The 72,089-nt window shown below is 32.5% G+C and overlaps 4 protein-coding genes across 4 annotated transcripts in view; 2 read left to right on the top strand and 2 right to left on the bottom strand.

Moving 5' to 3' along the window:
• The window catches only part of LOC143082994 (uncharacterized), a 2,908-nt gene extending 1,828 nt beyond the window's left edge, over nt 1-1,080 (top strand). Inside the window, exon 1 of the mRNA XM_076259071.1 lies at nt 1-1,080. This exon is cut by the window's left edge and continues 1,828 nt beyond it. The gene's annotated coding sequence lies outside the window, so the exon portion shown is untranslated.
• Nucleotides 1,081-37,756: 36,676 nt separating this feature from the next.
• Nucleotides 37,757-41,780, bottom strand: LOC143082992 (uncharacterized). Its single transcript, XM_076259070.1, has 2 exons — nt 41,722-41,780; nt 37,757-39,578 (listed from the first exon to the last, which is right to left on the bottom strand). The coding sequence occupies exon 2, from the start codon at nt 39,567-39,569 to the stop codon at nt 37,854-37,856; it is 1,716 nt and encodes a 571-aa protein (XP_076115185.1). The 5' UTR covers nt 39,570-39,578; nt 41,722-41,780; the 3' UTR covers nt 37,757-37,853.
• A 9,960-nt stretch (nt 41,781-51,740) lies between these two features.
• On the top strand, nt 51,741-55,356 carry LOC143081699 (complement C1q subcomponent subunit B-like). Its single transcript, XM_076257441.1, has 4 exons — nt 51,741-52,010; nt 52,299-52,351; nt 53,151-53,234; nt 54,714-55,356. The coding sequence occupies exons 1-4, from the start codon at nt 51,781-51,783 to the stop codon at nt 55,124-55,126; spliced, it is 780 nt and encodes a 259-aa protein (XP_076113556.1). The 5' UTR covers nt 51,741-51,780; the 3' UTR covers nt 55,127-55,356.
• A 4,247-nt stretch (nt 55,357-59,603) lies between these two features.
• LOC143081698 (sigma intracellular receptor 2-like) lies at nt 59,604-61,520 on the bottom strand. Its single transcript, XM_076257439.1, has 3 exons — nt 61,372-61,520; nt 60,458-60,602; nt 59,604-59,950 (listed from the first exon to the last, which is right to left on the bottom strand). The coding sequence occupies exons 1-3, from the start codon at nt 61,486-61,488 to the stop codon at nt 59,700-59,702; spliced, it is 513 nt and encodes a 170-aa protein (XP_076113554.1). The 5' UTR covers nt 61,489-61,520; the 3' UTR covers nt 59,604-59,699.
• Between the last annotated feature and the right edge of the window lie 10,569 nt (nt 61,521-72,089).

Genomic DNA, 72,089 nt, shown 5'->3' with positions numbered 1-72,089 from the left:
GACAAGTACTCCGAAGTGATGGAGTCTATGTTGAAGGACATATCCAAGGGTCTGAGGTTAATTTTACTGTAGATACAGGGGCAGTCCGGACAGTATTATCTGTGTATGCCTTTAATAAAATTCCTCATGTTAATAGACCAATCTTGGAAAAGTCTAATACTTTAGCTTGTGCTGATGGCAAACCCCTAAAGGAGCTAGGGAAAGCTATTTTTGAAATTAAATTAGGAAATTTATGTTTTAATACAGAAATGATAGTTGCAAATATAGAAGACGAAGCTTTGCTAGGACTAGATGTGTTGATGAAATCTCAGTGGGGTCCTGCTGACATAAAGTTAACAAAAGGAATTATACTGCTCGGTGGTCATGCTGTCCATTGTACACAAATTGGCCAGACAAATAAATTTATACGAAAAATTTATGGGGAAGCTTACTATGAAATTCCCCCAAGGTCTGAAAATTTTGATGATGTTTTCATTGACCAACTTGATGATGATTCTCCTGAAACAGTTCAAGATTGCATTTTACAACCCACTGAGAAATTTTCAGAAAGATTTCCATTAGTAATGGCACCATGTTTAGTTAATAGTAATAGTAGCCAAGCTAACATAAGCCAAGATGTTACTTGTAATACTAGTCATGCTAGTACATGTAGTATAATGAACCCATACATGTATGATCAAGATACATGTACAGTAATTGGTTCAGCAGAAGCTGTTGAACATGAACCAAAGATGCTATTAAAATGTGAAGACACACTTGATGTAAATAACCAAATTGCAATGAGAAGACTGCAATTTCATGACTCAAATTTAGAGTCTGGAAAGAGGGTATCCGAAGAAGAAATAGGTAGACATTTGACTACTAAAGAAAAAGATCTGACACCAGAACCACCCCCTACAATACATTTTGTACATGTAGCAACAATGCTCCAGTTGCACAAAAGAAGAACACAACAGAAGAAGTCCCTGGTAGCTACATGAAGAGACATTTAATTTAAGATTGAATAAAGATGTACATGTAATTTTAATTTTTAATAGAAATGTTATGGCAATGTTATGGTATTGTTTATTTGAATTGATAATATCAAAAGTTATTAAAGGTTAAAATAATTTAGAATGAAAATTATTTTGGAAAGTTGAAAAGTTAAGAAGTTATTTATATTAGATACAGTCAAAGCTTTTAAGTGTTAAAAGTTAAATTTTGGGTGTATTTTTGAACTTGTATTTAAATGTTTTGGTACTATTTGCATGGTAACTAAAATTTTCCTTCAGAAACCTCTGGTTCTTAGCCATGTTCCAGTTTGTTCATAACGTTCAGTAATTTTCCACATTTGGTATATATATTAGATGTCTATCTGGTATCTATCGCCATCATGCTGATGGTCATAATGTTGAATCTTCTAGTGTATCTGTAAAATATATAAAAAGACATATATATTTATGTACAATTTTTACATATCTGGTATTATATTATGATGTATTTGTGTTATAATCATAGATTGTATTAATAAGAAAGCTAATTTCATCCAGTTTTAGAAATAATTTCTTTTTAAGAAGAATATGTATTCAAGACATAGAAAAATTTGAAATGGAATCTTTTGCAAAAGTTTAAAGTATTTGCGGGGACGCAAATAATGGAAAGGGGGTAAAATGTAGAGTACAACGACTAGGGTACATGTATTTTCATGTATTTTATTATGACGTGTGATAGACATGTAAGATATTTTTGATGTATGTTTTAAATTGGTATTAATAAAGCATACTGTCTAATATTCTGTAATTTTTATGTAAGTTATGATGTAGGAAACAGTAACTGTGTGAAATAACTTGTATTATACTACTTGTAATGCTTGTAGTCTGGAACATATGATAACTGAAGCAAATAAGTTTTAATTAACATTTAATAAGTATAGTAAGAACAATTACAATGTTATGAGTTTTCTAAAAATATTGAATTACTGTCATTTGCATATATTTGATAAACCAGTTGAAGTTCATGTAATAATTTACCAGTTCATAGTAATAATCCACTGAATAATTATCCAACTGTATGTCTTGTATTTTTGTGAAGATCCAATTGTAGCAACTGTAGTAGATCGTAGTAAATCGTAGTAAATTCCACGCACCTGTGCTTGAATTTTATGAATGAAATGTATTGACATGCGCAGTAGAATTCATGTGTCACTTGGAACGATTGTTCAATAAAAACACTATTTTTACGTGTTGGCAACTGTTTTCACATACTTCTTGTAATTCCTTTTAGTATTTGTAGTCAACGTCTTCAATGTTTTGCAGATGTTAATGCTCACTTTCCTTGATATTTAACATTTTGATCCGCCGGCGACACACATGACTTTTCGCAATGTTGTTTACGTATTGTGACTTCCGGTGGCGCTGTATATATTGTTGTATTTTTAGTTACCATAGAAATTTATCTAGTACCATGCAAACTTTGTTTATTATATAAAGGTTACTTAAATTGTATATTATTGTGATTTTTGTAATTTATTAAGAATTCAAATATTTGGTTGGACGGCAAGCGCGCGATCCAACAATCCAACCATCCAACTATCCAACAATCCAACATTGACGTAATTTCGACGCTTGGTCGTCAGTTCTGCTTAAACTTTTGGTTCTTACAGTTGGTATTTTTATTTGCTCGTTATTTATTTTAGTCAAAATGGTTAATTTTTCTTAGAAACTTCATTTATTTAAAGGTTAAATTGTAAAGGAAAATAGTAAAGTTAGCGTTTTCAAAGTTTAAAAGAAATATTTCATTTTAACGGACTTTTTAAAGCTTTATTTCTAGTTTATCTTTTAAAGTGAGGATTATTGAAATTGTTCATTGAAGTTTATATTTACTGTTAACGTTTGTCTTTTTGTAATAAATAAGATTTAATAGGAAAACATTTGACAAGTAAGGGATAATTTCCTAAAGGTCTGGAAATTATGATAAACAAAACAGTTTATTTAAGGTTATAAACTGTAGTTAATTGTTAGTTCTTATTCAGGAAACGTTCTGAATATAACTAATAATAAACATTTTTTATGTAACTGATGAGGTATCACTTACAAAAATGTCAGAAAGAGGTATTCTGATTAAATTCACTTGAAGTTAGGATTTTCTCTTAGGTAATTTATTTTCTTAGTAAGATAGCAGAACTCAGCCTTTTTATGTATTTTTCTGACACACCAACATATTATCTCTTGAGTTTAGAGATAAGTTAATAAATATCTCTTGAGTTTAGAGATAAGTTAATGAATATCTCTTGAGTGTAGAGATAACTTTCTACATGTATCATACTGAATAGATTCTTGTCATATCATTTAAGTCTATAGTTTAAGTATATTACTAGTTAAAATTGTTGTTTATCTTGAATATAAATGAAAATATATGATTCTAGAAATGAATAAAAGATAGAAACTTATTTACGTGACTTTTAGCAAATGCCTATATTATACTGACCAGCTCATATCTTGTCATACTGACTTTGTTATTTACAAACTACTCATATAATTTGAGTAAAAACTCTTGGGTCGAAGCATTTCAAGCCCCTGCCCGCTACAGTAAGATAGACAATGCATGAAACACAAAAAATGCAAACTGAAAACTATAACAATTCATCAAAACGTTAAACGTTGAACCAAAACATTTCACTTGTTTGACAAGGTCAGACATGCATTTCAGAAAATCGTATGCTTTTTTTGTTTAAATTATTGATCAACTGTCATTCTTATTGTTAGGTTAAACATGGCGATGTTTATAGTTACCTGTTTTAAAGAAGGGAATGCTTAACCTGTTTCGATTGAGTAAGTACACCCTGATATCCGAATTATATGAAGTAATATGCATGTTTACTATTTTTTATCAAACTTATGAATGTTGATACAACTTGTAGTATTTATATATAAACAATATTATAGTGAAAAAATTAATATTATACATAACATTATAAGTCATTTCTCTATTGAACTTCCTTGTAAACAATTAGGAGCGTAATTTCTTCATTTCGGTAAATACATATATAACTTTAAATGAGACAGCTATCCAACACACACACAAATTAAAAACATATATAATACAATCAACATATATTAATTAGGGTCTCTACAAAATGCGAATCTCCATATATCCCACTAGTAAAAAAAGTGCACACATAAATTACAAACATATATATGGTACAATCAACAGATACTAATAAGGGTCTATACTAAATGTCAAGCTCCAGAGATACAGACAAGTATCAGTCGCCTGTCGATTTCAGATTCATTTAGGAACAGCAGTTAATGGTGTCACATGCATAACATAACATTTACCAATTTTACTGCACAGATCATGCAGCTAGCTGTTACGGGGCACCGAATGAGACTCTTGTGGTTTTGTACAAAACTCAATTCTGTCAAATAAACAAAATAATTTTTGTCTTACAAAACTATGTGATACAGACTTGTTTAATGAGAACTTAAATTTTGTGATGACAAAATTAATTTTTTCATGACAAATTCATTTTTGTAGACAAAATTCGATTTTGTCATGACAAAAGTCAATTTTGTCAAAAAGGTATGCAAATATAATTTATACAAAATTGACTTTTGTTACCTGATATGGAAATTAAAACACAAAAGTCAATTGTGTGAGACAAAATTGACTGTTGTGAGACAAAATTGACTTTGGTGAGACAAAATTTAATTTTGTGAGACAAAATTTAATTTTGTGAGACAAAAGTCAATTTTAAAAGTCAATTTTGTGAGACAAAAGTCAATTTTGTGAGACAAAAGTCAATTTTGTATGCAAATTTGTTTAGTTTGGATTCTGTGAACTAATTTGTATACAAAATCGACTTTTGTGAGTAAAAATTAACTGTTGTGAGACAAAATTGACTTTTGTGTTACAAAATTGACTTTTGTGAGACAAAATTGACTGTTGTGAGACAAAATTGACATTTGTGAGACAAAATTGACTTTTGTGAGACAAAATTGACTTTTGTGAGACAAAATTGACAAAATTGAGTTTTGTCTCACAAAAGTCAATTTTGTGACGACAAAATTCAATTTCGTGACAACAAAATTTACATTTGTGAGACAAAATTGACTTTTGTGAGACAAAATTACCTTTTGTGAGACAAAACTCAATTTTGTGAGAAAAAAATCAGTTTTGTGAGACAAAATTCAGTTTTGTAAGACAAAATTCAGTTTTGTGAGACAAAATTCAGTTTTGTGAGACAAAATTCAATTTTGTCAATTTTGTCTCACAAAAGTCAATTTTGTCTCACAAAAGTCAATTTTGTCTCACAAATGTCAATTTTGTCTCACAAAAGTCAATTTTGTGAAACAAAGCTCAATTTTGTGAAACAAAGCTCAATTTTGTGAGACAAAAGTCAATTTTGTCTCACAAAAGTCAATGTTGTCTCACAAAAGTCAATTTTGTCTCATAAATGTCAATTTTGTCTCACAAAAGTCAATTTTGTCTCACAAAAGTCAATTTTGTGAAACAAAGCTCAATTTGTGATATAAAACTTTTTGCTGATGACACCTCAATTTATATAGTGGTTGATAACGAATATGAAGCGGCAGAAAAGTTAAATAAAGATATTGAGAAAATACATAATTGGTCTAAGCAATGGCTTGTCAATTTCAATCCAAACAAAACAGAAATAATGACCATTTCAAAAAGGCATTAAAAACCCCACCACCCGCCAGTGTATATGGATACTAATATCATAAAAGAAGTTGAGTCGCATAAGCATTTAGGGGTTATTATAAATGAAGATGGAAGCTGGAATAATCATGTAAAAATGATTATTGATAAGGCTATTCCTAGATTAGCATTATTCCGGAAGTTAAAGTTTAAACTTAAAAGGAAACATTTAGAAACTATTTATTTATCTTTCATTCGTCCAGTCTTAGAATATGGGGACATTGTCTGGGATAATATACCTAATTATTTGAAAACATCTCTGGAAAACTTACAACTAGAAGCAGCAAGAATCGTTACAGGTGGTACTAAGATAACATCGAGACAGTTGCTGTACGATGAAACCGGTTGGGAAACTCTCCAGTCTCGGCGTGACAAACATAAGTTATTAAAATTTCATCAAATGTTTCACGGAGATTGTCCTGATTATCTTTCTGTGTTAGTCCCAAATCAGAGACTAGATCTACACGACCACAGGACCAGGGGGTCTTCAAATTTACAAACTGTATTATGCAGAACAAGCTATTATCAAAAGTCATTTCTACCAGCCGTAGTAAACCTTTGGAACAATATTCCTGACGACATCCGTCTAAATCAATCAAAATCGGGTTTTAAGACTTATCTCTCTCAAAATATTAATAAAATACCATTGTATTTTCACTTCGGCTGTAGAAGAGAACAGATATGCTTAGCAAGAATAAGGCTCCAGAGTAGTGTTCTAAGGGACCATCTATTTAAAAAAAATCTAATCGAGAACGCACTGTGTTCCTGTGGTCGAGTAGAAACTACTTCTCATTATTTCTTCAAATGTCCAAAATATAATGAAATTCGAAGGGATACTATCGGGACGATCTCTTGTTTTAATATTAAGATTATCTTATATGGGGATGGTCTAAAAGCTGACGAGGACAATATGCAAATATTTCATAAAGTTTCTGAATACATAAATAAAACAAAACGTTTTGAAAGTTAATCTAGTATATGTATATATATATATATTTATACTTTTTTTTTTAAATATGATGTAAAATCGAGTGGATTGTCCGTTGTAATTGATTGTGGTCGAACGTGTGTGTTGGTTCCAGTGACTGTCTAGAAATGTAAATAAGAGTTGACTGTTTTTGTCGTTTGTTTTTTTTTTTGTTTTTTTTTTTTGTTTTTTTTTCCCTCACTTTTTATTGTTTTCCTTTATTTTATTTGTTTTGTATTTTTTGTATTTTTTTTTTTTATTATTATTTTTTTTTGCGTGTGTGTGTGTGTTTATTTATTCAATGTATCATATGCTACCATAAAATGAATATACTGTTGGCACGTAATATTGTATGTTAAATAGATTTTTTTTGTTTTTTTTTTTAGGGAGACGGATTTATAAAAGTTTTTCCAAACTTGTTTCCGAATCCCATATTTGAACTTTATGTAACATTGTAATAATTGTCTTGACATTTTTCATTAATAAATTCTGTTTAAACTAAAGCTCAATTTTGTGAAACAAAGCTCAATTTTGTGAGACAAAATTCAATTTTGTCAATTTTGTCTCATAAAAGTCAATTCTGTCTCACAAATGTCAATTTTGTCTCACAAAAGTCAATTTTGTCTCACAAAAGTCAATTTTGTCTCACAAAAGTCAATTTTGTCACACAAAAATCAATTTTGTCACACAAAAATCAATTTTGTCTCACAAAAGTCGATTTTGTATGCAAATTAGTTCACAGAATCCAAACTAAACAAATTTGCATACAAAATTGACTTTTGTCGCCCAATTTTCAAATAAGGTAACAAAAGTAAAGTCTGTGTTACAAAAATGAATTTTGTCATGACAAAAGTAACTTTTGTCCACTGAAAGATAATTTTGTATGGCAAAATTTTAAATTTGTAGTATGCTACAAATTTTGTTAAACTGAACTCATTTTTGTTGAACAAAACTCACTTTTGTCCATACAAAATTGAATTTCGATTACAAAATCACAAGAGTCCCATTCGGCGCCCCGTAGCTGTTCCATTAATTTAAAAAAACCATATTAGTATACACATCACTTGTTACAGTTTTGATCATTTGTCTTGCAGGCGATCAACAATAAGATGGATATCAACAATATCCCACTGGAGCTGCTTATCAAAATTTTGTCATACATCCCTCAGAATGACCTGTATCATGCAATAAGCCAGGTATGTCGACACTGGAACACATTGTCTATTTTACCGGATTTCTGGAGGACATTTAACTATGCTGAATTATCAATACTCTCTCGGTCGTCAGCGGAGCAATTTAGGGAGCAATATTTTAAATTAAAAATGGAAGATCGTGTGGCACATGTCAGAAATATACAAACATTTATACAGGATTTGAGTATTAATAGATTCGAATTTCAAGAAATTCAAAATAGCAGAAGCCAAATTGCATTTTCAGACTTAAAGCATTTACATATTACAAATGAAATATCTGGTCAATTGTTCAAGGACATCCTTAGAAAATGTCCAAAGTTACTAGCTATCGATCTACAAATGTATAATACAATGATCTTTTCTTTTGATTTATTTTGCGGGCTTAATTTGAAAGAAATTAAACTTTGCCTTCTACTTCCAGCATCAAAAACAATAAATAATGATCTAATATTCTTAACTGAAACCAATCCAAATCTTGAGAAGTTAGATTTGGATGTTACAAACTTATTAGATTCTGGTGTACATCTTGAATTGGAAGATGATACAATAAGACAAATTCTAAATCAATCTAGAAACTTGAAAACACTGGCCCTTCGAAACTGCTCTGTGTCAAGTAAAGGATTCATGTCATGCGGTATCATCTTAGGATTAACAGAATTTACTATCTCCAACTCTTATTTGTTCGATGACAACGGAATAGAATATGTTACAAGAAACGCGAAAAATCTGTTAGTTATAGAAATATTAGAATGCAACAATATTACAGACAAAAGCATTGCATCTATTGCTGGGAATTGTCCACGTCTGCTGTGTCTATCAATTTATCATCCACTCGTAGGAGTCCAGATTAGAAATGAAAGCTTGATGGCTATTGCTAATGCATGTAAAAATTTGAAAAAAATATATTGGCGTTTTCGATCGAAAAATCGCAATACAATGGATAGCGGAGTAATCGCAATTGCTAGTTCTTGTAGATACCTTATAAAGATTTCTTTCGACAATAATGTAGACATTGGTGATTTGTCATTATCTAGCATTGCTACTTACTGCTTATTTATACGGGAAGCCAGTTTTTCTGGTTGTAACGGGATCACATTGAAAGGAATACAATCTTTTATTTCATCTTGTAAATGGCTTGAGAAACTCGATTGCTCTTTTTGTGAAGGTATAATTGACGACGATACCCTAACTATCAGTAATATAAAATTCAATGAACCGAAAAAAACCATTGACGAAAATGAAAGTAAAAAAGATAAGCATGAAAATTTTGATAATCGTGAGGATGGTTGTGTACAAGATAATGTAGCAATATCATACACTGATCCACTGACAGAACGTGTTTTTATTAGGCATTACGAAAATGAACAAGGTGCCGGGTTTAAAGTTCATTCACATCTTAAATATTTGAGCCTGAAAGCTTGCAGACTTTTATCAAATGTGACTATTCTGACAGTATGCGAACTGTGTCCAGACCTGAGAGAAGTTGACTTGATCGGCACAAATGCACACATTGACCAAGTTTTAGGCAAAACAATTAAACAATTGTGTCCTTTTTTATTTCAAGTACATCATACAGAAAGTACTATATATTTTACAAAAAACAGTCCATACGGGGGTACATTACAAGATATGTAGAATATTTGGTAACTTTGGTATCAAATAAAAGATGAATGATTGGTTTTTATTGTAGACCACTTTTAACTTATACTTTTGAATAATAAAAATTGTACGCCATTAAAAAAGAAGTGTTTGTTTTGTCTGTTTGTTAGAACTGAAATACCTGTTTTGTTACATTCGAATTTCCGGGAACTAGTTCTCTCATATATGCGCATAAAGGTGTGTTGGTTTTATCATCACAAGACCCTATAAGGTTTAAGAAAATGCCTGTACCAAGTTAAAAGAATATGACTGTTGATTTTTTTGTAGTCTTGTTTTTGGGCAGTAAATACACCAAACAAATAAAGGGTTACGGATTCTTTATTTCGTTTATATATTTTGTAATCCAAAATAAACACCCTGTAATAACAATACATTATATTATCGGATGTAATATAATAAAGTAACTATATAATAGCTTTAAAACAGTATGTTAACAATTATGAACAAGGAAACTGTTTACTTTTCCAAGCATTTCAATAATAAAAGAATACTATATAATTGCATTATGTCGGAAGTAGTGATCCCCAATTCTATTGTCTCATGAATACATCTAAATATCAAATATCATCATAATGCATATGTCGGTGCATTAGTAATACATTATATAACAGTAATGCAATGAACTGTTAAATACCAAATTTAAATAAGCATAATTAGAAATAACATATACATGCAAAGCAAGAACAAACGTGAAAACAAAGCACAAAGCACTTTCTAAAGCAGACAACACAATAAGCAAAACGCGTATATATTCAACATAGCATAACCTACCTCACAGGTATTTGTGAAGGCTTGAAATACAATTATAGTCAGATCCCATCAGGTTGATGTCAATATGGCAGACCTGCAGTACAAATATTAAATGCATAACTAACCTAATCTGCATATTAATCTGCCATTTCCACAGATCCTACTATACCAAATTATGCGGTTTCAGTACTAGAAGTTACTGATCTAACACGAATTAAAATATTTGAATTCGTTAACCTAAATCTTGAATGCCAACAATATTACAATAGTCTGTAACATTCAGAGTTAATAATTTCAAATAATCCTTATAAAACATACTTATCCTTGGATTCGAGCGTCACTGATGAGTCTTTTGTAGACGAAACGCGCGTCTTGCGTATATATAAAATTTAGTCCTTGTATCTATGATGAGTTTATTTACAACCACTGGGTCGATGCCACTGCTGGTGGAGATTTATTTCCCCGAGGGTATCAAAAGCCCAGTAGTCAGCACATTTTGTGCTGACATGAATTATCATTGATATTGTTATATTTATAAATTAACTGTTTACAAAATTTGATTTTTTTGAAATACTAAGGCTTTTCTACCTCAGGCATAGATTACCTTAGCTGTATTTGGCAACACTTTTAGGAATTTTGGATCTCAATGCTCTTCAACTTCGTACTTTAATTGGCTTTTTTTAAAAACTTTTTTGGATTCGAGCGTCACTGATGAGTCTTTTGCAGACGAAACGCGCGTCTGGCGTATATATAAAATTTAGTCCTGGTATATATGATGAGTTTATTTATAGATTTGGTAACCTTTCAAAAAATGTACAACCCGAGTCTTCGAGTGCATTTAATGAAGTTCAGGTTAACAAAAAAAAAATAATTAAATCATGGAATGACCCCAACACTAACAATAAAAACATATAGAGTCAACTAGAGCGATCGATAGCTTAAAATAAAAGAACAACTATGTGATCCTCAACAAAAATAATACGATAAAGCTAGCAAGCTTCTTAGATTGACCAGGAAACACAGAAAATACAAACTGAAAACTAGAGCTAAACATCAAATCGTTGAACCAAAAACTAAACAATCATGGGAATTATAATAGGCATAACTACATGTATCATGACAATACAGACAACCAGAAATATCCATCATGTGATGAGCTGAAAAATGAATCAGAGGAAGGGTTACACAAATTGTTCCGGCCAAGTAATAATTATACTATACTTTTCAGACACCAACCCGTCAATGGCCTGAAACAAAGTCAGGAATACGACAGTTATTTATCAAATAGTCCATTTCTATGTGCGTTGACGTTTGTTTTTGTATCAGTTCAATGGGTCTCTTGTTGAGATGTATTTTCTCTTATAGTTGATGTGTTTCCCTCATTTCTGGTTTGTCACCCGAAATTGTTTCAATTCATGCCATTTATGACTATTGAACAGCGGTATACTACTATTTCCTTTATGTACACTCTTACAAATTATTGACAAAACCAGATCTTTTACTATATAAACCGTTTCATGGAGAGTACGAGGTTGAGAGCATTGAGGACGAAAATTCCTAAAAGATTTGCCAAATACAGCTAGGGTAATCAATTCCTGAGATACAGATGCACAGCTGAGATATGTACAATCCTTCATGGAGTTTGGAGGATACAATCTGGGTTTTTTTTTCAGGCGCAGCAAAGTATTCTTGTATTTAAAGATATCGACCGCGAAAGCAGTATTTAATGAGTCAAAAAGCAGAACCGTATCGGTCATTCAATTCGTGACGATGACCGTAAATGTTAGCAGTGTCGATTTTTTTCGTTCTTCCTCAGAACCCTGTAGGAGAATGGTTGTGTCAAGAGCACACCCATGTCAATGAGGTCTGTACACTTATAGTGTAACCTGCAAGATTTTAACTCAGGCCACACCAATTTAATTTCTTGTTCTACGGATTTTTGGACTCCAAAATTAGGGGCGAGCGAGCGATTTGAAAATTTTAATAAAAAAATATTTAATTTGCAAATTTTTGAGGCGAAGCTTGAAAAGTAAAGGCGAACGATTTTAATTTTTTTTTGTAAACATAAAATAGTAGGTTTTGACAATATTAAAACCATGAAAACTTGATTTATAACTTGTAAATTGACATTTCTTTAATTTCTGAAGTATTTTTTCCCTGTTAACCAAGAAATAATTAAATATGGTCTATGTATGTGTGACTGACAATGAGAAAATTCTCCGTCAAAGTCATAATCAGTTTGGGGGCAACCCCTTAAAGTTAAAAATATCCCTTTTACATGTTTTATGAGGGATCAATATAAGTTATAATATATTTGTTTGTACAAAAGGGCTCATATTTTCTCAAAGAACTATATATCTATCTGGTATTAAATGGTCAAAACATCTCCAAGAATTTTGTAATATTCCTAGACTTTAACCATGTTAACACATTTACTTTAACAGTTTAATATTATTCAAAATAAGTGGACCCCTCTTTTAGAAATAGTTGTTTAAAATATGATGTAACTCTCCTCTTTTTGAGTACAAAATTCTAAGTTGTCAAAGGTTTTGTATAGAAGAACTATACGGAAACTTTACAAATCCTTGGTATTTCTATTTTCTTTTCTACATCAGTAAAATGACCCCTTGACTGAGGGAGGGTTGTTCTCAACCTGATAATAACAAACACAGGCCAAAGTACACGGACTTTTACACAGGGCTTTGATATAGACCAAACAGCAAGCTATAAAGGACCCCAAAATTATTAGCGTACACAATTCGAACAGGAAAACCAACGATCTAATTTATATATCCAAATGGGAAAATACCAATGAACAAAATCAACAAACGATAACTGCTGAACGACAGGCCCCTGAATCAATCAGGACAGGTGCATAAACATGCAGCGGCTATGGATAGTATTGTTTCGCAAGCATACAATATAATTGCAGTTGAAGGCAAATCCTTCAGAAGTTCTTTGTTCTTTATTCTAACAACGAACATTTTTTGATAGGGAATATAAGTAAGGGGGAAAGAAACCAATTTTTTGTTCTTTACAGGTATTTCCGCTGTCATATCGGAACACTCCCACTTTGGATAAATAGGTTTCATGCTGAACCAAATATTCTCACAGATATTTATACAGTGTGGTGGGGTGCTTTTATGTTTAAAATCGTTATATACAGGTTACACTGTGATTTTAAAAACAAATGTTGATATCTTTTTATAATATTTACAAAATAAAAACGGTGCGGGAAATGGACATGATTACATTTCCGGATGCGAGAAGCGGGAATATAAAAAAAATGAAAAAATTCTGTTTCGAAAAAAATAGGTGCAGGCGGGTCCGTCGAACAAGGAATCAAATTGGTGTGGCCTTATCAATTGAAAAATATACATCCAATATGATCAGGAAGAGGGAAAGTTACTGATGAAAACTCTAAAGGTGACAATGGAAAATCATCATCATATTATTATGAGTTCTCCATGAATTCTATTTTGAAGTCGTCCACTTGTGTCTACTGAGGATGACTATGATACACAAATACGGTCGTTCTCTTACAAGCAACACGATCGCTAAATTGGGCGTTTTGGCTTTGTGGAATGTAGAAATTTGCTTCCAGTTGCATGCAAAATAGGGACGTCAAATATGATGAAGGGTAAAGAGACATAGAGCCGGCTCATTGCTTGTTAAATAACTATAGCAACAACTCTGTAAGGTGTCTGTAGGTAGGTGGTTGCAAGGCAAATGTCTGCCTATCTAACAAACCAATGTTTTCCTGTTCAAATCATCTGGCTTTACATCCGTGTCAAATGAATATACATAACATAAATAGCAAAATATATGACATCAATCTACAAATCTCTATTTGTAACATCTTTCTATTTGTCATTCTGTCCGTCTGTCATTTAAAATATAAAGATTTGAAGAAGATCTTAATATACCATTTTGGTAGTATCCTTAATCTCAAATTGTTTGTTAGGAACATTCTTTAAGATTGTGGGTCATTGAGTGGCTGAACATCGTCAATAGATATTAGAAAGTAAAATATTTTCCTTATTCTTGCTTCGAAAAGCATAAGGTAGGTGCTGTGTTCCCATTGATTACAAAAAACAAGGGATGCGCAACTGGTTACATAGGAATACTGATTTTCTGTTAAAATATCAATTCACCAACTCCAAAGAACACAAAATGACAGACTCATGTGGTATGGAAATATGAAGGATGTCATTTATAAAGTGAATGATATTTTTTTCATATTCGAATCTAAGGGACCAAAAAGGTGACCAAATAAAATGTATTTTGAATAATCTGAGAACCACATCCTTACAATAACGCATGAATTCATAGTTAAACACATAAACAATGCATATAAAAAGTATATAAACATTAATATTCTATTTCGCTTGTTTGACTAGATAAGTCATGCTTTTCAGAAAATCATATACCTTTTAAAAACTATTGTTCAACTGTCATACTTATTTTAAGGTTAAACATGACGATGTTTATAGTTACATGTTTTTAGAGCTCGTTTCAAAAGACACACGTTTTCACCTTTTTTCTCGTAAGTAATGATATATGTAAATAGTTATCAAAGGTAAAGCATGTTTACAAGGTTTTTTAATCAATCTTTAGAACGCTAATATAATTTTCTGTATTGTATTGGCAATACTGAATTATATAAATGATAGCATAGTCTTTGTATGTCTGTTCACTATTGAACTTCCTTGTATACATTTAAGCGCAGTTTCTTCATTTCGGTATACAAAATCAAAGGCACTTGCCTAAGAATTTTTGTTTCTATATATCTTAATATAATACATTAAAAAAGGTCGGAGACAAGTGCATGGGTACACAAAAGAGATATCTACACAACAAAGACAGACATTGAAAAAATATCAAAACATTATGAGATAAGGTCTATACGAAATGCCAAGCTTTATATATCTCACCAATTCTCTAAATATTGTCAACAAACTATACAAAGCTTAAAACTCTATGTTTTTTGTTAGATGTATGTTATTTGTATCCATCTGATGAGTTGAGCTCTTTACCACTGATTTTTATAGTTTGTTCTCATGTTGTACTGTTACACCACTGTCCCAATTAGGGGAGGGTTTGGATTCCGCTAACATTAACCCCGCCACATTCTGTATGTATGTGCCGGAACCAATTCATGGGTTTTTAATGCAGTTATTGTCGTTTGTTGATGAGTTGCATAATTGTTTTTAGTTCATTTGTTGTACATAAATTAGGCCGTTAGTGTTCTCGTATGAATTGTTTTACATTTGTCATTTTGGGGCTTTGTGTAGCTGACTATGTGGTATGGACTTTGTTGAAGACCGTACGGTGACCTATAGTTGTAAATTTCTATGTTATATGGTCTCTTGTGGAGAGGTGTCTCATTGGCAATCACACCACATCTTCTTTTTTATATTAAAAAAAACATATTTCCAAACAAGAAGACTTTATACCTTCCGCGTCTGGCTTACGCAATGTTATCTTACTCTTAGTATAAATGATAAGTTTATTTACAGCTAATGAATCGATGCCACTACATAGTTTTCTACCAAAGGAATAAATAACTAAGCTGTATTTGACAAAACCTTTCGGAACTTTGCGTCCTCAATGGTCTTCAACTTTGTACTTTTATTTACCTTCATAAAATTGTTTTGAGTGTCACTCACGAGTTTTTTTGAAGACGAAACGCGCATCTGGTGTACACAATACTAGTATTTACAGCAAGTTTATTGAATACAGATGCCTTATGTTATATGGCCATTGTTAAAAAAATCTGCATACTTTATAAGGTCTTAACACTAGAAAATGACGAAACTTAAGTGGTTTGAAAATTATAAAATACCATAGATACAGGCCAGTTACAGTCGCCTATCAATCAAAAATTCATTACTAAAATATAGGTCGATTTGCCATACGCATAACATTTACAGTACCAATTTTACTGCACATATTATGCAGCTAACTGTACCATTTCTGGAAAAATCCTATCAGCACAGCTGCGTTAATACCGTTAGGGTATTAAATAACTCTGACTGTTTAACTATGATTATTTATGACGATGTCTACATGTGTTAATTGTTCTGCGATATGACTCTCTGGTTCTGGGGTTATAATGTGCATTTATTAGTAAACATATCACTTGTAAGAGTTCTTGCAGGCGATCAACACTAAGATGGATATCAATGACATCCCACTGGAGCTTCTCCTTATAATTTTGTCATACATCCCACAGAATGAACTGTATTATACAATAAGTCAGGTATGTCGACACTGGAACAAATTGTCTATTTTACCGGATTTTTGGAGGACATTTTTCTATGATGATTTATCAAAACTCCCTCGGTCGTCGTCGGAGAAATATTCTAAAATGGAAAATCGTGTAGCACATATTAGAAATATACAAACATTTATACAGGATTTGAGTATTAATAGAATCGGAATTGAAGATATTAAAAATAGCAAAAGCGAAATTGTATTTTCAAACTTAAAGCATTTACATATCCCAGATGAAATAAATGGTCACTTGTTCAAGGACGTCCTTAAAAGATGTCCAAAGTTACAAGCTTTGGATCTACACATGTATAATTCATTGATCTGTTCTTTTGAATTATTTTGCGGGCTGGATTTAAAAGAAATACAAATATCTTGTCTAATTCCAACGTCAGAAACACTAGCAAATGATCTTATATTCTTAACTGAAACCAATCCAAATCTTGAGAAGTTATACTTGGATTTAACAGCAAGAAACGGTAACTCAATACATTCTATTATGCATCTTAAATTAGGGGATAATATAATAAGACAAATTCTTATGCAATCTAGAAACTTGAAAACTCTGGCCTTTGGAACCTGCTCTATGTCAAGTAAAGGATTTACGTCGTGTGGTATCATTTTTGGATTAACAGAACTAACTATTTCCAACTGTTACTGGTTCGATGACGACGGAATAGAATGTATAACAAAACATGCGAAAAATCTGTTAGTTATTGAAATACTAGAATGCAACAATATTACTGACAACAGCATTGCGTCTGTTGCTGAGAACTGTCCACGCTTCTGTGTCTTTCAGTTTATCAACCATACGTAGGAGTCCAAATTAGAAATGAAAGCTTGATGGCTATTGCAAATGCATGTACAAATTTGAAAAGATTGGCGTTTTCGGTCGAAAAATCGCAATACAATGTACAGCGGTGTAATCGCAATTGCTAATTCCTGCAGATACCTTGTGAAGATTTCTTTCGACAATAATGTAGAAATTGGTGATCTGTCGCTACCAAGCATTGCCGCTTATTGCTTATTTTTACGGGAAGCCAGTTTTTCAGGTTGTTTCGGTATCACATTGAAAGGAGTAAAATCTTTTATTTCGTCTTGTATATGGCTTGAGAAACTCGATTGCTCGTTTTGTGAAGGCATAATGGACGACGAATCCTCAACTGTCAGAACTCATTCAAGAGAATCAAATGAACCAAAATAAGCAATTGACGAAAATAATAAGCATGAACATTTTGATAATCGTGCAGATGGTTGTGTACAAGATGATAAAGTTATATTATACACGGACCCGCTGACAGAATGTGTTTTTATTGGGCATCAAGGTTCTGGATTTGATGTTCATTCACATCTTAAACATTTGGGCCTTAAAGACTGCAGACTTTTATCGAATGTGACTTTTCTGAAATTATGCGAACTATGTCCAGACCTGAGAGAAGTTGACTTGATCGGCATAAATATATACTGTGATCATCCTTTACACGAAACAACCAAACAACTGTGTCCTTTTTTTAAATCTACCTCATACGGAAAGTACTGTATATTTATATCTTTAACACAAAATAGTTCCTACGGATATAACTTTCAAGATATGTACAATATTTTGGTAACTTTGGTGTAAAAAAAAGATGAATGACTGGTTTTCATTGTAGACCAATTTTTAACTTATGATTTTAAATAAAAAAAAAACCGCATATACAGTATGGTTAATTTTGCTTGTATGTCAGATCTGATGAAGCATCCAAAGTTCTCTCTTATATGCAATGAAAGGTGTAAATTTTTTCAGTACAATATACCATTAAAGAAACGCCCGTAGCACGTCAAGATAATGAAAGTTGTTTCTATTCGTTTGATGTGTTTTAGCTTTTGTTTTAACCATTTGATAATGGACTTTCCGATTTAAACTTTCAATGGAATTCGGTATTTTTGTGATTTAATTTTTTGACATGCAATGATTGTTACTTTATTTGAGCGTAAGACAAAAGAGCTATGCCTGCTAGAAATTTAGGAATTTCACATTAGAGCAAAGGACCATTTAAATTAGTAGTGTACTCCCTAGGAAATTTACAAGCACCATTTGAACTACCCTGTCAATTGGTTAATAAGTTGAATTAATCAATTTCCATCCAGGCCGCAATTTCATGATATAATTTTTGAATAAAAACAATAAAATTCTTAATGGTGTACTTTTGTAATTTTGTATGTTTAAACTCATCAAATATTCTAGGCTAATAAAAGATACCAGAGGGAAAGTCAAACACTTAGATAGAAAATAAATTGACAACGCCATGGCTAGAAATAAAAAGACAAACAGACAGATAATAGTACAGAAGACACAACATAAAAAATTAAAGACTAAGCAACACGAACATCACCAAAAACTTGGGGTGATTACAAGTGCTCCAGAAGGGTAAGCAGATCCTGCACCACATGTGTCTTCCTTCGTGTTGCTCATGTTATTACAAACGTGGTAAATAGTCTAATTTGGTAGGTCAAAGACTATGTTGAACGCATCTATCCAAGCGAAATAACGGATACAACAGATACAGTTAAGTCGGTACCATATCTTGACTTGCATCTAGACATGGTCAAAGAGGGTCGGTTGAAAACAAAACTTTACGACAAAAGAGACGATTTCAGCTTTCCAATTGTGAACTTAAGCATACAGTAACACTTAAGTCATTCAAGTCTTTATGTGAATAAAAATCTAGAATTTTTGTTGTTTTAGCACGTCAAAAAATTGACCTTGCATGATGCAGCTTTGAAATTGAGGAAAGTGTAGTTTGAACATGGACATGCATGACATAGCTAACTTTAGAACATCTGGCAGTGTCTTGCCTACACACTGTCTGCAAAGTTATAAACTCTGTGATAATAAAGGTGCTCAATACAGTTCATATTGATAATATTGAGGTGGGGTCTTTGTTGAAAATTTAGTCTAGTGTCTTCTTCTTCTACAGATTCATTTTTAGACAAGCAACTTGTTATTATAATTGCCAACCTGATGTTCTGATATCACTCGCTCTGAAAAGAAATTATATCCATGATTCATGAATTCAAACAGATTGACTGTCAACTGGCCAACCATGGAATAGGCTAGAGCACCTTTAGTTTTTTTTATATCAACAAGTGAAACTATAGCATAACAAATTTCCTGGACAGCTCATGGGTAGTCCAAAACTTCACCTAAATTGAACATTAAGACTGTGGACCATCAATGGACTTGCATTTAAGAAAGTTCAAGCAGAGTATACCATGGCATAATGCAAATCCTTGGTTCAGGGATAATTACGAAAACAGATAGAAAAAAGGGGGAGAAGATGCAACTTCAAGGGTAGATTTTTGTCAAAATGAAGATAGTCGGCTACAGAAACAGCAAAAAGACGACAGAATACTTACTCATAGTCAAGTTATGTCGTACAATTCTGCTTGTATGCTGAAATCCTTTGGTACATGGGCCATTCTTCGCCTAGGCTCTTGCAACAAAAACATTCCGTCCGTTCAAAACATGTGGGTATCAAGCTTCCTGTTGAATCGGTTTTCCAAATAAGGAAAACAAGCCACGCATCCGTTGCGAGATCGACCAGTAGGATTTTCATACAATACAAGTTATGGCTTGTAAAATAATGTGACATATTATTTTTATTTTTAACAAATTATCATTATTTATCCAATTCTGTATAGTTTATCAATAAAAAGATCAAAATACAAGAGCGATTGGCGACCAGAGAAATGAAGCGGACAGCGTCGTCACTAAAGAGACGCAACGTTGCTCATTAATATTCATGAGCATCACAAGAGTTATTTGCCCCTGAAAAAAATGCCTTAACATACCCGCGTTTCATTTCTAAGTAGCAACATTCCAGAAGCACTTGATACGGGGTATATATCTCCCAATTGATACGATATTCCCGTGATTTTATTTCCTATCATGATTTTCTTGATAGAGGGTTGCTGCTCACAATGAAGCTTTTAAACCAAGAGTTCCAAATGGTGAAGTTGAAACATCCCTTCGTATTTTTTACGGACGCCATCACGAGTTGAATAACCGTTATATAATAACCGTTTCACAGATGATATCGGATATGTTCCTTACGTCGTAACTACAATCCTCTTCCCTTTCATGAATGTGACCTACCGAATTAGACACGACGGATGTCACATGTGGTGCAGGATCTGCTTACCCTTCCGGAGCACCTGAGATCACCCCCAGTTTTTGGTGGGGTTCGTGTTGCTAATTCTTTAGTGTTATATGTTGTGTCATGTCTACTATTGTTAGTCTGTTTGTCTTTTTCATTTTTAGCCATGGCGTTGTCAATATAAAAAAGAAGATGTGGTATGATTGCTAATGAGACAACTGTACACAAGAGACCAAAATGACAGACACTAACAACTATAGGTCACCGTATGGCCTTCAACAATGAGCAAAGCCCATACCGCATAGTCAGCTATAAAAGGCCCCGATATGACAATGTGAAACAATTGAAACGAGAAAACTAATATATATATCAATAAAAAAATGAACGAAAAACATATATGTAACACACAAACAAACGACAACCACTGAATTACAGGCTCCTGATTTGGGACAGGCACATACATTAATAATGTTGCGGGGTTAAACATGTTAGCAGAATCCCAACCCTCCCCATAACCTGGGACAGTGGTATAACAGTACAATATAAGAACGAACTATAAAAATCAGTTGAAAAAGGCTTAACTCATCAGATGGACAAAAATACAAGTGGACGTGGTCGGGTACTTGTACATCCCGACAACTAAAAGACACTAGGGACAGATATGAGAGTACTCGCAGTTATCGGACAGCTAGTTCAAAGCCACTAACAACTAATAAAAAAAAATCATTCATCTAAGACTAAACTATCAGTCCGTCACATCCAACATCCAATGGATTAAGTGTAAAGACGTCATAAATAATCAGAGAAAAACATGACCTGGTGCAATGTCAAGTTACAGGTATCGACAGATTATTTTCGATTTATGAGTTTGACTGTCCCTCTGGTATCTTTCGTCCCTCTTCAGTAAGTTTCGATCGGTAAAAGTACTATTTCAAATATGTCCTGTAACTTTCGTAGTTGAAAGTATATGAACTTTTCCGAGTTGACATATATCAATTTCTAGAAAACTTTAGTACGATTTACGGCATCACAATATAAGGTAGGATAAGCAATGCCGTTTATTATTAATTTTCATGAAAAGCATTTTATTTAAAGAAAAAAATCATATAGCAGTTGTTGGGATTTTTTTACTTTTAAGTTTGTTTCTCTGTTAAATTAACTGGTATATCAATAAAAAATAATGTCTGGTAAAACTATTTTCATTAGAAAAAACTAAAAAATCTAACAAAAATTAAACAACTCCTTGTAAGTTGTAAAAAGTTCAAATGAGGCAAAATGAACATTCTCGATTTAAAAAAAAAAAGTTTTAATAAAAGATTTTGTCATTTACTTCAGATGAAATTTTTCAATTTTATGTCAATTTTATGTCTAGAAATGCACAATACTGACTGTACTGACATGAATTGTCACTGATATGGTTATATTTATACATTTACTGTTTACAAAATTTTAGAATTATTTGAAATACTAAGGCTTTTCTACCTCAGGCATAGATTACCTTAGCTGTATTTGGCAAAACTTTTAGGAATTTTGGTCCTCAATACTCTACAACTTTGTACTTTATTAGGCCTTTTTAACTTTTTTGGATTCGAGCGTCACTGATGAGTCTTTTATAGACGAAACGGGCGTCTGGCGTATATACTAAATTTAGTCCTGGTACCTATGATGAGTGTATTTACAACCACTGGGTCGATGCCACTGCTGGTGGAGATTTATTTCCCCGAGGGTATCACAAGCCCAGTAGTCAGCACTATTTGTGCTGACATGAATTGTCATTGATATGGTTATATTTATAAATTTACTGTTTACAAAATTTTAGAATTATTTGAAATACTAAGGCTTTTCTACCTCAGGCATAGATTACCTTAGTTGCATTTGGCAAAACTTTTAGGAATTTTGGTCCGCAATGCTCTACAACTTCGTACTTTATTTGGCCTTTTTAACTTTTTTGGATTCGAGCGTCACTGATGAGTCTTTTGTTGACAAAACGCGCGTCTGACGTATATACTTAATTTAGTCCTGGTATCTATGATGAATTTATTTATCACTTGAATAACAAAGCTGATATTAGCATTATAGGGTTTTTATTATGTTGGACACATGTATTCAATATGTTTTATTATCAACCCGACATCGTTTACTTTTGTTTTTAGATTTAGGATGTTCCTCAGTTCCAAACAACAGGAAGGTCGAACAAAACACAACATACAACTTTAAAGGATGGACAACCAAAACTCATGAGGTTATATTCCAATAGGTGCTCCGGACATGTGAGCAGATTCTGATCCACATATGACACCAATAGTTTTGTTCATGTAATTCAAATCTGGTGATAAATCAAACTGAAGACCTGTGCCTTTTGAAATATTAAAAAGAAAAGACTCCAGGGCGGCAATTAAAAAATTACAAAAATAAATAAACACATCATCATGGCCAAAAAAAAAAGAACGACCATAGAAGACAAAAAAAAAATCATAAAAAACTGCTCAACATGTGTCACTAGTCATGCTACTCATGCAAGTAAAATTCATCCTGCTATAAGTCTCAATTTCGAATACCACAGTAGAGTCAAAGTGGAGGGGAATATAATTACGACACCTTGAACACACCATTGCTCATCTGGAACAAAGGTATTTCATAACAACTACAGACTGATCGGGACGTTTGCGTTTTTTCATAGGACATTTGCGCTTTTTTTTGTGGACACTTGCGCTTCAAAACATAGGACATGTGCGCTTTTTAAAAATGGACATTTGCGCTTTTTACATAGGACATTTACTTTTTTTTTATGTCATTCATTATGGTTAAAATAATAAATACAAGGGGAATGTAGTTCCCATTTTTAAACACATGAATGGTATAGAGCTGCTTAAAAAATTTAGGGCAAAATTTAAATGTTCCGTCCATAAAAATTTCTTCAACATAACACAAGCATTCTAAATTGGTTGTACATGTAAAAATGATTATTCCATTTTCTCTGTCGTTGACTTGAAGAAAATTTTCGAATTTTGAGGTCTGTACAGGATAACAAAGAGAGTGTGAACCTCTTCTCTTGACTTAGAAAATTTGGTTGGGATTTCCTTCTCACCCTATACATTGCCTTTGAAACAGACTTTAAATCCTTAGGATGTAAAGAATCCTCACCAACATCTTTCAATCCAGCACGAATGATTTTTGATGGTCTCTGTGTGAGGTCGTCAGGCGTCTTTCGTTTTGCATACACTCTTAGCTGGTGGCGCTCAATATTTCTGTCGTCGCATTATTGATGATTATGATCATTTTTCTGACTCAAAATATTAGAAGTCCCATTGTCCGTTTTAATTCTTGCATTGCAATTTTTTAACGGTACAAATTTTAGGGTTTGGTCAAAACGATATAAAAATTCATCAAGACATATACATGTTTTTCCTTTACTAGTCTCTATAACTTTAAACTCCATGTTCAAGACTGTGTAAATGTAAACTAACTAATAACAAATATAGGTTAAATTTATTTACGTAATGATTACTTCTCATTAAGATTACAGGTAGTCGACTATAGGTAAAAAGCGCAAATGTCCGATCAATTTAATACAAGTGAATCAAAATTAAAAGCGCAAATGTCCATAGTATTTGAAGCGCAAATTTCCTATCGTTTTACAGGTAAAAAAAGCGCAATCGTCCTGTGCCCAGACTGATGGAGCTCATTTCGTTTACGAGGGAATGACTTGGTCATGTTTACATGATCTTATCACTGAAAATTCCATCAATGATTTGGAAAAAATCTATTAGATATGGTACAACAATATAATGGGACTCTCTTTTCAAAAGATTTAGAATAACATCAAATAGTAATCAATTTAGAAATCTGATTGTAAATTGGAACTGGAAAACCTGAAAATATGCGGGTTGTAGATACACACAATTATTCAAATTTGTCTTATATTTTTTTTTAATGCATGTACTAACACATTTTGAATAAGTTCATATTTTTAAAGAAACATGTATTATTTTTGCAAAACACGCCTACCATCTTCAAGCTAGTTTAATTTTGCATACATTGTTCACTGACTGGAATATATGTTCTTAAACGTGAGGGGTTCTTGAGACTTTGTGTGTTATATGTTTACAAGCCTGACTTTAAATATAAATAATCTTATCTTATCTGATATTAAATGGACCTAATAATAAGCCTCCATGCGCTGCTGGAATGTTGCTACACTGTGTACATAAAAATGAAAACTTCACAACAGGAAAAACTAAAATCATATATCTTTTATCGTAAAGCTAAATTCTAAACAGAACATCACTGCCAATTCATGGTTGTAAATCAAAATACGAGACAGACAGACTTTTATCTGGGATATTATATATAGCCAGTTCATTAGTACAGATGCAGTCAACATACGTTAAAGTCATCGTCGAACTTTTTATTATTCATTGACAGGACATAATCTTTACGACGGAAAGAGAAGTAAATGGATAATTCAAAAGTCTTCTTACTTTCTTGAGAAGTTTCGTTATAAAAGTCCGTCGCACAATGATAATGGAAACAGGTTTGCAAGCCGAGGCACATGGTTGGCTACAGTCGGAATTGTTAAATAAAACCACGTCCTACATCGGTTACAAATATGTCAAAATCAGTATCTTGATAAAACTAATTGTAGTTAACCTTTTGCGAGGGTCAGCTTATATTTTCTACATAGTGGTGTTTCATCAAAATTGCGTGTACAACTTTCTTCTGAAAATCTAATTTCTGAAAAAGATTGATAATAATAAAATGTTCAAATTAGGCTGGTGACATTGGTTGCGTTGAGACAATTTATGATAAGCGTTAAACAATGTCGTATAAATTTACTTTACAATTACCATGCTCCTACTATGCCAAATTATGCAGTTTCAGTGCGGATCTGACACAAGTTAAAACCTTTGAATTCGATAACCTAAATCTTCAGTGTCAACATAATTACAGTTGTCTTTGGATCTATGACAAACAAGACGATTTCCATTTTGAAATCATCAATTTTCCCACACCTTTTTAGCAATATACTAACTGCACCTACATTTGGGATTTATATTTACCTACTTATTTGCTATTCAAGAGGTTGCAGCTGCTTCTCACACGTTATAAAACATCACCAGTGTATGAGTAGAAAGCCAGGGTTATGTCGAAGAACGTCTCGTCCTTTTTCTTAAAAAAAAAAATAATTTGAAGGTACCAAGACCTTAATTTTTGTTGATACATATTCCGTTTCAACTTCACAAATAATACACGATGGTCTTGAAGTATATATTCTGGGTACTGGCGTTTTTTATCATCTTAATAACTGGTTATGATATTCTGTCATTTGTCTGTTTGTATATTACTTTTATTTTTTTAGTCTGTTTTGGTTATATCCATTTAAATTGGCTCTATACATATACATCCCGTCATTGTTTTATTGTGCTAAGGTTAATTTTTGTATTCTTGGTTTTTATTTTTGCTGATGTTCTTTAGGTGGCACGGTAGTATTTCCTGGCCCATAAGGGATAATGATAGCCTTTTTAGAATTTTCACCACTTTCTAACACTGCAAAAAAATTCTACATTCACAGTTAACTGAAGTACTTTCATTTTACTATTCAGAAATGAATTTGAATATGTATCATGACCGTTTACTTTTTTTGCTATTTTTAAAAACCTAAGGCCACTAGTACTTTTAGGTCTTTTATGGTGCAGTGAATACAACATTTTAAAAAATTCTCAAAAATTCATTTTCATCTGTATGTAAAATTATTTCATATTTTTCTACACCTGATTCATCCCTCAGCTTGGGAAAGTATGTTCAGTTGATACTGTATTTTTTGTCCAATCACACTGTTTAGATACATTAACCTAAGCAGGGTACACAAAAGAGCAACCTAAATTCTGGAATGCAAATACTACCGTGCCACCTTTATGGATATGCTTTTTACAGTTCCTTTGTTACATATGACGTGGCTTTATACTTATACATCCCGTCATTGTGTTAATGTGCTATGGTTAATTCTTAAATTCTTGTCTTTCATTTCTACTGGTGTGCTTTGTTTATATGTCTTTTTGTATTTTTATATTAATTAAGATTATAGCACAATGTTAACTGCTGCACCCCAATTATTGACATTTTTACGTATTATGTCTTATTATTTTATTCACACATCATTGTCAATATAATGGAATTTTACGCGAATGTCAAACAAGTGAGAGGTTTAGCTAGCTATATAACCAGGTTAAATCCACAATTTTCTACATGAGAAAAATGCCAGTACCAATTTCGAAATAGACAGTTGTTACACATTCGTTAAATGTGTTTGAGATTTGATTTTGCCATTTGATTAGGTACTATCTGTTTCCTCGGCGTTTCGCTATTTTTCTGATTTTACTTTCTTCTTTAACAATTCAGAGTTAGTAGTTTCAAATGATCCTTATAAAAATACGTTTTTCCAGATTGAAACATCCTAGTCGATTCAAAAATGTAGATACCGAGTTTTCCTGTGCATTTGATAAAGTCTAAATTAACAGAAAATGCAACTCTCCACTGACAATCGAATGAAACAATCATTTGAAAATGCCTGTACCAAGTCAGGAATATGACAGTTCTTGTCCATTCGTTTTTGATGTGTTTTATCATTTGATTTTGCTATGTGATTATGGACTTTCCGATTGGATTTTCTCTGAGTTAAGTATTTTTGTGATTTTACTTTTTTCACAAATATATCAAACAACTTAGCAAAAGCTTAAAAAAGAAGTATAACTCTGTGATCCTTATCAAAAATAGTACGATAAAGCTAGATTGTTAGATAGACAATGCATGAAACACGGATAATGCAAAATGAAAACTATGACAAAATGAACAAGTCATCAAAACGTTGAACCAAAATATTGTGCTTGTTTGAATAGGTCAGGCATGCTTTTCAGAAATCATATGCTTTTTTTGTTAAATTATTGAGCAACTGTCATACTTATTTTTAGGTTAAACATGGCGATTTTTATGGTTACCCTTTTTAAAGAAGGGAATGTTTTTTTTCAATTGAGTAAGTACACCCTGATATCTGAATTATATGAAGTAATGCATATTTAATATTTTTTATCAATCTCAAGAACGTTAATAGAATTTTCTGTTATTATATTAATAATAATAAACAAAATATAAATCATAGCATTATATGCATTTCTCTATTGAACTTCCTTGTATACAATTAAGAGTGTAATTTCTTCATTTCGGAATACACAACTTTAAATGAGACAGCTACCCAACACAGACACAAATTAAAAACATAAAGAGTACAATCAAAACATAATAATCAGGGTCTTTACAAAATACCAAGCGCCATATATCTCACCAGTCATAAAAAAGAGAATACATTAACAGGAACATATATCAGAAGGTAGAAGACTTGAATACTTTATACCTTGCGCGTCTAGTATACACACATTTACCCTGGTATCTACGATGAGTTTATTTACAACCGTTTGGTCAATGACACTACTGGTGGAGGTTTCCTTCCAAGCGATAACACCAACCCAGTAGTCAGCACTTTCATGTAGGCATGTATAATTAGTATATAATTATAAATTTGCTGTTTTAAAAACTTTCAATTTTTCGAAATTTAAAGGATTTTCTGCCCCTGGAATAAATGACTTAGCTGTAATAAATTCTCTCAAATTTCGTACTATATTTTGATTTTATAATTGTATTGAGCATCAGTGATGAGTCTCTGGTAGACAATTTTGTCCTGGTATTTACAATGAGTTTATTGAATACATACTCGTTATGTTTTGAAAATTTTGTCTGCATATGACCGTTGTCCCTGAGCTCATTTTCATGATGCAGCGAGTGGTTTTTTTATGCGTACTTTATAAAAGTCTTAACATGCGAAAGTTTTGAAACTTTAACAATACCAATTGTACTGCATAAATTATGCAGATTACAGCCCCATTCAGGTCACTGATGAAGGTGGATCAATATTTTGTTTATCTAGCTTTGTTAGAACATTTATGGTATTGACCAATTGTCATTGTTTGAAAATGCTTATTTAATGATGATGTGCGTGCGAATGTTTGATTGGGGCTATGGCTCTAAGACCCTGTGGTTATACTGAGCATTTACAAATAAACAAAAACAATATTTAGAGTATTTGTTCCAGATAATAGACTCATAACACCACTGACAGTAGTTTTTATCTTGCAGGCAATCTATTTAGAGATGGGTGTCAACAATATCCATCTGGAGCTACTACTTAAAATTTTGTATACATTCCACAGAATGACCTGTATAATTCCATAATTATAAGAGAAATTGTCCATTTTACCAGATTGCTGGAGGACATTTAACTATGATGATTTATCTCAACTCCCTCAGTGGTATCCTGAATATTTGAAAATGGAAAATCATACGGAACATATCAGAAATATACACACTTTTATACAGGAATTAAGTATCAAAATAACAGGAATTCACGAAATCCAATGTAACGAAAGCAAAATTGTATTTCAAAACTTAAAGCATTTACACATTCTAGAAGACATGTCTAGTGAAATGTTTAAGGACGTCCTTACAAGATGTCCAAAGTAACAAGCTATTGATATACAATGTATAATCCAACGGTCTGTTTTTTTAATTTACTTTACGGACTTAATTTGAAAGAAATAAAAATTTGGTTTCTATATCTAGCGCCAGAAATAATAGATATTAATGATCTAGTATCCTTAATTGAAACCAATCCAAATCTTGAGAAGTTAGAATTGAAGGTAAATATAAGACACGTACATTTTGGTGTGTATCTTCAATTGAAGGACACAACTGTAAAACAAATTCTAAATCAATTAAGAATCTTGAAAAATCTGGCCCTTCGAAGCTGCCCTGTTTCAAGTTAAGAATTCACGGCATGCAGTATTAACTTTGGATTAACAGAACTAACTATAGCCAACTGTTATTTGTTCGATGACAACGTAATAGAATGTATTACAAAAACGGCGAAAAACCTGTTAGTTCTAGAAATACTAGAATGCAACAAAATTACAGACAAAAGCATCGCGTCTATTGCTGAGAACTGTCCACGTCTTCAGTTTCTTTCAATTCATCATCCAGACACTGGATTACAAATTACTAATGAAAGCTTGATGGCTATTGCTAATGCATGAAGAAACTTAAAAAGATTATATTGGCGATTTCGATCGAAAAATCGCAATACAATGGATAGCGGAGTAATCGCAATTGCTAATTCCTGTAGATACCTTATGAAGATTTCTATCGACAATAATGTAGACATTGGTGAATTATCATTATCTAGCATTGCTACTTACTGCTTATTTATACGGGAAGCCAGCTTTTCTGGTTGTTACGGCATCATATTGAAAGAATTACAATATTTTATTTCATCTTTATTTTAAATCAAGTGAGCATAGAGAAACACCCGAAGAGACTAAAAGTAACCAAGATAAGCCTGAAGAGTTTTATAATCGGCCGGATTGTTGTGTGCAAGATTATGTGGCAATGTCATACAATGATCCACAGACAGAACTTGTTGTTCATTCACATCTTAAATATTTAAGCCTGGAAGCTTGCAGAGTTTTATCGAATATGACTGTTTGACATTATTTGAACTGTGTTCAGACCTAAGAGAAGTTGACCTAATAGGCACCAATGCAGATATCGACCAAATTTTGTACGATAAAATTAAGCAACTGTGTCCCCTTTTAAATCTATTAAATTCACAAGTAGCCCCTTGAGGTTTCTTCCCTCTAAATTTGTTAATCAAATGTACCTGAAATGTGACAATTTCATTTGAATTAATTTTCGTATAACGAAACACTTGTATCTTACTAATTTCATATGCCATTGATACTACTACTACTACTACTCATTCTACTACTACTACTACTACTACTACTACTGATGCATTAACTCCCTTTGACATTTGTACTACTTTTACGTCACCCTCTAGTACTTTGTGAGCGTCACTGTTGAATCTTTTGTAGATGGAACGCGCACCTAGCGTGGTCTTTGGTTTTCTGTCAATAATATAAGGATATCGTTGTTTTTCTTTAATATTCTTTAAATGGGACAAGTGGTAGACAAAACTAATCGAGTGAAAAATTTCCCGTCAAAATATATATACAGAAAATCAAGTTTTGTTTTACATTTTGTATACTAGACACCATCACATATACGTTAAATTCATGCCCAGGTTATAATAGATACACCTGAATGAATATAAGAAATCTGAAATATGGCTTCCTTAGTCACAAAAATGGCGCGATGACTTAAACAGAATGATGAAGGCCATATGTCCAAAGGAGACATATTCAATTCCTCATGATTTCCATTTACTTGTTGACATCATATATATATATATATATATGTTGTTTGTTTATGTAATTTATACATGTTTCTCGTTTCTCGTTTTTTTTATATAGATTAGACCGTTGGTTTTCCCGTTTGAATGGTTTTACACTAGTAATTTTTGGGCCCTTTATAGCTAGTTGTTCGGTGTGAGCCAAGGCTCCGTGTTGAAGGCCGTACATTGACCTACAATGGTTTACTTTTTTAAATTGTTATTTTGATGGGGAGATGTCTCATTGGCACTCACACCACATCTTCCTATATCTATTGTCAACGAAAAGCATCATAAATGATGATTCACAAATTTCTCTGAACAGAGGTAGGATATGTCAAGAGCATCTCTCCAAGGTCTCCACTTTTAGATAATCTTAGCCACCCCACTCAGAGTACTGCTACAGCAAATATTTGCATCAACAGGACTGTTAATTACGTAACTAAGTTGAGAATATAATCATCCCAGAAACATTGACAAAATAATATTTCTAAATCGATTTAGAGAAAAACAAATCCTGATTACAAACTAAAACAGAGGAAACACATCACCTATAAGAGGAAAACTGAAGTGCAACAAAAAACAAAAGCCATAAATAGTGGACTGAACTGGTTTTATGAATAGCTAAACCTCCCACTCGTTTAACAGTTGCATAAAATTCAATTATATTGACAGCAATTTGTGTACAAATAAACAGAGGGATTGTGCCTGATATTCATATGATGAAGACATAATCTTTCAATCAGTTTAATTGAGGTCTGGAGCTGGCATGTCAGTTAACTGCTAGTAGTCTGTTGTTATTTATGTATTACTGTCATTTTATTTTATTTTGTTACATCTTCTGACATCGGACTCGGACTTCTCTTGAACTGAATATCAATGTGCGTATTGTTATGCGTTTACTTTTCTACATTGGCTGGAGGTATAGGGGGAGGGTTGAGATCTCATAAACATGTTTAACCCCACCATATTTTGCGCCTGTCCCAAGTCAGGAGCCTCTGGCCTTTGTTAGTCTTGTATGATTTTTAATTTTAGTTTCTTGTGTATAATTTTGAGTTTAGTATGACGTTCAATATCACTGTACTAGTACACGTATTTTTTAAGGGGCCAGCTGAAGGACGCCTACGGGTGCGAGAGTTACTTGCTACATTGAAGACCGATTGGTGGCCTTCGGCTATTGTCTGCTCTATGGTCGGGTTGTTGTCGCTTTGACACATTCACCATTTCCTTTCTCAATTTAGGGGATACTAGGTAAAAAGTCGAAATTTGGGGTACAGCCCTCACCATTGTGTTATCATTTTAGTCACTTTAAAACAAACACACACATATATATATATATACTAAGTCCAACAACAAAAAAAAACCCAAAAAAACACCAAACAATTAGACAATGCACTTAGGCAAAAATGAAAGACAAGAAAACAAATAAAGACGAGCCAACCAAAAAGGATATTACCTACAATGGAATAATTAAAAATGATTAATAATTTACAAGAGTAAACCAAGAGTTCCAAATGGTGAAGTTGAAATCATCCCTTCGTAAATTTTACGGACGCCATCGCGAGTTGGTTGACCGTTATGGAATAACCGTTTCACAAATGATATCGGATATGTTCCTTACGTCGTAACTACAATCCCCTTCCCTTTCATGAATGTGACCTACCGAATTAAACTATTTACCGGATTTGTAATCACATAAGCAACACGACGGGTGCCACATGTGGAGCAGGATCTGCTTACCCTTCCGGAGCACCTGAGATCACCCCTAGATTTTGGTGGGGTTCGTGTTGTTTATTCTTTAGTTTTCTATGTTGTGTCATGTGTACTATTGTTTTTCTGTTTGTCTTTTTCATTTTTAGCCATGGCGTTGTCAGTTTGTTTTAGATTTATGAGTTTGACTGTCCCTTTGGTATCTTTCGTCCCTCTTTTACAAAGACAAATAAAAGAACACTACAACACGTAATTAAGACGATAACTATTGTCGGATACCAGAGTCGATACTCCAAGAACATCATGTATTAATTGTGAAATTGGTACGAAATACTTATAAACACGATTTTGACATTTTATGAAAAGTCTGAGTTGCAGCTTCAAATTTACAATCGTCTTGTTTCGCTAAGTCTAAAAATGAGTCGGAGTAATCCGTATCTGTTGTTTCTTTAATATTTATTTCTCTTGGTATATAACAATACAACATAAAATTAGAGCCATGCTATACAGAATTACAAGAGACTATTATTTGTCTGTTTGTCTGTTTATTTTTAGCCATGGCGTTGTCAGTTTATTTTCAATTTATGAGTGATTGAAAGAAAACATATCATATTAAGTGCAGTATTGCGGAGCATGTATGGAACGGATATGAACTCTGCGCCGGAGATTGTAAAACTAATACATAATGACATACTCTGTATCTAACGTATACAGCACCACTGCCAAAAGTGGGGGAAGGGTTGAGCGCTCAGAAACATGTTTAAACCCGTCACATTAAGGGCATATCCAACAGTTTCAGGGGAGGTAATAACAAACGTAAACGTCGTCTATTGTTTCCCGTAATTTAACGTTGTTTCAACGACGTCATAACGGAATCACCATTGGAATTGCTATGGCCGTCTGGAAAGGGCGGGTTCTTTCATCAAAGGAAAGGGCACGGCGGGAATTGGCAAAAAACTCATACAAAATATTAACAGAAATAGAACTCAAATCTTTAAAGGTATCTTTGTCGTCTTGGTCTATTATAAAAGAACCGCAATTATCTTGATCATTATAGACCATACTCACTTAAGTTTCCGTTTTATTGAAATTATCTTCAATACAGTTGAGAACAACGAGAACAAATGCGTAATGATTTATTATTGCATTAGAATGCAAATTGTAATTAATTCTTTACCAAACTTTCCCGAGATTTTGTCATTCGGGATAGAAAACTCAAAGTTTGGTTTTACTTAAGAAAGATGAAAAAAACCTGGTTTCTTGAGAAAAATAAGATACGGCGTAAACTAACATTTATCATGCATCTAGCTTTGCGTTGAAGTCCTAATGTACAGTATATACATATAGTAGATCTTTAAATGAATACGACCTTTAACTGGTAAACAATGTAAAACAAAAGATGACACTGTAATAAAAACAAAATTGAAATAGGAAAACATTGTAATATATACACTGACATACAAGTAGAAAATATCTGACGATTTTGATGTTTACTTATGTATGAGGAAACAAATATAATTTAGCAAAAAAAAAAACAACGGCGTAGGTAAAATCATAAAATCAGCGGGTCCATAATAGGATAGGGAAAAAAAAACAGCCATCGAAATACCATAATTCAAAATTGTGGAAAAGGGGGGAGGGGAAGGGCTAATAGCTTAACTCAAGATTTTGATCTTATTCAACTTTCTTCTAGTACGGCATACGTTTTACCGCTAGCAAACTCCTTATCTTAATAATGTATCAATGATTTACTTCAGATCCACTTTCGCCTCGTATTAAATATGCGTGATATATTTGCCACTGGAGCACTGGAGCAATCAATTTATCAGTTTCATATAGTGATGCATAATCATCAGTTTTCAACGGATAATTGTCTCAAACAGTTTTCCAGTTTTGGTATTTTATTCTTATTTATATTTTGTTTTTTAACGATAATTTTAGAATTTCTTTCCGCATCTTTCTCTTTGAATTCATTTGTTTGAATAATCAAAAATAATATAGTAGTCTACATCAGCGGTTACATTGTATGCAGTCAAACTAGGCGGAGGGCAGTAGAACAGAAAACAATCTCCATTGTGTACATATGCAGTAACTCATATATTGAAGCGTAAAACAACGGCAGTCAGGCTCGTTTTTCGGCCCTTTCCTTTATTCTCAAGCTTTTGTCTTACTGATCTGTTTGTTTTTAAATAAAGCTGGGTTTTTTTACCTTCAACTGCAAAAGGCGCAACAGATGTGTTAAAATCAGCCATGTGACTTATTTGAAGATTCATGTGACCTTTGTTGTTGTTTAGAGATTTTATTCAAAGTTCGTATATCCCTTCAACCATTTATTTAGATGTCCGAGCAGCTGAACGGCCGCACCAAATTTTAGCAAAGATATACTGTCGGATGGGAGAAGTCCAGAGATGTGAATATTTCTATACCCAATCAATCCTTTTGTTTTGAAAAAGATTTTAAAGGTATACATTAATACGACAGCAACCCAACGACCCATATAATTCAAAACACTAAGAGTCAACATACAGATTTTTTATATAGCTAGAAGCCTATAAAGAATAAAAAGCCCGAAATTGCAAAATGAATTAATACGGAGTCAGTGAGTTTTTCACTATCGGGTTTCACAATTTTGACGAACACAACAGTAAAACTATCTGAATTGTTATCTCGTCCAGATACTGGTTCATTATAAATAAGAAGATGCGATACGAGTGCTATCAAGACAAATACCCAACAAAGTCAAATTGTATAAATACATTTGTCTGCCACACCGTCGCACTGCCTTTGAAAAATTAGCGGGGAAATATAACGTTATTTTCCGAAACGTCCTAATTTTTGGCGCAATTTGTGAGGCTTACGGGAGGGATTGAGTAAACAGTACTATATTACTCAATTTTTCTCAAAAACGAGTATGGTGACAAATATTTTTCAAAACGTTATGACGATCCATTTTTTTAAAAGAATAACATATCTTACTTTGGGCAAATCGACACCGTTAGAAATATTTCAAAAAATCAAAAATGTGCATTTCAAATGTTCATTTCTTGCCGTTGTTTGGGTTCACCATAACGTTTTTGGCTTTATTTGAGTAAGAGTTAATGCTTTAAATGGTAAAGTTAGATTTTTCTTACCATCTTGAATTATTTTGCTTCAATTTGAGCCCAATTATATAAGTATATGTTGATTAAAAAATCATATTTATTTTTTTCAATAAAAAACGTTTTTTACTCCAAAATTGCAAAAAATGTTCAATTTTCAGCAGTAATTTTTGCAAAAACGAAATCGGCAACATATATTTTTTTGGGCAAAATTTGATTCTCTGTCAACTGAAGAATGAAATATCTTAAAGGGAAAAAATTGTCACCGTCAGAAATAAACTGTTGGATATGCCCTTAAATACGAATGTGCTGGTCTCAGGAAGGAGCCTCGAATCTTTGTCATTGGTTGCTGTCTGTCATATATTTTATTTGTCGTTTTGTCATATATCAAGCTGTTAGTAGTTTCTTTTTTTTTTTTATTAGTAGTTCGATGTTTTATGCCGTACGAGGACTTTAGTTGCTTGATTCCACTTAACTTGATCCTCAGTGCTCTCCTACTTCGTACACTATTTTGGTCTTTTTATAGTTATCAAAGGTACCAGGGTTATAATCTAATACGCCAAACGTGCGTTTCGTCTACATAAAACTCATCAGTGACGCTCATATCAAAAAAGTTGTAAATCCAAACAAGTACAAAGTTGAAGAGTATTGAGGACCCAAATTCCAAAAAGTTGTGCCAAATACAGCTAAGGTAATCTATTCCTGGGATAAGAAAATCCTTAGTTTTTCGAAAAATTCTAAGTTTTGTAACAGGAAATTTATAAAAATGACCACATAATGGATATTCATGTCAACACCGAAGTGCTGACTACTGGGCTGGTGATACCCTTGGGGACGAAACGTCCACCAGCAGTGGCATCGACCCAGTGGTGTAAATAGTTATCAAAGGTACCAGGGTTATAATTTAATACGTCAGACGCGCGTTTCGTCTACATAAGACTCATCAATGACGCTCAGATCAAAATAGTTGTAAATCCAAACAAGTACAAAGTTGAAGAGCATTGAGGACCCAAAATTCTAAAACGTTGTGCCAAATACGGCTAAGGTAATCTATTCCTGGGATAAGAAAATCCTTAGTTTTTTTGGAAAAATTCAAAGTTTTGTAACAGGAAATTTATAAAAAAGACCACATAATTGATATTCATGTCAAAACCGAAGTGCAGACTACTGGGCTGGTGATACCCTTGGGGACGAAACGTCCACCAGCAGTGGCATCGACCCAGTAGTGTGAATAGTTCTCAAAAATACCAGGGTTATAATTTAATACGCCAGACGCGCGTTTCGTCTACATAAGACTCATCAGTGACGCTCATATCAAAATAGTTGTAAAGCCAAACAAGTACAAAGTTGAAGAGCATTATTAATTGAGGACCCAAAATTCAAAAAAGTTGTGCCAAATACGGCTAAGGTAATCTATTCCTGGGATAAGAAAATCCTTAGTTTTTCGAAATATTCAAAGTTTTGTAACAGGAAATTTATAAAAATGACCACATAATGGATATTCATGTCAACACTGAAGTGCTGACTACTGGGCTGGTGATACCCTTTGGGACGAAACGTCAACCAGCAGTGGCATCGACCCAGTGGTGTAAATATTTATCAAAGGTACCAGGGTTATAATTTAATACGCCAGAATTTTCATATTCTTTTATTCGAGCGTCATAGCTGATTACTCTTTTATCGACGAAACTAGCAGCTGGTGTTTATGTTTTAGGTTTGGTATCCATGACTGTTTTATTTTGATAGTATCTCATTTGCAATCGTACAATATCTTCCTCCTTATTTTATATAGTTTTACAGGACAACTGATGCTTTTTCTGAAAATTCATTATGTATGAATGTTCAAGTACCTGTTTAGTTCACTTTTATTTTAAAATTTATTTAAAATTCTCGGACAGGTTTTTCATGTTTTCGGCAAATAAAACAAAAGTTGTATGTAAAATATGTACATTTACATAAAATATGTTTTTTATAACAGTTTCCACAAGGTTTATGGGATATGATAATGTCGTCTTCACCTTGAATTAATTTTTGTCACTTTACATTGTAAAGTAATGCGGACGATATGTTATTTTCATTGTTTGATGCTAACATCACAAGTACTTTTTTTCTCTCTTTATCATAATACAAATCGTTCAAAAACAAAACGCTCGGAAGAAGTTTACTTTTCTTACCGTCGGCGGATATTACGATAACGCAACCGTTTTGACGATCTACAGTGTAAACATTGCCGTTTGAATCTGTGCTAAGACCTCGTGCATCATTAAGATCTTCCGATGCAAACGTCCATATTTTGTCTCCATCAATATCACAGCAATGTATTTGGCATTGATCGGTTATGAAAAACAATTTGTCCTTATGATATTTCAGGTAACTTATTTCTCTTCCAAGAAATTTCGAAAGGGATATGGAACGAATTTTTGAGCACACACTGTGATCTATAATAACTATTTCTTTTTCAGTTCTCACTGCCAAATTATTGTTGCTGACAAATGAAATGTCATAACATTTTGTGTTTAGTGGTCCAATACATTTTTCATAATTAAATGTTTTGGATTCATAAATATCTATTCTTTTCAATTTTGGCAATGAAACTGCTATTTTCTTGTCACTTATCATATCTATATCAAATGGTTTTACCGGAAATTTTACATCTTTATGGCGGTTTCCTTCTGAATCAAGAACGACTAATCTCATGTTATCTGAAAAATCGAGGAATAAAAGCTTACCATCAGACAAAATCAGACATCTTTTTAATTCAGTATTACCAATACGACTAGGTGGTATAACGATCTCTTTTTTGAGTTCAAGACGGATCCTATCGATATTTTCGGTTACAGAAATCGTCAAATGACCTTTTCCTGACTTCAGGAACTCGTGTTGTCGGGTTCGTGTTTGAACTGAGACATCCGCTATAGTATCTACAGTGTATATACAATCGTTCAGTTTTTTGTTTAGTTTGATTTCCATCTCTGGTTCTTTGATTGTTCCCTTTTCATATGCTTTTAAAATGTCACTTATTTCTTTCGAAAGCATTTCATCAAAATGACGGATGCCAAAAAATGTCTGCCGATTTGTTGAAAACTGCTTCATGCGGCCAATTTCTTCCTCGATCTCTTGGATTTTTACTCCTCTCTGTGCAAGGATGTAGATTTCTTTTTCAATCTCTTTCACTTGCTTAGCATGTACACTTTGGACATCTTTGGTGAATGTATCATGTACCCTGTCAAGAAAGAGATCGATTTTCTTACGAAAGGATTCCCCCTTTTTCAATGCTATTTGTTTTTGTTCATCTAGAGCCTTGATGCTTTCTCGTCTATTTATAGTTATTTCATTTATAGTTTTTAATGTATCCGACACTGACTGCTCCACTTGATTTAAAGCAGTTGACGTTTTTGCCTCTTCTAAGATGTCTGCAAAAGGAACAACTTTTGAACACTGCTGGTGGAAATCTGTTACACATTGAACACAACAAGGACGATCGTGACAGTTGCAATAAAATTCGCTTACTTTGTCATGTTCTTTACATAACTGTGTAAGACTTAATATGAACTTTGGAATTTTACCCTTATCTTCTAAAGGAATCACCGTATGACGGTTTGTGCCTATAAATGCGTTATGATGGTCTACGCAGTTAGAACACATTGCTTGATTGCAATTTTCGCACCAAGATGTAGCATGAACATTTTCTTTTTTCATAATGTCACATGGATTACAAATTAGTCCATCTTGAAAGCCTCCTTCAGCCATGTTTAGTTTCTACAAAACAAATGTATCACTATGACTTTTAATGCAACTGAATGGTGTCAAAACATTAACTTCAAATAACGGTAAGCTGAATTAATTCAAGGTTTCTCACTTGAGTTAACTTAAAAAAATATTTGATCACACAGAAATGATTGATAAATATCTTAGTAGTTTGGTATTTCAGAATGCTTCAGGTCATCGTACGGTCTTAAACTATGAGCAAAGCCTATTCCGAATAATCAGCTTTAAAAGGCACCGAAATCACAAATGTAAAGCAATGCAAACGGCCTAATGAATGTACAAAAAATGAACGCAAAACATATATGTAACACAGCACCAAACGACAACCACTCAATAACAGGCTCCTGACTTGGGACAGGCACATACATACAGTATGTTAAGTGGGTTGATTATGTTAGCGGGATCATATCGATCCCTATAACCTGGGACAGTGGTGCTGTCACGGAATAGAAGTTCCTTCATAATATAAGTTCCAAAAGGAAAAAAAATATTCTGGAATATTATTTCCACAGGAATAAATATTACAGTAAATGTTCCTAACGGAATAAATGGTATAGAATATTTGTTCCAACAGGAATAGCTATTATGACAATGTTTATAACAAAGTTTCCATCGGAACTTCTGTAAGAAGGAACACATATACGTTGACAGTGCAACAGAATATTATAAAACCGAACTATAAAATCCGATGAAAAAGGCTTAACTAATTAGATGGATACAAATAGAAATATATTTTTTGTATGAGCATTTTTATTTATATATGTTTATACAATCATCGAATAATCTCACTAACTCATGTTCAATAGTTTAGCTACATGTCACTTGATTTTATTTGGTCTTTTTATCGAACATCTCCGGCTTACATATACACAATTTCGTTCACAGCCAACAACAAAAATTAAAGTTGTTAAGAGAACGAAACTCATTTAGTCTTCGACGCCTGTTCTTATTGTGCAAATGTTACTGCAATTAAAGCAAAACCATTTTCAATGTATTCCTAGAATTGTTAGTGTATCTTCGTGTGATGTGTTTTCCATCTAATAACGATATTCACTTCCGACTATTTTTACTGTTGAATTTTTATTCATGCGTATACTCAAATTTTAAAAGCATGTTCTGTCGATTTTTTCAGGTATCTAGATTTTTTTGTCAAGGCTTACTACGATGTTTTACTATTTCCAATTATTTTGCGATTTTCGTAAGTCAAAAACAGCGTCATATGTTTTGGTATGATCTAAAAACTGAATCAGTACACGGAGAAGAAATGACTATAAAATCCGGAAATGAGTACAAACATTTTTTAACGTCGTGGTTCCGGTTATTGCTTAAATCATAAAAAAAGTCATTTAATTCTTTTCAGAACTAAAATTAACTAGTAAATAGTTTTTGGTTGATGTTTCATGTACTGAAATTCTAACATTATTGATTTTTTTTTTTTCAGTTTGGCACTGGGTTTCTACAAAAGACATTTTTTTTTATTCAAACTTGTATTTTTCAGTGATTAAATGTAAAAACATAAAACTGTTTTCATCTTTCAGTATAAAAGTTGTATACAAAGAATTGTCAATAGAATGTTGAACGATTTGAGTTTAAACAACCATTTTATATATTAGAACCCAGTTAATTTGAACTCGTTGGTTTGTAATAAAAACTACCAAAAAACACATGACAGTCACATGTCTTGAAAATCCGGTGTCTGTCAGACAAACAGCATAGCTGTACTTTATGTAACCCTTCAGATTCTCATCAACTACTCTAATTATGTATATTTTTGACATTAAAAAAAAAAAATGGCTGAAACATGTCACTTTTATTAAATTTATTCTAACGTCTTTTAAAGCGATTTTGAATATGTCAGTTTTAGTGTGGTTGTTGTTCTAAATATAAAAACCGAAAAACACGTCACAATATAAGCGTGTGCAATTAAAACTGATGAAATATGGATGATACAAAAACATATGACACGACGATATTTGTATATTTTTGACAGAAAGGAAAGTTTATTGCACGCACTTCTATAACATAAAGTCATGTGTTAGGAAATATTTAAAAAAACAAAGAACTTATAAATGGTACAGCATCTTAGTTTAAAAATTCGTGATCCATGGTCAGTTTCAAATTCTGCAAGACTTACCGTCTGGGATGGATAATCAAAGTGAAAACGAAACTAGGAATTTCCACAATAACATACGTCACACATTTAAACAAGACGTACAAAATACTAACTTGATTTATTTTCCATAGCACAAAATATTTAAGCAGTGTATTAACTTATGACTCGGGTTCGATATATAAAGACAATCCTCAGTTTTTTGGTGGAACTAGTGTTGTTCGGTCTTAATTTTGTTTTGAGTTTGTTTTCTGCCGCATTTATTCTTAAAAATGACTTGGTAATACAATAAATACCTTTTTGACGTCGATGACAGAATTCATTTAAAGTTACTTCGAGGAATCAATTTTATTATACATAGGCGCGTATTAGACATTTGTGGAAACTCGGTCTATACCTAGGATTACACTTTAGACTTACGATTACAGGTGACAAAAACAGGGGGTCATCTCAAAATACAAAATCAAACGAAACATACAGATACAAAATAGAAAAAGTTGTCTTCTTTATATAACATAAAAAAAGGACCGCTAAAAGCCGAATATGTGAAGACAAGGATTTATAAGGACAGAAGGTATAGATAGATGTATGATAATATTATAAGCAGAAGCAATAGACCTTCCACTCGAAACAGGGTACTTTTAAATAACGCAATGGTTATTATACGAAAACCAGAAAGAAAAAAAAAATCACTGAGAGGATACTCTACAAACTGTTTCATTTGGAATATTAATATTGGTGTCGTTTTTGTTATGCATGATTACAACTTTGTATCCGCAACTGTTGCCTTGCCGACTTAAATAGATTGTGATTTTTTTTTTAAATTTCTTCTCGCCTGCTACCATACTGCATTTTTTTTTATCCCTAACATTCAATTGAATAGATTTGCGTATAAACTTTATGTTGAAATAAACAACGTCGCAGTGAGAGATCACGGGCTGTTCCGGGGGTTAAAACACTCCTTTTCTTGTCGATCAATGCTTTTGAATAGGGCCATATGGTAGGACCCCACCCTTTATCTTGGGTTGGAATCCCCGTTTGAAGATGGTTGGATCGACCCCTGCGTCGTCAGTGCACTCTCTATTACAATTCCATGAAATTAGTACCAGTCTCGGACAGACTTTAGGTAATTGTAATTGTAATCGTTAATCAGCTGTAATTGATTACAATTTTTCAAGCAATCATTGTAATCATTAATCGGCCAAAAATCTGATTACATGTAATTTGATTTAATCAATTACTTATCAAAATACCCTGTAATCATGATTACTTTTTGATTACATTCTGATTACAATGAAAAAATCTTAGACTGTGATATGGTCAATAAATGAACCTTTTTGTTATTCTTATATAATAAATATTCAACATGTTAAGATTGGTTTACTTTATATGTTAATTGATTTGTATACTTCAGTAAAAATAAACTCTTACAGTATTGAAAAGTCACTGTGAGCCTAAGAATAGACATATAGTACTCTGGTCTTATTAAGAGATATTATACATTTATTCACAACTTAAAGATGTACATATATATATTTGATAATATCTGTTAAATTCAAGAAATACTTTTCTTTAACCTTGAATTATAATCTTTTGTTAATATTGTGATTTTAGTCAACATTGAATTGACAGGTAGGAAACCAATCAAGGTTTGTTTTTATTGCAATTAGTATAGTTGTTGGACAATATATTTGATAAAAGATTAATCAGACATGTGAAAATTTATCTAATTAGCACAAACTAAATTAAAAGTTGGACAAATAGCTGGTTAAAAATAAGCAAATTTTTGTATGTGTTTGGACTGGAAATGTAAAATGCAATGATTTTTAGTACTTGGAATTTGTTTACAATTTGATTAAACAATTCTATTAAAATTTTACATATTTTTAACTGGTAACTTTATTTTGAAATACATGTAAAGTCTTTACGAGGTTAGACAAACAGTAAACTTTTTATAAAGCTATAATCAATTGAAGTCAAAATAATTCAGAGATCAATGATGATAAAGCGTAATGGCTCATAACTAGTGACACAATGTTCATATATGTATGTAGTAAACTTTTGTAGTTAATTAAATAGATGAAGTTTGAAGTTATCATTTTATAATATATATCAACAAAAATGCTATAGTTATATTAAATGTTTATTCATTCACAATGTTTTTTTTTTAATTCATTGTAATCAGATGTAATCATGATTACTTCCCCAATGTAATCATTAATTTAATCAGACACTTTCAGAAATGATGTAATCATTAATGTAATTTAATCGTACAAATGACAAAGTTATTATAATTTAATCAATTACATTGAAAGTAATCGGACACATCTCTGGTCTCGGAACAGGGGTAAAATCTCCTGTTTCGAGCATACCAGTCCCAACCATGTTCATGGCGGATAATTATCGACACTGCGAAAAGAAACCGTCCATACTTAATGATTACAAAGATCTCTATCATTATAATTGCAAAAAAGAAAAACAACTTGAAACTGGTTTGTCATTTTCAGTGGCGGATCTAAATATTTACATAAGTTGGGCCCACTGGCTGCCTAAGAGGGCCCCGCTCCCGTCACGCTTCAGTGATTCCCTATTTAATCAACCAAATTTTGTTCTCAAAAGAGTGGCCAGGACCCCTGCGCCCCTCCTCTTAAATTCCCTTCTGATTTTTTGTGTGTTGCTGTTGAAAACATAGTTGGCAAGTTTTAACTATTTTAGGACAGCTATATTCTTTCATTTCAGCTGAGTCTGACGAACAGTCTAAAATATATTTCCGACATAGAGAAGTTCGTTGATCACTGTTTTTTTTCTCTCGAATAGTTTTGATTTCTTTTCTCTATTGAAACCAAAAACGTAGATAAAAGTGTTTGTCCTATTCAGGAAAAATAAAAGATTTCAAAGTTATACGGAATAAATAGCTCAAAAACATCTTTCCGCTGTATTTCCTCATTCTCTTTAAAACAAAATGAAAGAGAGAAAGGATGTTTCAGAATTAACATGCTAACATGCTCCATGGTTGATTGCACCTTTCCTAAAGTCTTGCTTACTTTTTTGAGCAAGTGTCCCAATCTAGCTACTGCAACGACAAATATTTTGTGTTTCTCATGTTAAATTTATTTTTAAAATAATAATAGATCATTCTATCATACTTCGTACAATTACAGCATTTTCAACCTGGATAACACCGTATACAATAATTAATGTTAACACATTGCTGAAAATATATTAGAAAAAAATCGTTGTTCAACTAAAGAAAAGCATTACTTTCGTTAGATTATTTTGGATCGATGGTTAAGTTTTACACTTTGAGAAAGCCCAACATTTAAATGTTACCTGTAAGTGTAATTGTAATCCTAATCGTAAGTGTATGTCTATTAACCTGTGGTTAATGTCTATATTACATGATCTGTTTTGTACATAAAACACCCCCTTTTTCCCCTTGCAACGTACCAAAAATTTCAACATGTTCAAAGGTATTCAATAGAAAAAAAGGAAGATGTGGTATGATTGTCAATGAGACAACTCTCCACAAGTGACCAACTGACACATTAATTAACAAATATAGGTAACAGTACGACCTTCAACAATACGTAAAACTCATACCGCAAAGTCAGCTCTACAATTCCCGATATGAAACATGTACAATAATTCAAACGATAAATATAACGGCCAGATTTATGTATAAAATAATGCAAAAAAATTATCTATAGAAACAAACGCCAACCACTGATAAACAAGTTCATGACTCGAGACAGACTAATCCAGGATGTCGCGGGGTTAAACATGTTTTAAAAATGGTGCACCAATGTTCCCCATACCTGGGACATTATGTACTAGTACAAAAGCAATATATCAAGCCTGATCTCCATCATCTTCCTTTCCATCAACCACCACAAGACCTGTATTAATATTTCACTTGCCTGGCATGAACACATGTCGGTACAAGAAAGGTTCTGCTTAAAGCAAACACATTCCTTTGAGAACACAGATTTTCCTCTGCAAGTACAGACAAGGTCTTGACACAATTCATCCTTGGTCAGTGTCAACAATCTCTCAATTTCAAGGTTAGCAATACTTGTTAGATAGTATCGCACTCCATTAAAGGAAGCACAAAAACATTGGCTTTCAATGTTTCAACAAAATATTTTGTACTAAACTCATGATACATTTGTAAGGTCAATCCTAAATAAAAAAAAAAGCAATAAAACTGTTTTTGGCAATGGACATCATTGACTCAACAGTTGCCAAGCATTTATGCAATTGCTCTGGTACCATTCCCTGATATGATAATTTGTTATATGCAGTATCTTCCAGTAACCATGAAATGAATTGTATAAAGACGAATGCAGGCTGAATTGATGAAGGAAAAGCCTATTCATCAGTTAAGTATTGTTCTGTGGAAATATGTGGAGTGTCGATGTCATTTCTTAGTATACTTGCAGCGGAATGCAATATCATTTCCCTATTTGTGTCTGTTGATATTGATACTTGCATGCATCTCTGAGCTTTCGAGGCCTGCTTTTAAATGACTAGCAGATGATTAGCCATATCTAATGGTTATGTTGCTACTGAATACTATGTTAGATTTGATTTGACTTTGTTATGGTTGTATGTCAACTCAGTTTCTATAAAAGTTAATGAGTTTAGACTGAAGTTTCCAAGTATAATATTTTAACTTAGAATCAGTAGGAAGGAAAGATTCGAACGCGCCCTTGCCATAACCACGGTAGGCCAGAGCTCCTCGAAAAACAAAAGAAATATTGATATTATACGTAGCAATTCTTTAAATTTTGATCTCATGTGAATTCGTTAGTCATTTTTCCTAGTGTTGAGTGCAAATTGAGGTGCATATTGAAGTTATTTATCGTAAAAACAGTGTAGTTTTGCTGATTGTTGTTATACAATATACAATATGGCGGACGGAGGGACAATTCCAAAAACCCAGACTAAAACGTATGCTGAAATAGCCTCTTCCGAAGACACATCTTCAAAAGATCAGTCAGTAAGTGACGTTAAACCCATTTTCATAATGGAAGATGATTTATTTGGCTCTAGTAAGCCCACAAGAGATCAATATCTCACGCATGTCGAACTATATAAAGCAGTTGAATTCCTTGTAGACCCCAGTCACTTAAAAGGCTTACAAAGAGTGAGGGGGATGTGGAGGTTATACTTTGATAATCATGAGGACAGGGGAAAAATGCTTACCAATGGTATTGTAATTCGAAAGAAGCTTATCCAAACATACGCCAGAAATCCTATGGTAGCTAATAATGAAAATCCATCAAACATTTGGGTGAGAGTAAAAAATATACCCTGCTCAGCGGATGATGGACAAATCCAGAGAGCATTAGAAGAGAAGAACTGCATTGTACACAAAATAAATAGGGAGAGGTTAAGAGTTGATGGGCGTCTAACAAACTGTCAGACCGGTGAGTGATCGCTTTGCTTTTTGTGATCCCATCCCCACACCGTTACCAAAAACTCTTCTTATTGGTAAATATAGAGCGATAGTTCTCCACAAAGGCCAAGAAGACACTCAGAAAACAGTCAAATGCAACAAATGTCTGCAAGAGGGGCATAAGCTTTTTCAGTGTCCAAATGACTGGGTATGCAGAACTTGTGGAGGCAGTGGACATAAATCTAATTACTGCACTACTTGTCCGAATGACTGGTTGTGTCAAACTTGTGGTAAATCCGGCCATACAGCCAAATACTGTAATGCTAATACTGTCTCCTTCAGTGAAGACAGCCAATCAGAATCCGATTCTGATTCTGACAACAAATCTAGTCATCAGGAAAACGGAAATTATAATAAACCCCTATCACCAGATCTGTCGAATTAAAAAAAAAAACAGATTTACATTCAACAAACAAATAAGTGAAACAGTAGAGAAACAAAACAGTAACAATCAAAACAATCAATCAAAAGAAAATCCGAAATCATCTGATACGAATTCTACAGACGAAAAGAGGCAGGTTAGAAAAGCTAAACGACAAAAAAACAAAAAAGACAAACAACACCGTTCTTCCAGCGATCAGCAAAGTATGGATCACTTCTTAAAGGAAGCATTTCGAACACCTTCTCAAAAACCCAACAATGAGACAAGAACACGCAACAAACAAAATGCAACCACCCCTACTGATGAGCTGCATGCACGAGAGGAACCTGTGAAAAAAAAAATCTTAATTCCTCTAAATAAAATATCAAAAAAACAAAACACTTTCTATAAAATATGTTTTTAATTTTATTTAAATTGTATATATATTTTTGTTTACTTTTTGTTATAACTATAGACTGTGTCTATAATATTAACATAAACATAATTTATGAGTGTGATGTCTATATAACAGATAGAATACATTCAAAGAAGAAAAATTTAAATACAAGTACATGTACATGTAAAGAGTTATTTAAAAATATGGTAAATATTTCAAATACAGGAAGGAAAGATTTACATTTATCAAGTAACATTGTCGTGAGGAATGTTTTTTATTCACAATCAAGTCGTTGTCAACAGTTGATATTGAATAAGTAAAAGCAGTATCGTGATCTTCGATTTTTGCTTTCAGGGGTTCAGATTTTAGTTGTTTTCGTTTTAAGCAAATATTTTGTATTGCAAAAAGAATGATAAAGTGCTGTAAGTTTAAAAGATGAGAAACTATTTCAACTTTAAATTATACTAATTCCTTTCTGCCACGTCTAAAACATTCTTCTTGATATGCTTATCTGATTCAAACTTTGCAGAGTTTTCGATCTTTCTTAAATGTTTTGTTGCAACAATTATACAAGAACATCTTCATTCTAGAAACAAAAACCCGAAACTGAGGGACAACAGTCCGTTGATTGTCTGTAGTCATTTCATGTCAGAAGCTTCCTCACTCTTAAAGGGGGAACACTTCTGTTTACTTGTGTAACTTTTGTAGCATGAACGAGGGTCATTAACTGCCTCCAGTTCTTCAAATTCACAACTATCAACAAATTCTTCTCGAACCTTGAAGTATACCTCATTCAATCTATTATTCATTGCAGATACAAAAGTCAACTTCTATATACTAGTTAATTGACTCAAACTTTCAGTCGATGTTTCTTGGTATAGTATTCAATGCATAAAATTGAACAACTTTCGTCCTTTCTTATGACTATAAGAAGCAAGTTTCAACGGATTTGACGAATTGTACACGTCGCAGAATCTTAACTGAAACTATCACCCAATTATTTTGATACAATAAGCCTTTCTGACAAAGTGTATTTGACGGATTATAACAAACTGCTTATCATATATTATTGGTCTTAATTGAAAATATTTGTGTATATTAGCGAAAAAGGTAGTAATTTCATGAGTGTAAGTTATTGACCATAAGGTTTTACAAAATATGAGGGGAAAAGAAGTGAGTAAGTTCTTTGCTGAAACAGATTTTTTTTTTACTCTATCCTTCTCCGTTCATATCTTCAGGCTTTTTCATATTTAGGTTCTAAAATTTGTACCAGTAACTAGTTTTATGCAGTACTCTATGCTTAAAATACCATGGGATAGTTTTTCCTTCTACTTTGAAGAAGAAACTAAAGAGGGTGTCTGAATTTGCGATAAAAATGACCCCACTTTTAAACAAGTTAAAACTTAGTAAATTTTTTAGGTTAGAAGAAAGATATTTTTTATGTGCGTAGTACTATTGTCAGAGTGAACTATTAGTGTATAAATGAACTGTTGATTGTATGTATGCCCAAAAAAATGTGAAACATAGCTGACGTTTCCAAGAGGTCTTACTCTTAATGTCCGAAAATTCTAACTTTTAATGTTTGTTTCCCTTTTTATGATTGCCAGTTAATTTTAACTGTTTGTGGGCTCCTCCGCGGTCGAAATTTACGAACACAAATTAAATACTAGTAACACGAATTCAAACTTAAACTCTGGCTCGAAAGTAGAACTTAAAAAGCCTAATTCGAAACGTAGCTCTAACTCCAACTTAACCTTAAAACATTTAACCCGATCGCATTTGACTCGTACTCTTACTTGAATACGAAGCATAACTCGAACTAAAACTCAAGACTTTAAAAAAAATATGATACAATCTTTGTTGTTATATACACTTCTAAAAAATTGAAGTTTGTGTTACAAAACAAAGATGAATACACAAAGAAACGTAAACAAAAATAACAACCCAAACAACTTAAAAGTGTCTTTCCTGGACACCAATACAAATGCCCTTACAATGTCTAGCTCGATCACTGTTGAGTTATTTATAGATGAAACGAAAAACAATCACAATAAATAATGTCTTGTAAATACGACAAAGCTTTTCTTTTTTTTTTCTTTTTCTTTTGAATATTGAATATTGAAATATTGTGTTTCAATATATAGTTCCAGTTGGTACTTATCTACTGAGCTAAAATTATGTAGCTTAATGATACCGTTTTGTCAATATTTGTGTTTTTTCAACAATCATCACAATCTGACGTTTGAATAAAGTTGAGTAAATCGGCGTTTTGCATTTGCGCCGATCTGCATTTCATTTGCGCCGATTTTTTCTTTCATTTGCGCCGATTTTTGTTTTCATTTGCGCCGATTTTTGTTTTCATTTGCGCCTATTTTTTACAGGTAATTTACAGGTGAATAGGTATAAGAAGATGTGGTATGAGTGCAAATGCGACAACTCTCCATCCAAGTCATGTTATTTTTCATTTATCATTATAGACCTCTTCCGTCATCCAGTTGTACACTATATGCACATACTTCAAAATCAAGAAGTAAAAACCTTAAATAAAAGCACTCTGGTTAATACTAAAATGACGAATTGAAAATCTATTTACAGCATTCAAATCCATAAAAACGGAATACATTAAAATCATATATCTGTTCTTGCTGAGTATTTATAGGCAACACATCTAATATATTCCTTTCTTGTGATTTCGTCTCTTCTATATTTGTTGTAATTGTCAATAACGAAGTCCATCTTTTCTTTGTATGGCTTACGTACTTATGTGTATGGCCGTCGATGGTTAAAGAATTGACTCCTCGGCTCGTTGCAGTGTGCAATATGTCCATCAATTTACAGCAAAGTTCAGAACAATATGAATCAAAATTAACTAAAACCTATGTTTATAACCAGATTTTACCAACATACCTTCACGGTATAGTACATGTACAAGTATTCTCTTACCTGTAAATCCAATTAGGAGCAAATATAAAATCGGTGCAAATGAAAAAATGAAATCGGCGCAAATGAAAGAATGAAAATTTAAAAAAAAAAATTAAAAAATCGGCGCAAATGTCATGGTACAGGACATTTTTAAGAAAAAAATGGTGGGTTGAACCTGGTTTTGTGGCATGCCAAACCTCGCACTTTAATGGCAATGTTAAATATAACATTAAAATGACAACATAATATAACAGGACTACAATACAAATAAATAGACGAACATATTAGACAAAGAAACACATGAATATACTCATCATAGATACCAGGAATAAATTTTGTATATACGCCAGACGCGCGTTTCATCTACAAGACTCGTCAGTGACGCTCGAATCCAAAAAGTTTAAAAGGCCAAATAAAGTACGAAGTTGAAGAACATTAAGGACCAAAGTTCCTAAAAGTTATGCCAAATACAGCTAAGGTAATCTATGCCTGAGGTAAAAAAGCCTTAGTTTTTCAAAAATTCAAAATTTTGTAAACAGTTAATTTATAAATATAACCACACCAATGACAATTCATGTCAGCACAAAAAGTGCTAACTACTGGGCTGGTGATACCCTCGGGGGAAATAAATCTCCACCAGTAGTGGCATCGACCCAGTGGTTGTAAATGTACTCATCATAGATACCAGGACTAAATTTTGTATATACGCCAGACGCGCGTTTCATCTACAAGACTCATCAGTGACGGTCGAATAATAGCCCGTGGTTGATTGTAGATCTGCCGTCTTTAAAAATCAGATTAATATGATCTGTTTATAACTACTTTTGTTTTATTGACATCGACACACAATATAGTCGTAACCTACTAGAAGGCTTATCGGTGTGCATATACAAAAGCTTATCTTGGTCGTGTGACAAATCATTGATACCGATTCTAGGTTTTAAAATGTTGGAACACAAATATATTTTCCTTATTCTGATACAACTTTTACATGTTCATAGTATAAAGGATACGTTTACCAATGAAGACATACTTCATAGAATTTCTCTTCTTGAAAACAAAGTAGCTGTTTTAGAAACTGAGAATACACACCTTACAGAAAGAATGGCAGCATGTGAGAATGAATGTATAAAGCCTAAGACCTTCTTAAGCTCTTTACACACTACAGATCAAAGGTTAGTGCAATTTATTATTCACCACTATAATCGCTTCTATAATCAATCTTAAAGAAAATATGGGCCTGAGCTCTGAAGAATGATATATTTCTGCAGAGAATTTTACCATTACCATTTGGTGATTAATGATCGTATTGTTTCACTTCTTTAATTATCTATGTCGCTTATTTGTTCTTTAATTGGTGCTTTCACTATTTCTTCTTTTACTCTTAAACACACTGTTTAAAGCAACAACTATTTTTTTAAATAATTTTAGTAACTTTTTGTTTTGTCTATTACATTAAACAGCGATACAGAAAAAAAGAACTTGACTATAAGGGACACTCCACAGAATGCAAAAGGTAAAATATTGATTATCAATTGTATCAACCTATATATTCCCCCATTTATTTGTATTGTAGTCCTGTCATGCAATGTTGTCATTTTAATTTTATATTTTACATTGCCATAAATGAGGAATGTTTGGCTAGCAAAAACCAGGTTCAACCTACCATTTTTTTTTCAAATGTCCTGTACCTAGTCAAGAAAATGACAATTGTTATCGTATAGTTTGTTTCTGTAGGTGTTGAATCGTTCTTTTAGTGGTGTGTTTCTATTGTGTCGTAGTTCTCCTATTATACTTGATGTGTTCCCTCAGTTTAAGTTTGTAACCCGGATTAGGATTTTTTTCTCAATCGATTGATGAATTTCGAACAGCGGTATACCACTGTTGCTTTTTTGTATCCAGTTTCCACTATTTGTTTCCTCTATAGAATCAGGTTAAATGTTTCATCAGTCTTTAATTGTACATCATAACTATCACTACAATTATAATGATTTGAAAATATCAAAGAAAGGACATTTTAGTACCATTCTCAAATAAACCATATACCATATACCGAGGTTAACAATCCTTAGCCTAGCGATAACCTCTAGAACACCAAAATTGGTGATTTGAATCCAAAGTTACAAGGAACTATTGTAATGTGTCTCTCTTTTTAAAAGAGTCATAGGGATTGTATATTAACCTCCAACTGATTTGTTTTGATAGAATGAATTTAATATATTTACCTTTTAGAGCCATTGCTCTATGTAACTCAAAACTATAGTACGTTTTATATGATTGTAATTTTAGTTTTTGTTGTATATTTGATTTGGAAGATTTCAAACAAAGACCAAGTCACAGCGTAAGAAATAGAATATTAGCGAAAAGACGAGAAAACAGAATCGTTTCCAAAGCATTAGGTATAATATAATTTAGCATATATTTTTTTTATGAAAAAATAAGTGTTTTGTATTATTATAATAATATACATGTATAGAACATATAAAAATCAACACTATATAATACCTTTGAGTATTTCTGAGTTATTAGTTTTGGTAATATTATTTTGTATAAAAAGTATAAAGCAAGGAACTTAAACTAGTAAATACTCAGGTCACAAAATACAGTGTTGCACACAGCAAAATCCTGATTCTTCATAAAATAATACGCTAATTGTCCTACCAATAATGGACGTCTTTCGAACTTCTATGTCACAATGCAAGTATTGTTATGTCACAACAAGAACCGATTGTTAGATGATATTGTTTAGGCCTATTGACCTCGGACAACCGGTGAAACTCAATCATAAAAACAACTGAAGATTGGTCATACAATCGTCTTTGCATTCTCTTATGGATTCAAATTCAGGACATGGATGCTATGCATGTAAGTGGTTGAATGCTAAGACATGTCTTTGCGGTCAACTCGAGCATGCTTTGTGTATTTGCAGTATGATTTGTAGCTTTCATGAACAATTGCTGCATAGCATTAAAAAAAAATGCTGTAGGGAAATTGATATAAAATTCTAAATTTATTAAGCGATTTGTTTGCTGTTTTTGTTTTTGTGATTGCTTTAGGGAAATAAAACAAAATAACTTATTCTCTTTTAAATCCCAATTAACATTTCTTATCTAAAGAGCTTCATTTTCGATTTCTAATGTCTCTTGCAATTGACTAAAATTAATAAGCTATATTTCGTAATCAATCAATCAATCGAACAGTGTCTGCAATCAAAAATATTTTAGCAATTCGACTTGCAAATTTAATATGTTTTTAAAATCTAGCTGAAAAAAGTGTACACATAAAGGTTAAATAAATATGCTCAGATAAAATTATTTTGTAAGGCAGTATACTGCTAAAATATTTAAAATTTATGTTTAGATACATTCATTTTGATCGAAGGATGATATAAGCCCAACAAGGAAAATTCCTCATAACTAGAAAAATGCTGATGTGAAATGCTTAATTCGATGCTATTTTTGTTATTAATCCGCAGTAATGATTGTATATCTATCTCCATTTGCCAAATTAGTTCAGGTCTTAAAAAAACATTCTATTATGTTCTACAAGCTGAATATTGTAATATATTAAGATTTAGGGACGAAGTTGAAGTTTAAATTTTGCCAGTGTATGCAACAAGAAGCCCCATTTAAATTAACTCAAGTAATAACAAATGACGTAAAGACTACAGAGAATGCATGAAATATCGTTATGTATATCTAAATTCTTACTTTGACTGACATTAAAATGGGTAATAAAAAATAGACTTTCGATACAAGTACCCTGAATTTTTTTTAACCAGAACTATTCAATACTAAGTAATACGTTTGAATATAATCGGAGACTAAATGAATTTAACAGTTCCTACTCAATGTTGTATGATTCAAATTCTTTTACAGAAGACGGGAAAATCGCATTTACAGCTACAAACAGTAAAGACATTGGACACTTAGGAAATCATCAAACTATTGTGTTTGATCGTGTTGTGACTAACATAGGCAATCAGTATCACCAACACAGCGGAATTTTCACCACAACCGTCTCTGGTGTTTATGTGTTTTTCTTTGATTTAAGGGCTAGACAAAATGCACAGTTATTTGGAGCACTTGTAAAGGACGGAACAACATTAGTCGTGGCATATGCGTACGCACCAAATGTGAGTCATCACCATCGTTCCGATAGTAATATGGCAGTTACCCATCTTAATGCAGGAGACTCTGTTTGGGTACAGACTGTAGACGTTTATCAGCAAACAATTCTTTTATTAGATGACGGATCTTCATTTTCTGGTTTCTTACTTTATCGAGATTAATGTAATATTAACAAAAGTAGTTACAAATGAACAGCTTACCATAAAAAAAGGTTAGCCAATATGAACATTTGAAATCTTTTTAAACCTATTATACCCAAAAAATGAAAAAAACAATATTCTTATCTCTGTGCAATGTATGAAAACTGATTATATTTCTATCTCAAAAGTAACCGAATATTATTGTCGAATATACTAGAGAACATAATTTATTAAAATAGGACAAGCATTAATATGTATCTTTTCTTTCATTTAGTTTTATGTCTCGGAAAATTGAACTTGTGTCTAGTCATAATTTTTAAGATGTAAACTTAATCTGGTTACCTATTTGTAACATGATATTTCAAAATGCTGAATTTTGAGTTGTTATGCCTCAAGGGAGCATATTATTCTTTGAAAATAGCACAACAATCCCTGAAAATTAGTTTATGTTTTAAAATTCTAAATCACATATTGAACCTAAATACTCAGGTCGACTATGAATTCAAGGATTGCCATATCTCTTCCTCCGACGCATAGTCACATTCATTCAAATGAGATATAAAATATTCAGTAAATATATTTCGCAACCACTAGACGAAAGCTTCAGACAATAAGGCATATGTACATTAAACATGGATAATTCGGCTGTTTTACGTACGGAATCATAAGGATTATAGATAAAGTTCATGTCATTAACGTTGGATAAAAGAGGGACGAACGATACCAGAGGGGCGGTCAAACTCATAAATCGAAAATAAACTGACAACGCCTGGCTAAAAATGAAAGAAGACTAGCAGACAAACAATAGAACACATGACACACCATAGAAAACTAAAGAATAAGCAATATGAACCCCACCAAAAACTAGGGGTGATCTCAGGTGCTCCGGAAGGGTAATCAGATCCTGCTCCACATGTGGCTCCCGTCGTGTTGCTTATGTTATAACAAATCCGGTAAATAGTCTAATTCGGAAGGTCACATTCATGAAAGGGCAGGGGATTGTAGTTACCACGTAAGGAATATATCCGATATCCTTTGTAAAACGGTTATTCCATAACGATCAAGCATCTTTATGTATCGTATTCTGCAGCAAGAAATTAAATAAGTCATAATAAATATTGAGTCCTTATATAAAAAGTATGAAACACCTTGTAAATGTTTACATTTGTATATATTATAAAGATTCTTACATAATTTCTTATACATGGATCAGCAATTTACCTTGCATGAACTAAGACCAAAACCATGACGTGCAAAGAGTATGTTTACAGTTACACATTAAATGCAAAGATATTGCATATTTAGTAAAATCAGAAACTATTGATCAGATAATTCAGTATAAGAATGAAATGAAAATGTCATTGACCGGCTTGGTTCACGTTACTATAATATGGGATAACAATTTAATGCCAAGAAGGTCGACGGAATTTAAATTCAATAAAAATTTATTTCAGACAATGATTTCCTAAATTACTGGGAGAAAACTTGATATTTTCAATAAAAGTCTAAGAAAATCATTGAAACTATATTTCATCGTAAATATATATAAACATACATAAGCATGTTTACGTTTTGTGTTTATCACTGTAAAAATTACGATATAACTTAAACAATATACTAAAATAATCAAGAAATTATTTAGCTGAGGAAATGTCTTTTGCGAGACATCTCAATCTTTCGCATCGTCATGTAGTACAACAAATCAGCGGAATTTTAATCATAATATTATGGAGATTTGCACCTACTGGAATTGATATTAACTGGACACTTAGGAAATCATCAGACAATTATATTTGATCGTGTTGTGACAAACATAGGCAATCATTATCATCCACATAGTGGCATTTTCACCACAATCGTAGCAGGTGTATTTGTGTTTTTCTTTGATTTAAGGGCGTTGGACCATGCACTTTTGGCGGCAGAAATTGTTATGGACGGTTCAACGCTTGTCGTGACATATACTATATCCCCAGATGTGACATATCTTCATCGTGCTGAAAGTAACATGGCAATTGTTCACCTTAATCAGGGAGAGTCTGTTTGGGTGCAGACGGTATATGTTATTCAGCCAACGAGTCTTTTAGTAGATAACGGGTCATCATTTTCTGGCTTCTTACTGTATCGCAATTGATATCATCTAAAGGAAATAGGTACACATAAAGGTCATTCAATAAAGTCAATAGAACAACCAACAACCTTTTTTTTTCTCTTTACCCTTTTTAACATTACTAAAAGAATCATTGTTTGTCCTTGGCACTACTATAAAAATCCTACAGTTGCTGAATATACATAACTTAATATCAACTTAATATAAGATAAGACAATCCTGGATGTTTACTTTTGTTTTATGAAATATGATGGTGTTAAATCTGATATCATCGGGGAGATCATAAACATTTGAATAGTAATTGTATACCGGTACAATACTGAGACATACATTGGTCGCCCAAGTCTTGGTACGGAATTTCCATGGGTGTTACTAATATAGACTGCGCTCAGGAGTCTCATGGCTCTAGCAATTTATGAAAGAACCGAAAAAAATAGAAATGACCAAACGTCCAAGCAATATCAGACTAGATGCAAATTGTTGGGCAGAATCATCACAATTACAAAAACAATCAACAATGCCGGATAGTCGTGAAATGTTCTTGATATATTATCAATAAATAATATCTCTGTTTCTATGAACCTCACCTTTATCAATTGACCGTAAGCTTGGAGTGTAGTATATTTGATATACTTTTTCTAAGAGTTTGAATAAATCTTTAAAATAGAAAATACAAGTATGAATGACAATAAAACAGTGTAAAACAATCATTCAAAAAATACAGCCAGATGAATATGGTAACTTAATTATCAAAGGCAATATTTTACCTACATCTTTCCATCGCAATATATGCAATGCAGAACTACTACAGAACATCACAAAACACCTTATATAACTACAAATTGAGTTCATTATCTGAAACCAGTAAATTTTCAACGACAACCATTTTTAAGTCATGTTCTTCCAATCACCAAGAGACTATATGATTTAACTAGATAAAATATGAAATATTTCTGAGGCGTTAAAACGTCTTTGGGGTAAGAAATATTACTTTGTTCTGCGATAACTTTTGTTTTCTCGTCTTTCATGTTTGCTTTTTATCTTTCTCTATATTCCTTTTAGTGTTTCTTTAATACATATGACGTGGCTCTGTATTTATACATCCCGCTTTTGTGTTATTAAGCTATGGTACATTTTGTGTTCTCGTCTTTAATTTTTTCTAAAGTGCTTTGTCTATATGCCTTTTTGGTGCTTTTTTGTTACATATTTGTTTGTTTTGATAGTGATTTTGATTATAACACACAGTTGACTGCTGTACCCCTATTTTTGAAATTTATTACATATTATGTCTGTTTGTTTTGTTCACACATCGTTGTCAGTATAGTGGCATTTAATGCAACTGTCAAACAAGTGAGAGGTTTAACTAGCTATAAAACCAGGTTTATTCCACTGTTTTCTACATATTAAATTGCCTGTACCAATTCAGGAATATGACAGTTGTTATCAATTCGTTTCATGTGTTTGAGCTTTTGATATTGCAATTTGATTAGGGACTTACTTGTTTGGATTTTCCTCTGTGTTCAGTATTTTGGTGATTTTACTTATTGTATTTTTTCTTCATTTAAATTCTGCACAGGACATTTATATCAGAATTGCATGTTTCATTATGCAATGTTACCGCACAAAAAAATAACAAAATATAAATTTAGTGTATCGACTATCATGTAAACCCAAAGCAAAATTGATTTAGAATGTAACAAAGAAAATGCATAAAATGGAAATAAAAATGCCTTTGCTATATGAAACCAAAAACATATTTCATATATACAGAGTCAACAAAGTCGTAAAAAATTTTGCAAACCAGATACAGTGGAAAGTGAATAGCATCAAAAATGCAGTAGTAAAAAATAGCTATATAGTCCAGTCAATCTAGCATAATAACATTAACGGTACCAATTTTTTTGTTTTTTTGTTTTTTTTGTTTTTTGCACCAGATGCGCATTTCGACAATACATGTCTCTTCAGTGATGCTCGTGGCCAAAATATATATAATTTGACCCTAACCCGAAAGTATTTGCAACAGAAGATTTTAATCTTTAGCATTATACCCCAAATATACACAGAAAAAAGTCCCATAAAATCTAACTTGAGGAAGACTTAAAAAACCACCATTTAAAATTCCTATGTAGATTTGCATTGAAAAGCGAGATAACTCTTGCAAGGTTAATTTCCATAGGAAATTAAAAATGCTGATTTTGAGTTTTCCTCAAGTTAAATTTTATGGGACTTTTTTCTGTGCATATAAAGGGCATAATGCTATAGATTAGAACTAAAAAAAATCTGTTGCAATTAGTTTGAGGTTAAATCTTAGTTTGACTGGACTAATAAATTTGACATCATATTATGTTCATGGAAAATCAAACTAACAAACGAAAATGCTACATGCTTAGCTGGATTTTGAACTTTTATTGAAAAGCATACAGTATGATAACATGTACACGTTATGATCGGAAACAAGTGCTACTTTAAACTGTTTACAATAATACATTACCGCTGTTTCACTTTTTCTTTTGGAAATTTTCGAAAGGCAAAGTTTACAAGCAAAACCAAAGGAATCAATAGAAACGGACTGTATATAGCAAACAATTTAAGCCTATCGTCAATTGACGTTGGTCCTGGGTATTTGGAGGTGCTGAAGTCATGTAAAAATAAATGGAAGGTTATACATATTGTCGTTGTTGCTGTGTGAGCGGCATAAATCAACATAGGTCTCTGTATCCAGGGACATCTGTTTATACCTAAAATGAAATGGTAGATATGAAATTGACGATGATTAAATTGTGCTAAAGTCATTACAATGATTGATTATAAGAATATGAAAAAACTGAAGGGTGAAGGAAATATCAACATCATACCCTTGTAACAATGGACTAATGCATATATAGTCATAGGAAGGAATGGGGTGAACTCTTCGAATTTTAGATATTACCTACTTCGTGCCAAGTGTTCAAGGTCCAATACGACTAATATAGTGGTATTGGTCTTTAACAACATGTACATATATATTTTATTTAGCTTGTTTCAAAATCCATTAAGATTCGTATTCGTAAAAATTATTCATTGCCAGTGTTTCTTTATATTGATAGTTCGGTACTTTTGTATTGAAGTTGATGCGCTCCTACTTATACATAGGAACTTTGTGACTGAACCAATCTCCCTGAATTAGATAAATACATAAAAGATTAAATAAATACAAAAAAACAGTAAATGCTAGAATGAATTTAAATGAAAAGTTACAACAATACCTTTTGAAAATGCATATACTGCCACAAAAAAGAACGGCAGTTGAAACAAAATTTCACAACAAATAAAAGACTTGAACCAGGCTGGCGATTCTACCATCATCGGATCTTTAAACTCTCGGCAATACCAACCCATTAGGTCTACCACCTACAACAAAAATTACAAACTAGTATCAACAGTTTAGACAACTGTAAACGAATTCAGATTATAAAATTTACTGCATCGAAAAAAATCTATTTTTTTAGTTTATTTTCATGACTCGGAGAACACAAATGTTGTCACCTGGAATATTCCAATCATAAACTTGATTTAAATCGTGAATGACTTTGGTGTGTAGGGTGCATAACTTTGTCATTGCTACTGTCATCTAGATGCAGGCACATTTCAGGCTAAGGAAAATAGGATATTTCACTTATACAGAGTACCACTACCACGTCACATACACAACCTTGCAAGAACTCTTAAGTTGATACGAAGACTGTCGAAGTGACCGAGGGCAATTGCTAGAAGAAAAAAAAAACGACTGCCACTAACAATTCAGCCTCTTTTACCAGAAGTTCAAAGGACAGAATGGTGTTAACAGATACACGACAGCTTTTAAATTACGTACAACAACCAACAAATACGGCATAACACAGGCCCTTATACAATATAACATAAAAAATCAAATATTTAAAACAATATTATTCATGTTATCGAAGGATAATTAACAACTGCGACACATGACATCAACAATCACTGGACTACATGTATGCTCCCTACTAGGAGACAGGAACATACGTTATCTAACACAGTTCTACACAGGTTTGGTAACGCCCAACTCTCGCCCCTACTATGGGAAAGTCGTGTAACAACACAAAATTTAAAAGAAACGGTGAAAATCCGTCACGATGTCTTTGTTTAAAAATGTACTTACTACTCCAGGGTAGATCCTTTTAGGGAAAATTGCTTGTGAATCGAAAAATATTGCTACTGGAATGTGTACAACAAAATATACCAGGAAAATAAAGTCCAAAATAGATGTAAACTTCATAATTGTGTAACATATAAATGTACAAATAATACAAACAAAGTGAAAGTAAAGATAAATAATTAATCGTAGACGGTTTTTGTAAGAAAAGATCCGGAAAATACAAATGGTACGGATTTTTTTTTAAATTATAAATTTATTCTGTTGATTTATTAAGATGTATATTTTTTATTTTATATACTTTTTATATATATATTATTAATTTCGATTTAATTATGTATAGATGAATTAATTTACGTGGTATATATATAATATATATATACTAGTAAACGGAAATACGGGGTGTACAACTGAGTAATTCAGTATTGTTATTGAAGGAGCTTTTTAAAGGGGGTCTCATTGGGGGGTTCCGATCCCGGATCCCGCTTACTGTTTTGTCAGATTCCCGTATCCCGCTTACACTATGTACGTAAGCAATTCTCCTTTTTTTTGTCATTTCCCGGGTCCCGCTAGACCTCATTTCCCGTTTTCACGACACAATAATTTGACTTTCCCGTGTCACGCTTACCAAAAATCGGCAATCCCGCATCACGCTTAGACCCCAATGAGACCCACTTTAAAATATATATGCTAGTAAATAATCGCCTAAGAAAATTTAAAAATCATGATGATAACGTGCCTTCTGCAAAAAAATATATACCAATAAACACACAAGCGTTGAGCTGAAATAGTTTCATAAATCTGCTTGAATTGCCTCTCTTCGTCAGCAACTTTTACATATGTAGTATTTGGAAATTATCAGTATCCACGATCTATCTTTTCACCTAATAATGGTTGTTACATTTACCAGTACTGACGACGTACTCTAGCGAGCGCAGCAGGAATTTCTTTTATACCAAATTTTTATTATCAATTCTTCCTTTTAAAAGTTTGTATTGCCAATAATTTGTTTTTTTTTACTGATTCATCGGTTTTTGTTTTACCCGAGTCATATGGTCTTATACTTTCGTATGAAAACCTGATGATTATTTACAAGATTTAAATGATAGTTCTAGTTCAACCAACAAGCACTCTTGGAGATATCATTCTAAGACAACAACAAAAAACGTACAATAAAGACAATTCCAAAATGCTAACAAACAACTTGTACTGTATGAAGGCTGTTATAGTGTCTATTATTTGCATCCTCTATAACTGATATCAGAAGTCCATCCATTGCCCTAGTAATTGAATGAACCTCTCTTACATTTCTAATATATAATGCATGTATTTTTGTTGCTACATGAAGGGGTAAGTCTACATTTTTATGCACATGGCTAAATCGTTCTGTATGCATAATTGAAGAAAAGAACGTAACAATGTTTCTGTCTTCAATGCACATTTTGGGGATTTACCCATAGCAAGAATTTTGAAAAGACAAATATCCTGTAAGCCGAAGAGAGATATACATATAAGGAGATAAGGAAATAATAAGGACTAGAATGAACAGTCAAAACTAGAAATAAGTCAAGCTTTGTCATTGATAGTTATCACACTGTAACTTGTGGAATTGAAAAAAAAAAAAACATACCAATTTATTCTTATAACGACAGTACCTATGGCATTTAATTAGCAGCTTTTTGAATTTGTTAAAAACATGTACGTATGATAAAAGACTATACTTTGTTTAACTTACCGATTAGTTGTTGAAAGAACCAAAACTAGGAATGGGATTATCACAGTCAATTTTTCAAGACACGTGGTATATTGGTACCTTTGCTAACATACGTTGTTGAACGAAATTAATGTATATATAGCTAATGGCAGACATTAACTAAGTAGAAGGAGAATCTGGATAGAATATTTACATTATCAATTTTGTCATTGCAACAATAGGGTGTTTGACCTACTTTGTAGATGATCCATTCAAAAGTCAATTTAACATTCCTGATATTCTTTTGTAGGCTCATGAAAATCGGCTGAATTTTAACTTTGAAAGAAACCGCCTCACTTTAAGTATTAATCCGAGATTTTAAAAATTTCATTTGACAATTAATTGCTGAAAATGTACATTCATTTACCATTTTTAATGGTTTTTTGTCGTACCTTTTTACACTACATGTAATTAAATTCTAGGGCAACACTAGCTACATTTGTAAATAGCCAATACTTCTGTACAGACATGAGCATACTAATATGTTTTTATTCAAATTTGTTGTTAGAGAACGTTGAAATATTTTTAAATAAAGGAATGTCTCTCTTAGGCATAGCTCTGATCCTCGGTCCGGATTTGGCTTTACTGTTGGTCCATTTGGTTTAAAAGCTCTTCAACGAATTTATATTAGGTTTTTGATTTTCAATTATGTTTTCCTCGGATACCACTGAAGAGATATTAATTGTCAAAATATGCATCTAGTGCTGTAAAGTAGTTCTGTTAATTTGATCGAACTCGATTTAATGAGGACAGATATATATATAGTGAAAATATATATAGATATATTTTATTACACAAGAAGCTGTAAATATGCGGTATTATGTATATGTTTACGATAAAACTGAAAACATTGAGAGAGAAAAACAATAAGCAATGACTATCACAAGGACGACGCCTACTTTCGTGTTTCATAAGTCATAACTCCATTCAACAACACATTAATTGCCCTCTCAAGAACATACTGTGTTTAATATAGCTCTGTTATATTCCATTTATTACAACTCGCATTTATATTAATTTAATAAAAGTAAGACTCCCAGAGAAAAGTAAGACTTTCGGAGAAGGATTGTCTATGTTAATGTATTTTTCGTGATACCGGTATGTTAGTTATTAATTACAATTTCATTCTTTTGAAATCATCTCCAACGTAAAATAACATGCCTACTGATGAAAAGACAATCATCGATAACATAAACGAGTTGTCACAGTGTTCAGCACCTCTATATTATATATTTTGGTGATTCGCGTAGTGGGGTTACTGTATCATTGGTTATAATCCTACATTTACTTTTATCTACATTCACCATGCAGTCGAGCATTGGTAATTACCAAAGTTATAGAGTTTATAATGTGTAAATGGGCTTCTTAAGTGGTTGAGAGGACCACCATCGATAGTGAAGCTGCCTCTGACCCACTAAACCAATCGGCAATCCTCGGGTGATTCCGCTACTCTCCTTCTATCTATTAGATGAAGGTACGGAATAGGCCGAGTTGTGACCAATGCCACTAAAATAGTCCTTGTGCAATGTTCTCCTTTTGGCTAATAAGCACAAAAGACTGTGTGGCATCTAGTTTGTCCGTTTATTTGAAATGTTTTTGTTACTTGTTCATTGTGATCAATGACAACAATTAAGTAAAGTGGATGTACATAAACATGCTGATTAGTTTTCTGAATAACCTTTATTTGTGTGTAATCTTGACCATATGGTTTGTTAATGTTTGAAATTAAAAGAATTGTTAATTAGTAATTGACCATCTTCTAAATGCAAATGATCTTAACTGATGTTGTTGAGCCAAAGACTTATGAAAATATATACATGTATGACGTCGAACCAACTCCGTCGGGTAAAGTTGCCCTACTAGGATGGCTTGCATTTTCGTTGATATTTGATTTCGTGGTTCTACCAATCTCTGCATACAAAGCCTATAGAAAATTTGTAATGTGTGGAGCATTTGAATTCGTAGTTCACCTAGACCCAGGAAACCCACGAAAAATTGGTATCCAACTGTAACCGGAGAGCATGTTTCTACTCTACAAATTTATATCGTCACCACCGGGATTCGAACCCCAGTCGCCTGCGTGACAGTCAGTGCGTTAACCCACTGAGCCAAAAAATCGATTATCTAAGCACCATTAATTAAGACTGGCTTTATATGTTCTACATGTACTAAGTAGGGGAAGCAACCGCGCTACACAACCAATAAAACTGAATCAAGAGTATGTCTTTTTTTGGTCATATAGCCCCCTAATGTTTCTGCATGTTAGTACTTTCAAATATTAATGTTTGAATGTTCTTAGAGTAAGGTTTTTCCATAATAACGCTTTGGATACACAAACTGTAAGAGATCAGACACCTATATTTCTAAACTCTAGTCTACCCTTGGAACTCTCGAATTTGAGGTGTTTTTTTACCCAACATATGTTCAAAACTGCTTGCATAAGATATAAAAATGTCAATGGTTGAGATATACTAGTACTTCATATCTATATCTAAATCCAATTTCTTTAAAATATAAAACTAACAGACATCATATTATCCTATACCTGTCTTAGACTAATTCATCTATTTTTCGAATGATTCTAGCCTTGAAAAGTCTAACAACATCGCATGTCTAGATGAAACAAAAATACAGGCGATCGATAACTTCTTAAAGATATAGTATGAATAGAGCATAACATAACACCTTTAGATCACTAAGATAAAGCTATAATAGGAAGAAATTCATTAATAATGTACGGATACATTGTCTTCTTTCAGAAAAAACTAATAAAAAACCAAATGACGTGTTAAGAGATCAGGCGGTTGTTTCTTTCAAGTACAAGTCCACTACGAGAAAATGAAACGCTGTTGCATATAGATAGAATGAAATTCAAAACAGTGTGGCTGTGGCCATTGATTGACACATTAAATTCATCCATTGACTGGGACAATTTAGGTGAACGTTTGTATGTAACGACCACTGCTCACTATGTACTTTTTAAAGACACTTAAACTATGGGGTCACCAAAGGTTCTCAACACCTTAATAAAGTAATTCGAAAAATTAATCAGAAATAACACGATGTTTTGATTTATATCAATTATATAAATCAAAACATAAAGGTTATTCCTGATTAATTTTTCGAATTATTTTATAATTAAAGGCGTTAAGAAACCTTTGGTGGCCCCACAGTTTAAATGTCTATCGTAGGTACGTCGTGAACAGTGGTCGTTACAGACAAACGTTCACGTAAATTGTTCCAGTCAATGGATGAATTTAATGTGTCAATCAATGGCCACAGCCACACTGTTATGAATTTCATTCTATAGAAAGATATGGTACGGGTGCCAATGAGACAACTCTCCATCCAAGTCACCATTTACAAAAAAAAAAAAACCCATTATAGGTCAAGGTACGGTCTTCAACACGGAGTCTTGGCTCACACCGAACAGCAAGCTATAAAGGGCACACAAATTACTAGTGTAAAACCATTAAAACGGGATAACCAATTGAAAGGTCTAATCTATAAAATCTATACATGGATTTGAAACACATTTATTAAATCATGATAAAGGGTTAACTGTCAACACATTTGTATGTATACGTCTTGCTACGCTTGATTAAATTCGAAAGCGGCTGTTGCACGACATTCAGGTTGAAGGTATAATTTAAAATGATAACAATGTCTTTTGAACAACCTTCAAGTGGCAAAAACAACACTGCCTATCTCTTAATTGAAATCAAAATAATCACTGAAAGTCTTTAAACAATTTAAAAATTTGATCTGGCACAGCCGATTCAAAAGAGCGTTTTAAATATTATATAATGGTTTGTAACTTAGACTAAATGTGTGCAACAGCAACAATGATGGTCATATTTGATTCGGTCAGGGTCTTCAAATGGGAAAACTTTTATAACATATTCTTAAAATGGGAAAACTTTCATAACATATTCTTCAAATGGGAAAACTTTTATAACATATTCTAAGTTTTGTAGATTATTGTTCGTTTTATACTATTCGAATTCCTTCTGACTTTTGATGTTTTTTTCTATTTTCTATCATAGAAATTACCGCCATGTTTTTTTTATCGTTGATATTACCTATATTCTGTCTTGATAATTACTGACAACTTAGTTGTTTAGTTGGTTTTCCCTGTATTCTATCTGGTAATTACCACCAAGTTGGTTGTTGTCGTTGATTTTCCCTGTATGCTACCTTGATAATTACCACCAAGTTGGTTGTTGTCGTTGATTTTCCCTGTATTCTACCTTGGTAATTACCACCAAGTTCGTTGTTTTTCTTGATTTCCCCTATATTCTACCTTTGGTAATTACCACCAAGTTGGTTGTTTTCGTTGATTTTCCCTGTATTCTATCTTGGTAATTACCACCAAGTTGGTTGTTTCCGTTGATTCCCCCTGTATTCTATCTTGATATTTAGGACCAAGTTGGTTGTTGTCGTTGATTTTACCAACATTCTATCTTGATATTTACCACCAAGTTGGTTGTTGTCGTTGATTTTACCTATATTCTATCTTGGTTATTACCACCAAGTTGGTTGTTTTCGTTGATTTTCCCTGTATTATATCTTGATATTTACCACCAAGTTGGTTGTTGTCGTTGATTTTACATACATTCTATCTTGATATTTACCACCAAGTTTGTTGTTCTCGTTGATTTTACCTACATTCTATCTTGGTAATAACCACCAAGTTGGTTGTTGTCGTTGATTTATCATATATTCTACCTTGGTAATTACCACCAAGTTGGTTGTTGTCGTTGATTTATCATATATTCTACTTTGGTAATTACCACCAAGTTGGTTGTTGTCGTTGATTTTACCTATATTCTACCTTAGTAATAACCACGAAGTTGCTTGTTGTCGTTGATTTCCCCAATATTCTACCTTGGTAATAACCACCAAGTTGGTTGTTGTCGTTGTTTTTCCCTATATTCTACCTTGGTAATAACCACCAAGAAAGTATCTATTGGTTTAAAAGACGGATGGAACTCCACAAAATAAGAGAAGTCAAAGACAAACAGCCTGTTTTTATTTCTATAGATGGAATATAATAATTAAAAATCGTATTATTATTGTTTTGATATTTTGTTACTGACATAAAATACATTTATAAATTTAACGACATCATCTGAATTCAAAAGAACAATTAAGTGTAATATTTACTATCATCAGTACAATTTTCCTTTAAAGGGAGGCTATTTATAACATTTTTATAATATCAAAGTTAATTTTCATGTTTAAAAACAAAGTTCGTGCGAAAGTGTTATCAAACCGGAATAGTTTGATTATTCTGTTTCAGACAAAATCGGAAATTGAAAATGAATTAACGTATAACATTAAAGTAACACAGTACTTTTAATCCTTCTTTTGAAATTCAGGGCACGCAAAACAAAATTTAGATCACATATTTATGTTTAAATGCCACCGTTTAGATAATGGGTAAGACTTAGCTGTTTTTTTTTTCTTCTGATTGCTTATATATATGCTAATCATAGAATATTTTGATGGCGTAAATTCACGCGATGTCTGGTTGTAGGACAGTTACTAGTAAATAGGTTTAAAATCAAGATCAGAGGAGAGGAATGAGAATACAACAATGAATGAAAAAAAGATTTATATTCCTTATTTTTATCCATTGCTGTAAACTCGTTGGGCAATTTTATATATCTCTTCAAGTCTCTATTTTCCTATCGTAGATTCGTTTTTGTTCTGATTTGTCCTAGCAATTTACTTTAAAGGGCACTCCCTAGTTAATACCCCCGTCACACAAGGCCACGATCGCACTGTGGTCTCTCTCATCAATAACGTTCGGCAAACAACGGGTTTATAGTACCCCAAGCGACTCTTAAGTCAGACTGCAAGGTTTAATACTTGTCACTAAAAGATAAATGTTTTAAAGTGATGGCAAGTTTAAGACAAGGTGACAGGGCTCTTCTAAATAGAAAATTTGTCTTTTTGATTATTGACCAACTCTGTTGAGAAGTTCATTGAAAATGTCTGGTGGCATTCTAAAATAAATTAAAGAAAGAAAGTTCAACCTCGATTCGTAACTCGTTCATCAACTGATCACAATGACTAAACATGAGTCTCCTTTCGGTTGATAACCAAGGACGAACAAAACAAGACATACGCCGTCTAAAATTTCATCTAATTCTTCTTTTTCGAACTCTCAATAACAATGTTATGGCCCGGTTGTTAGTATTTTGTATCTGTGTTAATGATTGAAGAAACATTACTACATGTACATAGATTTAGGAAGATGTGGTATGAGTGCCAATGAGACAACTCTCCATCAAAATAATTTATAAAAGTAAATCATTATAGGTCAAAGTTCGGCCTTCAACATGCATGGTGTTGTGTTCCATGGTAACGTTCAATTGCATAAGATATTTTAAACTAATAATGGAGAGTTTTTAGACGTTTATACGCGCTATGTTCGTACATATAAGCGTAACACAACGTCGCGATTTAAAGTTTTATTCTATCTGCTGCAGACATCTTTACTTCTGTAAATAAAAGTTTATAAGGTGTCGGTCAAAGTTACATCTATTAATACAATTATCAACTCAAAGTATTTAAATATGACAAATATTCATTTATATAACCGTTTTCATAATTTCTGGAATTATCAAAAAAATATTTCGTAACATTCAAATCAAAACTTCGACTGAAACGTTGTTTTTAAGCAAGTGCGACATTAAGACTCCACAAAATCGACGATGCTTTTTAACTACTTATTGGAAATTGATGTATTTTAGATTTGGGTCATTTTCAAAAAATGTCGAATTTTCAGTACACCCATGCTAAAATTTGTATTTCTAATGGAAATTTCAGTTGTAATGGTTTAAATGAAAGCTTGTCGGATTTGTGATTCAGAACATTAATAATTAACACACCTTACATCTATTTTGATAAGATTAAACTGCATTTAATGCCGATTTTGGGGGTATTTGTGTGCGTACATTGTCAGAAAAACACATTTCAAACGATTTTTTTCCGATTTTCTGATCGCCTTGATATCTGCAAAAGGGACTTTCTAAGAACGTTAATTATAATTCTAACGAAAAATCGTAGCTTCTTTATCATTGTATGTAACAGATTATCTACAAACTAAATTCAATCAGCGTACAGGAGGTTCATGTCTATCCTGTTACCGCTACTTCAATCAGTCGTTAAATTATTCTCCCTATGAATATTGAATCAGTCAGTGTTGATTTCAAAAATGCAAAGTAATCTTTACATTTAAAACGCCTCGTTTCTTGAACGACAGTGTACTTTTTTTCATGTCTATGCTGTTACCAACCATTTTGATTAATTACACTAACAAAATGGTTGTAAAAAGTGCTATAACGTGTTGGAAACCAAATTCACAATAGAAAACCATAATCACTTCACCAAAGGGAGTAGTTATTTCACAACAGCAATCAAAAACGAAGAAATTTGTCTATCCTGTTATGTCTATCCTGTTACTATGGTTGCTATGGTTACAGTAACAGGATAGACAATTATAGACAAAAACGTCGTTAATTTTTTTATCTTAACATGTAGGTGGAAAACGAATGAAATATTTCATTGTTTGAACTCATTTTAAGGTTATAACGTCTTAATCTTCCCAAATTAAGCATTTGCAGGTGCAATACTAATATCGGTAACAGGATAGACAAAAAGGTAACAGGATAGACTTTTATATAGTGATATATCAGAAACGTACGTTCCTGTTACCAACGAAATAAAGAGAAAAGTAAATTAACTTATAAGTGATTTACTTGATGTTGAATGGGTTTATTTGAAAGGGTGAAAAAGGCCGAACAATATAAATTGCTATCTTAGACTTGCATTACTGGTGGTAATTTTTACAACCTTTGAAAACCAATTTTTAGAGCCATTTTGCTGTACAACCTAGAAAATTGGCAAATAATCTATTATTTTACAGAATGAATATATATAAAAGTTCATTCTCTTGAAAACCATCTAATTGGTAACGTAAAACAAGCTTAACATTTTATCTGAACCTTTTCTTAATAACCCAAAATTTCTTTTGAAAATGGTAACAGGATAGGCAAAATATTGTACCACCGATCAAAAAATGTTTCAAGATATTCTTGTATGACATCATTAAGATTGCATCTTTTAATATGTTGTTCTTAAAGTACTGTTTGTTTTGATTTGCTTATGTAGAGGGTTGTTTGAATAAGTAACTTTTAACAAATTTTTCAATTTCAAAATTCGACATTTTTTGAAAATGACCCATTTCTGAAAAATTAAGAAAAATAACATTTTAAAAAATCATAAAATTCTACAATTATAAGAGCACTTTAAGCAAACAGTTGACTTAAATTTGGAGTTGAGTTCGTTTTAACGTCAAAAAATGGCGGTGCGACAACCTTGTAAACCTTTGAAAAATCGCTCATAAATTACCATATATCATTTTTCAGGATATTAGTCTTTAAAATCCTAAAATTAGGCAAATTAACATTGATGTAGTAAATACAACACTAACCTTTTTCCATGTAAGATAAATGTTTTTTGATTCTCAAATCTGTAATCCCATTTTTTTTCTCCGTGGGACAGATTTGCCGTTGTAATATGGAACACGTTTTTTCTATGACGTCGTTATAACGTCATAAAAAAAAATCATAAAAGATTGAAGGAATCTTTCTGTTAAATAATGGAAAAAAGCGTTTTTCAAAATATCAAATAGTTTAGACGAAAATCATAGTTTAGTGGTAACAATAAATGAAATATGTTACGCGAGACATGCTAAAAACATTTTTTTTAAATGAAACTTGTCGTATGCAGCATAAAACATAGTTTCAATAATTATTTTTTTCGTTTTTATTTCAAAAACATTATTATTTTTTTTTAAATACGTACAATAGCAATGAATATGATATCACTATATATTTTGGACTTGCATCTTGCTAACTACACCGATTTTCCAATGAGGTACGAACATCGCGCGTAACGT

The sequence above is a fragment of the Mytilus galloprovincialis genome, chromosome 7, assembly GCF_965363235.1.
Source record: "Mytilus galloprovincialis chromosome 7, xbMytGall1.hap1.1, whole genome shotgun sequence".
Classification (NCBI taxonomy): Eukaryota; Metazoa; Mollusca; class Bivalvia; order Mytilida; family Mytilidae; genus Mytilus; species Mytilus galloprovincialis.
This window is presented reverse-complemented; position numbering and strand designations above follow the sequence as displayed.

Coding starts and splice junctions, on each gene's coding strand:
- LOC143081698 (XM_076257439.1), bottom strand. CDS start 61,488: ATGAAGTTTACATCTATTTTGGACTTTATTTTCCTGGTATATTTTGTT. Junction 60,603..61,371: donor AAAGGATCTACCCTGGAGTA/GTAAGTACATTT, acceptor TTTTTGTTGTAG/GTGGTAGACCTAATGGGTTG. Junction 59,951..60,457: donor AGTATATGCATTTTCAAAAG/GTATTGTTGTAA, acceptor ATTTCATTTTAG/GTATAAACAGATGTCCCTGG.
- LOC143082992 (XM_076259070.1), bottom strand. CDS start 39,569: ATGGCTGAAGGAGGCTTTCAAGATGGACTAATTTGTAATCCATGTGAC.
- LOC143081699 (XM_076257441.1), top strand. CDS start 51,781: ATGTTGGAACACAAATATATTTTCCTTATTCTGATACAACTTTTACAT. Junction 52,011..52,298: donor TTACACACTACAGATCAAAG/GTTAGTGCAATT, acceptor TACATTAAACAG/CGATACAGAAAAAAAGAACT. Junction 52,352..53,150: donor CACTCCACAGAATGCAAAAG/GTAAAATATTGA, acceptor TTGATTTGGAAG/ATTTCAAACAAAGACCAAGT.